The sequence below is a fragment of the Cavia porcellus genome, unplaced genomic scaffold (assembly GCF_034190915.1).
Source record: "Cavia porcellus strain 051 isolate PalLab524CR breed Dunkin Hartley unplaced genomic scaffold, mCavPor4.1 scaffold_17, whole genome shotgun sequence".
Classification (NCBI taxonomy): domain Eukaryota; kingdom Metazoa; phylum Chordata; class Mammalia; order Rodentia; family Caviidae; genus Cavia; species Cavia porcellus.
Genome location: NW_026947500.1, coordinates 49645775 through 49717863, shown reverse-complemented (window position 1 = coordinate 49717863; position 72089 = coordinate 49645775). Strand labels below are relative to the sequence as shown.

The 72089-nt window shown below is 34.0% G+C and overlaps 2 protein-coding genes and 3 pseudogenes across 2 annotated transcripts; all 5 read right to left on the bottom strand.

Moving 5' to 3' along the window:
• Positions 1-15622: 15622 nt before the first annotated feature.
• On the bottom strand, positions 15623-16549 carry LOC100725085 (olfactory receptor 8K3-like). Its single transcript, XM_013146422.1, has one exon. It carries the CDS (start codon positions 16547-16549, stop codon positions 15623-15625), a length of 927 nt encoding a protein of 308 aa, XP_013001876.1.
• Positions 16550-26788: 10239 nt separating this feature from the next.
• Positions 26789-26902, bottom strand: LOC111755317 (U4 spliceosomal RNA; annotated as a pseudogene).
• Positions 26903-27048: 146 nt separating this feature from the next.
• Positions 27049-28789, bottom strand: LOC100724814 (olfactory receptor 8K3-like). The gene has a single exon (XM_063229265.1). It carries the CDS (start codon positions 28775-28777, stop codon positions 27830-27832), a length of 948 nt encoding a protein of 315 aa, XP_063085335.1. The 5' UTR covers positions 28778-28789; the 3' UTR covers positions 27049-27829.
• A 13255-nt stretch (positions 28790-42044) lies between these two features.
• Positions 42045-56968, bottom strand: LOC100725086 (olfactory receptor 8K3-like; annotated as a pseudogene).
• An 8226-nt stretch (positions 56969-65194) lies between these two features.
• Positions 65195-66146, bottom strand: LOC100720035 (olfactory receptor 8K3-like; annotated as a pseudogene).
• Positions 66147-72089: the final 5943 nt, after the last annotated feature.

Sequence of the window (72089 nt, the reverse complement as noted above, 5' to 3'; positions counted from 1 at the left end):
GTATTCCTATGTGAAAAAGTTAGGGAGACACAAGGAAAAAACAATGTAAATTATCAGAACAGTTTTGTGGAGAGTTCAGAGACTCCGAGGCTCCGTATCACCACTTCCAAGGAGTCAAACAGCACAGCAGCACTGGGAAGAAACTTTCTCACCACTTCTCCCCTGTGACTAGAAGAGTTCCAACATCACCACGAAATGTTAAATGATACCATTATTAGTCAATACTAGGATTTTCCTCTCTGTTTAATCCAAAGTAGGCACTAAGTTAAAAAATATGTAGTTTAGCATTTAAATGTGAAAGTTTAAGAATTCATTAATATATGAATTTAAAAGTTGACCTCTTAATGTGGGAGAGAAATGTGTTTTCCATCGACAAATGCTTGACCAGCATGATGAAGCAAAGATTTATTACAGTGCCTACCCAGCAGTTTATCTCCTTAGATGCGGTCCCACTACTGCTGGATGCTGTTCAGTGCGATCACGTGGAGAGCACAATCTACTGAACACAATATCACTCATTTCTGCATTTCAAGCACGTCCTCTTTCACTTTGATTTCTATATGCAGAGGCATTGGGACCATTTACACAATGGAACTTAGAGTTTTACTGAGCAGAATATTCAGTTTTGAAAAAATAGTGTTTCATATTTATCTAATAGCTAAATTGTGATATAGAGGATTTTTTCAGTACAAAGTAGTTCCAGCTCATGCTTTTGACCTCACGTACTGTACTTGTTTCCTCTTAATGAAACTTTCCACATTTTGCCTCAAACATTACCCCATTATCAACATACCATGGTTGGTCTAAATTCAGTTCCCACTTTATTTTCTCTGATTTGAATTTCATGTCTGTGGAATCATATGCTGTATATCCTTGATTCTGTTTCATCCATTTGGCACATTTCTTTTAAATTTTATCCCCAGTGTGTCTGTGATTTTGTACATTATACCATTGCATAAACTATGTGCAAATTCTTAGAGTTTTCTCCTAACGAGATATACTATATATACCTGAGTTGTACTTTATTGTGATATACCTAGTATAAGATCTTTATGTAAGCACACTCGTTGACAAACTTATTAATTACTCTTTTTTCTAGAGGACGCTTTGGAATTTCTGGATGATAGAGTAAACATATATTTCAGTTTAGTAGAAACTGATATCTCCAAACTCATTGTGGAATTTTATATTGCACATCATCATCAATATTTTATGAAGCAAGGAATAATCAGCATTAAATTTGCAAGTGACAATTCACAGAGAACATTATCTCATTGCTCTTTCAGCTTTTATTTCCCTGATGAACAAAGGTGATGAGCACTTTTCCATAATCTTGTTGACCATCACCAATTATCTTGCTTTGCACAGTGTTTATATTTATGTCCACTTTTGTTCCATTAGATTAATTTGTAGAACTTTTACATGTAATTTAGCTAAATTAAAATGAATTGGGGGCCAAGGATTTAGTTGGGTCTGAAGACTTAGCTTAGAGACACAAATGTCTTCCTGACAAGTGCAAGATCATGAGCTTGATCCCCAGTTCAAAAAAAAAAAAAAGTCCATTCTTCAGGTATTCTTAAAAAAATTAAATTATTAATTTTTATTTTTAGATTTTTGGCACAGGATCCTGCAGTGTTGTTACCACTATAGCTGGGCATAAATTGTTCCATGCTCCAGACCATCACATGCACAACAGGTATTTTGGGAACCATGAGTATGCAACAAATTGTATTACCTGGAAAGTGAAGTGTGTCACATCACAGAGAACACCTCCAAATTCTGGCAGGGGGTCCAATAATAGCAAACCTCTACAAGGGTATGGGAAAAAAAGGTCTAGTTAAAATGTATACAAATTTCAATGAGCTGCAAGGCAGCTGAATATCAAGGTGCTGATGTGAAGTTTGGATGTGTAGGATGGAATGGGAAGGAGCAGGCAGAAAGCAAATAAAAACACTATTTAAGATCAGGTGCCTGGCACACTCCAGACTGAAAAAGGAGGAGAACAGAGAATCGGCTTCTACTCCCACTTCAAGTTTTGTTATTGTTTTCAAGTAAATTCAATGTTGAGAAATTTTGAGGTATATTTTGGGCATGGTGACTTATTGAATGGTTATGTCTGAATTTTCTAAATATTTCTAAGAATGCCATTTCATTTTGCCCTTTTTTAACAAGAAAATAAACACGGTTTTAGAAGACACAGAAACTTGTTCCTTGAGGGTGGTTATACAACCATTCCTTCATATTTTTAACATTTTGGGGGTACTGGAATTTACCTCACACTGAGGTGATTTTGGATAATTGAATTGGACAGTATTCATCTAGAGAATATTTATTTTCTTTTCTCTATTTCTTTTCAGGAATGAATCCACATTTTCTTGAGACTATGGTGATGTTCATTACGTCTTTTTCTTCTGGTCAGAAACATCCTGAGTTCCATACATCATTTCTGACTTCAAGAAACTCCGCACTGCTTGTCACAATAACTGAAATAATCTTCAACCCCACTCCAGTAGTATATAAGGGTTGAGTGTTCTTCAGACCCATTCCAATGGCTGTCATTTATCTTTTTTTAATAATATCTATCCAAACACATGCGAGACTTGAAATTTGTCATTTCAATTCTTACCCACAATTCTCTTGGTGATGCTAAGAACTTTCTGTGTATGTATTGGCTGTTTATATGGATATCTTGGAGAAATATTTCTTTGGTTCTTTTGGCCATTTAACTAACATTTGACAATCATCCTATTTGTTTTTATGAGTATTTTATATAGTTTGAATATTGATTCCTTATTGAGTAGGTGGTTTGCATCTTTTCCTCACTCAGAAGGCTGGCTATGCATTTTTCTTGATTGTCTCAATTGTTGGTAAGAAAACTTTTCCTTAGATATAAAACTACTTTTTTATGTTTGCTTTTGAAACCTTAAGCTTCTATTATAATATCCAGAAAATTGTTGACAATGCCAATATCAGTGAGGTTTTCCAGTATTTTTTTCTAAGGGTTCTGTGATTTTATGTCTTTGATTTAGACCTTTGGTGCAGATTTTTCTATGTGGTTCAAGATTAGGTTCAAATTTCATTCTTTGGCATGGGGAATTGTAAGTTACTAGAACCATTTATTGAAGAAATTAACCTTCTTGCATTGTTTTTAATTGGTACAGTTGGTGAAAGTGAATTGAGTATGTATGTTTGCAATTACTTATTTCTTCCCTATTCTGTCAAATAAGTTTATATGTTTCATTCTTATGAAACTTTGAAATAATATGTGAAATTACCCAGTATACATTCCCTAAATATTATTTCTCAGAATTTATCTACCTATTCATAGTCCTGATGTATTTATTCATGTTTTCACGCTTATATTATTTTCTCAAAATATTTGAATTAATCAACATCTTTTATTTTATTCTTCTGTATGTCACACAGAGCTGTCAAATTTTGAGATGCAAATCCACTCTTTCTCTTTGTATATAAAATTTGAGTGGTATTATTTCTATGTGTACAAAATCACAATCTCTTTCTGCGATGGCAAATCTGCTCTGAGGGAATAAACAACAGAACAGTTATTGCCACCACTACATACATCAATAATAATTCAATTGTTTCTTCATTATAATATGTTTTCCTTTAATATCCATGTTTAATCTTTCAGTCATTACCAGTGATCATAGTTGTTTTACAGTCCTTGTGTGTTACTTCCATAATCCCTATCATGATTCAGCTGCCACTGGTGATTCATCGATCTTATGGGTCATACTTTCCTACCTTCTCATAAAAATAAAACTCTTGAGATAATAAATATTGGAATTATTTACTGTGAAAAAACTTTCTCAAAACTCCTTAAAAACTGTTAAAGTTTGTTTTACTAGAAAATTTACCTACTTGAAATTTGTCTTTGAGGTCTAGTGCTGTCATCTGTAGGACTAGGACTTAGTTACCTGTTTTCATATTCATATGAAATACTTACTGTCTTTTCTTTTTGGCTGTCTTACTGGAAGTCTCTTAGTACATAAAAGTTTCTTCTCTAGGATTTACTAGACCCATGTAAATTGAGACTTATTCATCATGCAGTGTTATGGTATATATTTTTCTACATAGGTAGTTGTTAGTGTGACCTCGCTGAATATCATTTTAGTAAGCGCAGTTTAGAAAGCAACTGGAAGGGGCCTGAATTGAGTCACAGGCCCAGAGCATTCGCAGGTTGAAAACCAGAACACAGGAAAGCCTAGGCACCTTGCTCCTAGGCAGTAGGACGACATCCTGCATCTGAAACCCTATGAGGTCACACAAACTGGATACCCACAGGCATAAATGGCCCACACCCAGTGAACTCTAAGCAGCTAGTTGTTGCCTGTTTTTGGCCTGGGAGCCAAAAGTGGGTCAGGTGATTCTCCGCACATGTGGGAAGCCTTGAAATATCTCTCAAAACCCAGAAATATAGGAAAATGAGAAAATGAAATACCAAAATGCAATCACAAACTTCCAGCCCAACCCAAGCAATCCTAAGAATCATGAACACAGAAGAAAATATAAGCCATACATCTGAAATGACTGAAATGATAACAACTGAAATAAAGAAACAATTCCAGGAAGCTATAAAAAGCTCAAATCAGAAATAATCTCCAAGGTAAAAGAAGAAATGATAAATGTAGTGAACGAAATGCTGCACATATCTAAAGAAGAAATAGTTAAAAATTAGAGGAACAATGCAAAAAGATGGAAACTCTGAATGAAGAATATAAGAAACAAACAGAATACTTGAAGCAGATTCAAAGAGACATATAGGATATCAAAAATTCCTTCAAAAGTTAGCAAAACCATCTTAATAAAAAGGAAGATAGAAATTCATACCTTAAGGATGAGATTGCAACTAGTGAACAGGAAAGAAAATAACTTTTAAAAATAACAAGGAATCAGGAAACAACAATTCAATAACTCCAAGATGATACCAAGAAAAACAACATAAGTTTGATAGGTATAAATGAAAAGGAAGATGATAATGCAAAGCATATCAAGAGGCTATTTATAGAAGTAATAGCTGAAAATTTCCCAAACATGAGAATGGAAACTGATGTACAGACCAATGAAACAATATAGAACTCCAAATACCCATAACCAAAATAAAACTACATCCAGACATATAATAATCAACATCCCAGCAATCCAACATAAGAATAGAATATTAAAAGCCACTAGAGAGAAGAGTCAGATCACCAGAGAGGAAAGCCTATCAGAATCACAGCAGACTGCTCAACACAAACAGTGAAGTCAAGAGGAACATGGAGTGGAGTATTTCAGATCCTAAAGGAAAATGACTTCCAACCCAGACTGATGCACCCTGAAAAACTTTCCTTCAAAATGGGCAGAGAAATAAGATACCTCCATGAAAATGAACAGCTGAAGAACTGGATGACCACCAAAACAACCCTGCAAAGAACACTGAAAGACATTCTAGGAAGATATAGGAAAAATACCACTAAGCAAGGCAAACAATTAAACAGAATAGAAAGATAAAAAAAAAATCAACAACAGAAAGATAACACGTCAAAAGCAAACCAATAAACAACAGTTATAACCATTAATGTAAATGGCCTCAATTCACTAATCAAAAGAAACAGACCAGCAGAATTGATCAAGAAACATCTAAGCAAATTCTGTTTGCAGAAAAATGTAATTAAATCCTTACCAACAAAGAAAATCCCAGGTCCACTTGGATTCACTGCAGAATTCTATAAGAAATTCAAAGAAGATTTAATGCTGACACTCCTCAAAATCTTCAATCAAATTGAATGCGAAAAAAATTCTCCCTAACTCATTCCTGGTAGCAATCATTATTCTATACCAAAACCTGAGAAAGACCCAACCAAAAAGGAGAACGACAGGCCAGTGTACCTAGTGAACATAGATGCAAAAATTCTTAATAAAATTCTGGCAAACAGAATGCAGCAAATCATCAATAAGATTTTACACCATGACCAAGTGGGATTCATCACAGGAATGTAGGACAGTACAACATATGCAAATCAATAAATGTAATCCACCATATCAATAGAATAAAAAATAAGAACCACATGATCATTTCTACAGATGCATAAAAAGATTTTGATAAGGTCCAACACTTATTCATGATAAAAACCTTAGAGAAAATTGGAAGACACTGTCTTTACCTCAACACGATAAAAGCCATCTATGACAACCCAGCAAGCAGCATCATATTAAATAGCCAAAAACTGAAAGCCTTTACCCTAAAATCAGGCACAAGACAATGTCCACTATCACCAATCCTATTCAACAAAGTACTAGAAATACTAGCCAGAGCAATTAGACAAGAGAGAGAAATAAAGGAGTAAAGATTGGAAAATAAGAAGTTAAATTATCGTGATTTGCATATTACATGATACTCTATATAAAAGAACCCCAAAACTCCGTTGAAAGACTGCTACATATAATAAGTAAATTCAGTAATGTAGCTGGATACAAAGTAACACTCAAAAATCAAGAGCATTCCTATACACTAACAGCAAAATCACTGAGAGAGAAATAAGAAAAAGCTACACCCTTCACAATAGCATCCAACAAAATGAAATCCTTAGGAATTAACATAACAAAAGAAGTAAAAGGTCTATTCAGGGAAAATTATAATACCCTGAAAAGGAAACCAAAAGGACCTCAGAAAATGGAAAGACATCCCTTGTTCATGGATAGGAAGAATAAGCATTGTGAAAATGGCCTTTTTCAAAGAATCGTTATACAGATTTAATGCAATCCCAATCAAAATACCACTAGTTAATCTCACAGATCTAGAGAAATCATTCCTAAAATTCATCTGGTATCAGAAGAGTCCTAGAATTGCAAAGGCAATTCTAAGCAACAAAGGTAAGGCAGAAGGCATCACAATCCCTGAATTGAAGTTATACTACAAAGCTACTGTAATAAAGTCAGCATGGTACTGGAATAAAAACAGACCTGAAGACCAATGGAATAGGTTAGAAGATACAACTACAACTAAAAACACACTCAGCCACCTTATCTATGATAAAGCCCACAAATTTGGGGAAAAAAAATCTTGGTGAACAGTCCCTCAGACAAATAACTTCTGTCTAGAATATATAAAGAATATTTAAAAATCAGATCCCCAAAATTCAAAGACCCATCCCAAAATGGGCATCTGAGATGAATATACAGTTTTTAGATGAAATACAAATGGAAAGTAAATACATGAAAAAATGTTCAGAATCGTTAGTCGTTAGAGAAATGCAAATTAAAACAACACGGAGATTCCATCTCACTCCAGAAAGAATGGCTAGGATAAAGAAAACTACCAACAACAAATGCTGGATAAAAATGACCACAATCTCCAGAAGAGCAATAGAAAGACACCACCAGACAGGATAAAGCAATTAAACAAGGAGGAAAATGCAGAAAACAGACCACCAGTACATAACATTAAAAAGTTGAGTGAATACATATCAGTTATATCCATCAATTTAAATGAACTCAATTCACCTATCAAAAGAAACAAGTAGACGGAATGGATCAAGAAACAGGATCCCACAATATGCTGTATACAAGAAACATATCTGACTCTAAAGGAAACTCATAGATTAAAAGTCAAAGGATGGAAAACAGCATTCCATGCAACAGGAACCCAGAATAAAAGCAGGGGAAGTATTTCTGTTTGCACCTGTAACCACACACTGACTGCTGTGTTGTTTGCCCTTCACACACTAAGATGTTTGCTCTGCCATACATTCCTCCACTGTCACCCAGTGCCACCAGGGATGAACAGCATTGCAGTCAAATTCCACTAAATGTTAACAAAGCACATTACCAGTTCTTAAAAATTTCCAAAAATACAAGAAGACAGAAATGTGTTATAGAGAATATGTCACACAGAAACTGTTATTCAAGAGCAGAAAACCAAATTCATTTTTTTCTCCTTCTCTCCATACATATATGCATACTTATGGTTTCTACGATTGCAAGAGGTGCTCAGAGTGGTGGCCGTTAGCTTCCTGACATGTATTAGTGAATGTAGTGACAATTTCATCTTCACAAAGTTATTAGTGTTTTTTAATGTGCTCAAAATTGTCTGGGATTTTTGAGGAATTTGGATAACACGGATCTAAGAAATCATCAATTTTACAATCTTTTATTTGTAATTCCAATTCTTAGGAAAGCTTAAGTAAGTACCAAGATGGTAATGCATCTTCATGAAAGTTCTAAACATGATATGTATTAACCATGATAGTGAATTCTATTTTCTATTTCTTGGTAATTTGAAATCTGTCACACTTAAACTAACATAGGTACACAATGGTGAGATTCAATGAAGTGTGGGAAGGCTGGGTAGTACTTCATTTGATTTTAATGCACGTATTTATATAATTAAGAGTCAGTGACATTTATCAGAAACCTACTTCTATACAGCACGCTGAATTGTATCTGAAACTGCATAAAGAAAAACACTGTGCTTGAAAGTTTTATGTTTTTATCATTAACTGAAGCTTTAAAATTATTTTATCATTCTTTATAAATATCCACACTTCCATCTCAATTTATACACATAATTTTATTTTGGTTTCTTTTCATTTTTTAAAGAAAAATCTTTGAACATAAGCTTCATGGGCACAGAGATCTACAGTTTTGACCTATTCCTGCTGAAAAATATAGATATTCATAGATTTTGAGTACTTTATATTATTCATTTTTCCTTCAGCATACTATGGGGACAAGAAGAGATAGCAGAGCTGGTGATTACTGATCCATTTCCATCCTTTTCTCCGATATGAAGCTGCCCGGTGATATCTGCAATGAATTACTGATAAAACTCATTCTGTTTGTTCACCACCTTTCTGAATTTGTTGTATCCTTACTCAAAAAAATACAAAAAAATAAATATTGAGCAAGATACCAGCAAAATATAGACAAATTTTGCAAGTTATGTGTATCACATCTAAAATAAAAATTACTTGCTGATCACACAATAATGTATGAGCAATACTTATCTGAAAGTAAGTGTAATGCTTTACTCAGTGAAGCTTTTTTAAGGTATTTCTAAATCTTATCTTAAATTTCATAAATACAACAGGTCTAGGATATCTGTTTAAGTGACAGGATTTAGTATCCTAGAAATGCCATACAAATATGAGAAGCCTCAATTAGCAAAACGTGCAGAATTTTTAAAGTGTATTTGAAGGACTCAGTTATCAGTCATGATATGGCTACAGCCTGAAGCCAGGAGTGATGGGACACTGCAGACACCTGGTGAGGGCCTTAACCAAGGACAATTTTTACCCAGTTCTCTTAAGGAAGAATCAAATTTTCATATCAAAAATTACCCTTGACTTTTATTTAGGAAGCAACAATTCATAGTTTTACTCTTCATTTGGGCCATTCGCTGAGGAAGTAGAATATTATTCGTTCTTATTTTGAAGCCTGAATCACCTGAGAGACTTAGAAAATTGTCTCCCCCAAGTGGACTAAATACCTATAATTCCCCAGTGACAAATATAGAGACAGCTTGAGGAAAAGAGAAAAGCCACGTAAATAATCTCTGCTTTCCTGAACAGACGCAAACAATTTAAAGATTTTCACTCATCCAATTATACAGTGTCACCTATCCAGTTACACGGCATCAACTATTACTGTAACAGTTTGGTCTATAATAAAATTTATTAACGTTTTGGGGCCCACAGTTGTGGCATAGCCAAGATCAATGGAAGCAGATGGTTGAAGGAAAAGTGCATAGGTGTCTGCACCCTCGAGTCTTTGTGGGTGAGGATGATCCAGCCCGTGCTTCCCAACACTGAGCCCATGAACACAATGAGAAAACACCAAATAATGGAGCTTACAGCTCAGGGAGGTCTGCGGCTCCCGTTAGAATGAGTTTCTCCGACACTGTTAGGTTGTGTTTGTCATTAGGGCTTTTAGGAAACCTACACTAGAAACAAATGATTCCCACTTCAAGATTGTGACATAAATCATGAAGTTTGTGAAACTGAAATTAATTTTTTGTAAATTTATAGCATCACTATACAGAGTACATAGTTATCTGCCCTTCCCTAAATATATATGGATTCAGTTCAGTACTAAAGGGACATAAGCTAAAAGAAAAATGTACCAAACAAATAAACATGAAATTCACTGAGTAATTTCACTGTGAATGTGGTAAAATACCTAAATTTAACCCATATATTATTTATTTAATTATGGACACTATATCTTTGAAGACTTGTATTCTTTAACAAAAGGTTAACTTTACAAGTACAGAGATAATTTAAGGAGATGAATGAGGTATGCATAATCATTTGAAGCATTCATAATAAAGTTTTTCACCTAAATATAATCAATACTTTAGATATTACTTCTCATTTATTTGAGATACAAGTGATATAAATATAAACATCACTAAAAATCTATCATCAAATTTTAAATAAATAAAAAGTCCATTTAAAACTACTCCAGAAAATAAATATGACTGAAATACTTCTTAACTCATTCTACAAATCATGTATTACCTTAAAATCTTTACAACAATTTTAGTCAGAGAAACTTAAATAAACCTATCTCCATTCTCAGAATGCAAGATCGTATATTGAAAAATTCCAAAGATTTTATAACAGGTACAGAAAAAAAAGGCTTTTAAAATAAAAAAAAAACAAGTTTAACAAGATTGCAGCCTATAAAACTGCTACACAAAAACAACGGTGCATCCATACCTTAGCTACAATTCTGTCAAAAATTTGAGCAGCTGATTCAATATATTCTAAAAGAATAAAATATTGAAAAATAAATTTATCCAGGAAAAGACAAGTTTTGTAAACTGAAAACTACAAAACATTGATGAAATAAGTTACAGAAGGTATTTTTAATAAATGAAATGATAGATCATTTTCATTGATTGGAAACCTTAAGCAGTTAAGTAGCAAAAATCATTCAAATTTATCTATAGAGTTTAACAGCTTGACCAAATGCCCAATGGTAATTTTTTTTTGTCTTTTTCCTTTTTATTGGTACCGGGGATCGAGCTCACCACTGCCTGCTTGCAAGGCAGGCGCTTATGCCGCTGAGCTAAATCCCCAGCCCTCCCAAATGGCTATTTTTAGAAGAAATAAAAAATGCAACACTAAAATTCCCATGAAATATGAAAAGGCCCTCAAAAAAAATGAACAAGCAAAAACAAAAACACTTTAACTTGGAGAGATCACATTTTCTAATTTTAAAACTTAGTACCAGCCACCGTAGGAAAAAAAAAAAAAAACTGTTGTTGACAAAATGTAAGCAAAACCCTAAGTGAATGCAATTGAACATAAAAAGAAAACAAACTTACTTCTATAACACATTTTTTGACAAGGATGGAATAATGTAGGAACAGCATGCACTGCTCTGACCAGTGGATGCGTAAATGTAAAAGAGAGATGCTGGACTACTACTCCCTGAAGCGCAGACAAAATTAGCTCTAAATGTTGTTACAAGCAAACCCAAAAAGTCTAAGAGGGAAACAGGAGAAATTCCTTATAAACTTGCATTTGGGCATGGTTTGGGAACCTACTTTATGGTTAAAGACCATAGATGACTTTGTGTACTGACCAGTCTAATTAGGCAGTTATTGTAGACCGACCTTAGACTTTGAACAGCAGGCCTCTCACACCAGATGTCAGGCATATTCAATGCTGTGTAATATCTGAATGTGGCTGCTTTCAAGGACTCCCTGCCTCCTTCCTTTCTTGCCTTCCTCTCTGCTGATGAATGCCACATCCTCCCAGTGTGCTGTTCCTCACTTGGAACACCTAAAATGGTCTAAAAGCACTGAAACTGTGAGCCAGAATACATCTCTCCTTCTTTAAATTGTGAGGGCTAGATATTTTGCCACATTCAGAGAATACTTACTAATAAAATTGATTCTGAGAGAGACTCTTAGTAGATCTGTGCATGTGGTTTTGAAGACTTTGGAACTTACTTGTGGTATGAGTTTTGAAATGCTTGGAGAAACAAGTTAGAGAAAGCACTGAATGCTGAAAGCAGAGCTCAATCAATAGCTATGATCAGGGCTCAGAAAATGAGATGCCAGTAGGAATGTGCAGAGTAAGGTCAGACTGATGAGATTTCAGTTGGCAATTGGGGCCTATGGGATTCAATACCAAAAATAAGTAAGTAAAGTGATTTGCATATGAGCTATATATGTGACCTGTCCTGAAGACAGAGTATGGTGGGACTTGGAGACAGGCCATAGCTTTACAGCTGCAGGATGTAGACTCACTTTCTGTGCTATTCCTAAGAGTGTCCAAGCCCATCAACTCAAGCCTAAAGGCCCAGTACTCAGTGCTCCAAGCTCAAGTGAAACATGTACTTTACTCAAACTGTCTCTTGGACTTTTCTTACAATACCTGTGTTCCATGTGTGTAAGATAGAGCATCCTTTAATAAACAGAGTGATCATCAGACCTCTCTTCTTATCATGAGTCTTCTAGCACCATGTGACACAAGTCATAGATATCAGCCCCAAAGTTAATAATACAGTAACTATAAAAGTTTTTAGGGAATTAGATCTTAAAAAGCATTTCACATTACATTTTAGTAAAGAAGTTACCCCCATATTTTCCATGTCCTGAAAATTTGTGAAATGCTGTATTTTAAAGGTAGTTCAAGGAATTCTGTGGGAAAAAACTCAAGGAAGACTTAAGGTTCATGCTGTGGCATGAGTGACACTGGCAGTTTTTTGTTATATTTATACTGAGAAGAGGGACAGAAGATAGAACAAAAAGGCCAGAAAGAAGCATGTGTAATTTTGCAGCCAAAGCAGGTAGGTTTGCTGAAGAAATTATTGCCATTAAAAAGAAACATAGGATGTTGAGCCAGGAAAAGAAGAAGGATATTGTCTTGGTTACATTTGTCTTATTACCAAAGCAGAATACCTGATGACCTAAATGAAGGAAGGAAATGTTTATTTAGCTCAGTTTGTGAAGATTTCAGTCTATAATCAGCTGGCTGAAAGTCAGGGTGGTGAGGTAGATGGGCAAAGGTTCATGGTGGGGAAAGACTGCAAAAACAACAAAAGAAAAGGAAGAAGAGTATGGAGAGAGACTTTCTGATCTTTACATGCTGTGTAAGCCACGCATCTAGGGTGACTGAAGCACTCATACCCAAAAATTCACCATTGGATCATAAACATCACAGATTCTGATGTCTGTTCCGGTAACTGCATGAGGTTTTGGAGAGACATTCAGACACAAATCATAACACTGATTTTGAAAGGATATAAGGAATCAGTAAGATTCCCTCAACAGCACTTATAGGGCTAACAAGTGAAACCTTGTCATTTGAGGAGAGAGCCTCTGATTGTCATGCTAAGGCAAGGCCTCCAAAGAAATTAGTTCCCCAGAATTAGTTTTACAGCTGTAAGGACACTCAGAAGTCAGATCTCCCATGATTCAAAGGAGCCTGAGTATTGTTGAAGCTGGCAGCAGGCCACGGCCTTCTCCATAAAATGTTGGTTACACACGTGCAGAATTCAAGTTTTATGGTTCAAGAAATTTCTATCAAGATTTCAGAGTAAGGCCTGGAAGAGAGTAGGACAGGGCCACAGTTTCTATAAGAAGCCTCTGAGACATTGTCGTATGAAATTGTGAGAGTAAGCCAAAGCTGCAGGGGGGACCCAAGGAAGTTGGAGATGCTAAGAACATTAAAAACCCTCTGAGGAAAGTTACAAACAGTGAGCAGAACCAGCTCAAAAGTGAAGATGTGTGCTGTGCAACCAGGAAAGCAGCAAGAAAGTGCTGTGCAAAGTCTCAACCTCACATCCTTACCTCCTATTGTAGCACATTTTATGGTTCTTTCTTTCTTTCTGTCTGTCTGACCTTTTTTTTCCCCCACAATAGGGTCTCTTTATGTATAGCTTAGGGTGACCTCACACATATCGGACTCCTGCTTGAGCCTCCTCATTCCTGCAGTAATAGACATGCATCACCACACCTGATTTAAGGAATATCTTGTTCTAAGTTACAAAGACAATGTGTAACCATTCTTTCATAGAATAATTTTATAACACAAACTATTTTTCACACTAAAATTTATATTTCTCGATTGTTAAATTTTTATATTTTCAATTTTTCACAAGTATATCATACATTTGAGGATTAAAGCATGATTTTTTGTGTGTAAATCTTGGGCCAACTGAACAGACTATTTACAATGCATTATGTCAATGTGTATCATCAGTGGACTTTTCTATTATGGATCAAGTAAAAGTCTAAATGGAACAGTTTTGCATAGCAAACTCAACTGACCATCTAAATATAATGAATTTTTTATTAAATTCTAGTAGACTTTTTGTATTAAATAAAAACAAATATTTCACATCAGTAAATTTTTATTTATTTTATTGTTTTGTCATGTGTGTCCAGATATCGGCAAATGTCAAATAATGTGGTTATATTTCATATGTTGATATCTTTTACTGGACATTCTTTAGATTCTTTCTTCTTCACTGTATGACTCTGGGTGTTATTGAACCTTGTTTTCAGCATAAATTTTCATCAGTACTGTAATTTAAAACTGTTGGAATTTTGGTTGTTACTATTTAAAATCTATAAAATGATAGGATCTGACTTACGCATATTTATTTTGTTTAATTCACAGACTGTGGTATACTGACATAATTATATTCTCTTTAATTACTTATTTAATTGAGTTTATTTAATGCACTGAAATGAAGAAAATTGCTAGGTAAACATTTCTTCAGCATTTTACAGTGATTACTGGTAGTGTAGCATGACTTATTAATTTAAATTTCAGTTATTTGTGCTAATACACAAAATAATTGATTTGTGTTGTGGAGATCTTGTATAAATACATATGAAAATTTGATATGAAGTTAGTTTCCATATTATTTGGGATTTTAATTTTCATTTTATTTATTTCTTTATTTGGTAGTGGGAATCAAGCTCATGATCTCAGACTTGCCAGGCAGGCTCTGTGCCACTGAGCTATATCCCCAGCTGTTTGGGCTTTTTATATTCAAAATAAATTCTCTTGAAAAATAACAGCTTATACTTTTATTTCTACTCCATAATCAAGATGTATACACATATGTCTAGGGTAGGTGCTTAACATTTTAAGAGAAATCTAAGGTTACACTACATACAATTGAGGCACAGTGTTATTAAACGACTTATTTTTTAATCTTTTATTATTTTCATCATAAATGCACAGCACAACAGTCACTGCCTTCCAGTAGATGTCAATACTTAGTACAATGTACATTGGGATTTAAACGGTGTGTAGGACACAAAGGAGAAATGTATTGTCAAAAGTCAAGCTTGTGTTTGACAAAAGAAGGTCTAACAGGAGATGATTAGCTATAGGCTTCTCTTCAGTTGAAAAGTAAAGATTTGGCAATGTGAGAATAGTTACTCTGACACAACCACTTTACACAAAATGTGAGGACAAATCAAAGTAAAGACCAAAAGGACAATTGATATTTAAACAGCTGTATCTTGAATAAGATTTCCTATTCTGGTTTTGCATACTGCCTGTTCAGTTTTGCTGTATATAATTGCTATGTATAATCCATCCAGATTTTGCATACACAGATACCATAGTGAACTTTACAGACAAAGTTTTCACAGATTGCTCCATATCCTGTTGAGGGAACTTTTTACCTCTTTATTCCTCAAACTGTAGATCATGGGATTCAGCATGGGAATGACCAGGGTATAAAATACAGAAGCCAATTGATCAGTCTCAAAGGAATGGCTGGACTTGGGCTGCACATACATAAAGAACAGGGTCCCATACAACATGACCACAATGGTCAGATGAGATCCACATGTGGAGAAGGCCTTTTGTCTCCCATTGACTGCATTCATTCTGAGGATGGCCACAAGGATCCGAATGTAGGAAACAAGGACTGTCAGAAGCGAGGAAACCAAATTAAATGCTGAAAAAATCAGAACTATCCACTCAATTTCTTGTGTGCTTGAGCAAATCAAATTCAACAAGGGAAGATTGTCACAATAGAAATGGCTAATGACATTATTGCCACAAAAGGATGAAAGGAAAATTTTTATGGTTATTATCAGAGAGAGAAAGGCACTGTATAGGTAAGGGATTGTCACCAGGACAGAGCAGGCCTTGTGTGACATGATCACTGTGTAGAGCAGAGGGTTGCAGATGGCCACGTAGCGGTCATAGGCCATGGCTGACAGGATGAAAAGCTCACTGATGATGAACATGATGAAGAATGCTAGCTGTGTGGCACACCAGTGGTAGGGAATTGTATTTTTATTAGTGATAAGATTTGTCAACATTTTGGGTCCTACAGCAGTTGAGTAACCAAGATCAATGAAAGCCAGGTGTCTGAGAAAAAAGTACATGGGTGTTTGCAGTCTGTTGTCCACTTTGGTGAGGATAATCATGCCTAAATTGCCCACCACTGAGGTTATGTAGATGGTGAGGAACAGCCCAAAGAAGGGGACCCGAAATTTAGGGTGTCGTATGATGCCAGTGAGAATGAACTCCTTCAGCATTGTCAGATTTCTTCTGTCCATCCAGGCCTCTGAGGATACTTACTGTGGGAAGAAGCATTAAAAACTACTGGATTCCAGGAAGCACTGCGAATTACAATTTATCATTGATGTCTTTTTATGTAAGAGAAACCCACGTTTTTTGACTTGAAGAATTAAAAACGATTCATTTCTGTCATAAAACATAGAACCAAATTTGGACATAAGGTAAACAGCTAAAAATGGTACATATCACGACCATTTTATTTTTCTGTTATTTAGTGATTATTAGTACATGGTATGTAGGCTTCCCTGTGATTCTGTCAGTAGTATAGTAATAGTTCTATTTTTTCAGAAATAATTTCACTAAAAATTTAAATGATTTTTCAAGTATATCAATTTCTAAAAGGAAGGTAACAATTCCCTCTATCTTACCCTTGATATTTCATCCAAAGAAAATTATTGTTAAGTTTAAGGAGAAGGAAAGGAAAAATGATCAGGATTTTCAAGATATAATATACATATGAGTCAGTTCTCTAAGTTAAATGTAACTATTATACGTTATAAACTTATTATTAAACAATAAAACAATGACAACAAAAGACTTTCTTTAACTTCTCCATGTTGTACATCTTTATGTGGCATGATATCCTTTTCTTCTAATCCCTTTAGTCTTCATAAACTGCATTTTGATCCACTATATTTAATATACTTTAAACATATTACACATTATTTTATAACAAAAGGGATTGATTTATCTTGAATACAACAGAACTGTATCAACACAGACATTCTACAAAACACATACACAAAATCCCATAACATATTCATTTTCTGTAGATCAGTAAATCCAAGGTTTAACAGTTGAGTGGAATCTTTATTATTTTTCTCTGCTGAATATGAACTAATTTCTCTAATTCTAATTCATTTAACCTGATATTAGTGGCTAGAAGTTATCTACACATTTGCTTTAACACTAGCAGATATATCATTTCAATGAGGTGTTTATGTTGCAACTGTACTTTTTCCACTTAACTTTAAAATAAGTAAACTTTAAGAAAATTTTAAGATTTTTTAGTATGTGAAAAAATATATAAATTTATTTGAAAACTTGTCACTTAAACTTGGAAGTTAAAATTATCCACATTGAGAAATATCCTAAAGTTGTGATTGATATTTTCAATGTCTTCTTGGTTTGCAAACACTATTATTTAATGAAGCATATGGAAAAAAATAAATGTAGTAGAAAGCTGGAAGAATTAGATATTTTATTCCTGATCTGAAGTATTTATTTGCTTACACGTGTTGCTCAAGACAATTAACTATTTCATCTAGAAAAAATAAGACAAGTTGGAGCAAAGATGGTGGATAGATAACATCAGGCTATAGAGGCTCCCTGAGATAGTCAACTTAGAATTCAACATAATACATAATGGGGAGGCCCAAACATAGGGGGATGAATTCTTTCATCCCAGGAAGAAACTAAGTTGAGAAGAACCGATCAAACATACAGTCCTGGTGCTACTATTGGAACAGCTGAAGGTTCAGTGCTCCCACTACAGCACCCGAACTTGTGTGGAAGGAACTCACTCTGCCATCTGAAATCCTGCTGCTTTGACTCACTGGAAATGCAGTCACACTGAGGTCTGGGGTCTGCGAGCTGAATGGAGAGCTGAGCTAGCATCAACTTGTGGTGAGTTATGGGAATAAAAACATTCCACAAAAAAGGGGGCTCCAACATGTGACATTCTGGGACCAGGAAGGACTGACAAGAACAAGAGGCAGCAGTGAATTCAGTCAGTTGTTTCCTTCCTAAATGACATTGGTTGGAGTAAGCTTGGCCTGGGTCACACAACCTGGTTGAGACCCAATAGTTTATCCAAAATCAATTCCCTATGGTGGAGGTGCACACTAATACAGTGAAGGCCTCAGTAGGTTGACTGATGGGGGGGAGGGGCCAGCATATGCTTCCCCTGTTTGCAACTGACTAGCACACTGCAATGGGAAGGGTCACCTAGCCAGCATGCTTCAGAAGAACTGTAACCAACAAAGAAAGAAAGTGGGGCCTCCTGGAAGAAACAAAAAGATGGGAAGAGGAAGCAACAAGAAAAAGTCCCCAGGTCACAACCCTGAGAACATTGAACCAGAACAGATAAATACAAAGAAGAAGGACAGCAAACATTCACTATCAGACATGGCACCAGTGGACATAAAGAGACATCTTTGGGACTCATAGATGAGTTCAAAAGGGAAATATTTAGCCAAGTAAAGCATGATATAGAAGATAAATAAAAGAGATGCTAAGCACCTCTCAAGAAGACACAGATGGAAGAATGGAGGAACACAAACAAAGGAGAGAACCATTTGTTGAAGAATATACAGAAAATATAGAATACATGAAGCAGATTCAAAGAGATCACCAGGAAATTAAAAACTGTATGGAAAGATGGCAAATGTGCTTGAAAGAAACTAAGGCTAGATTATCCAAACTGGAGGACAGATTTGTAATATGGGATTATGAAAGGAAAAACTTTTTTAAAATAACAAGGAAATAAGCAGTTACAATACAAAGGTTAGAAGAGGACAAGATCTATAACTTGAGAATAATGAATGTGAATGAAGAAACAGGGGTACAAACAAAGGAACTACAAAGGCTATTCGCAGAAATAATTAAGGAAAACTTCTCCGACGTAGGAAAATGAAATGATATTCAGATGTATGTGGCATATAGAACTCCATCCAACTACAAACAAAACAGAGTCACACCCAGGCATAAAATAATCAAGATCCAAGAAATTCAATGTAAGAACAGATTATTAAAAGCGGTTAGAGACAAGAAAATGATAACCTATAAAGGAAGGCCCATCAGATAATGCAGACCTCTCAACACAAACCGTCAAGTCAAGAAGAGCCCCGAGAAAAATTTCCACATTCTGAATGAAAATAACCTGCATCCCAGATTGATATACCCTGCAAAACTGTCTCTTGAAATTAATGGAGAAACAAGATGCTTCCAAGACAAAGAGGACCTAGTGAAATTCTTGACCACCAATCCAAGTCTACAGAGAATACATTCTAGAGAGAGAAAAAGGTACCAGGATTCCTGGAACAGTGGCAGAAAGGCCTCAATGAATACAGCAGAAAATAGTAACATAAGAGATAGCCTTGATATGAAATACATTTAATATAATTGAATTTTGAAGAATGTAAATTTTCCATAAAATATATTCCATAGGTTTTGAGAACACATCATAATTTAAAGTTGCACTGTCTACTTCCTTGTTGTTTCTACTTCACAATCCTTTAAAAGCAGCTGCTTACAAACATTCATGAAAACCATCATCCATGTACTACACAGACTCCTCTAGAGAAATACAAAATGATAACTCCAATGCTTTGCATTCTAGGAGTCCAGAAGAACCTGGATGGTAAAAATGTTATGTAATGAGAATCCCAAGAACCTCAGAACTGTGCTCTTCCTTATGAAGATGTGAAAAGCCTATCTAATAAATGTATCATGGATATAATACACTTACAAAATATTAAAAATCATACACTTCATTCATCTTGGAATACTCTTAGATTTAGTTAAAGAATTTACTAGTTGAATATCAGTAAAACTCATCTTGTGAAACAAGTAGAATTAGATAGAATAATGAGTGTTTGAATAGATATTCAATAATGGCACTAAGAATGCCCAAAACCAATACAAGTTTGATTTAGATGGTTCATTACATTATTGATAAAATGTGTTGAACAAACTGGACTGAACTATTCTTAAAAGTATAGATTAATTGTTTATCCATAAGTTTTCTTGTTAATCTTAAATAACTTGATAGGAATAATATATTCCTAGATTGTTCAATCCACTGTTGTAAAATTTCTAATTTTTTTCTTTACTTAGACATGAAATTTGTTCATGTTTATGCTGCATGTTATGAGACAGTTATAACTGATGCAATTTTTGATGATCACATCATGGAAATAAGCATTTGGATCTCCTCAAATATTAATTTGTATATTGAAAATTTCATTCTCTAGCTTTCTGGACATTTTGTAATATATCATAGATTGTTGCAACTAGTAGTGTTATAAAAAGTCATAACTCTTTTCTATGTGAAGATATTATCTATTTTATTTCTATCTTTTCATCCCCTGTCAATAATGATCATTATTCCACTCTGCACTTCTACAAAATTATTTTTTAAAAAATTTCCACCAATGTGGAAAGACATATGACATTTTTCTGTGTCTCTGTGTGTGAGTGTGTCTGTTTTATTTTACTCAAAACAACCACTGCTGATTCTATTGATATTGGTGAATGTGACATTTTTTTGTGTTGGACATTTCACTAACATAATAATCTTGAGTACCATTTATGTTTCTATAAACAATTTTTATCAAATAGTTCTATTTTCTCTATGTCTTCCCAGTTGGAATGTTACTAGAACATTTTTGTGGAATTTGGAAAGATTTCTAATGGGTATACAGAAAACATAAATAATTTAAACATTCAAGGCACCTCTGGAAATGACCTGTGCTACTACATTTTTAAGAATTCTAAGGCTATAGTTCCTCAGAATGTGAATTTATTGCAAGAATATCACAAATGTATCAGTGGAACTGAACAGGAAAATGAGAGATAAGAATGTATGTCTTACGGAACAGCCACATATGACAGAGTACTATGTATTGATGCTGTGCAGAAGGTTTATTTACTTCATAGAATTGGAGATAGACATAATTGCTATAGAAGCTGGTGACATTGAGTGTTCAATAAGTACACTTAAAATCAATTGAGCGTACATTAAAAACTTAATGATAAGAGAAAAATAAAAACGTTAATTTTAAATGTACCTCTACATGTCTTTAAATTTAAAAAAATTAAGAAAATCAAAATATAAATTCTAGACAAGTTTTACAATGTATTTACTGATAAAATTCACTTTATCCAAAAATTAATTCATAATATTGATAAAATGTGAAAAAATAAAAAGGAAAACAAAACAAATGAACAAAAACAGTAACAATGACTGAATGAATAAAATGATAAATCCAAAGAAAAGAATTCTTGCTGGGTGTGGTAGTGCACACCTGTAATCCCAGGATTTGCGCAGCTGAGGTAAGAGGATTGCTGTGAATCTGAAGTCAGTTTGGGCTCTATAAGCAAATTCAAGTCCAGCCTGCACTACATAGTGAGACTGTAGAAAAAAAAATAGAATTCTGCAGAGCAGTTTGGATAGTTTGGAAAAGCTTTCTTCTCCAAATGCACTGCACTACAATTTTGCGTATCACCTGCATTTTCCTGAAACTCAGCTGAGTCAGTGTCTTACTTCCCTTCCTTTTCTTCCACCCTCTTCTCCACACTGCACTGCAAGGAAAAAACCATGGAACCTCAACCACAATTGTACCCTTTCCCGGGGCAGCACAAAATCCACAACTAACACCAGGAACTGGGCAATAGATCACAATCTCATGAATGCTTGGGGTGGGAAATAACTCATGTCATTCAGGTTATTTTATAAAAATTGTCAAATGTCTGGAATAGAGATAAAGGAGCTGGTCAAACTGAGATCATCAGTCTCCAACTCCAAAAAGAATGGGAAAAATGAGAGACAAGACAAAGGAAAGAAAAACCAAGAATAGCTCTAAATTAAAGATTCTAATAGGTAGAAAACTTCACTAGACTTTCAGTGAGTAAGCATCATAGTCTGTTTACCTACTCTGAATATTTAAATACTCTAGAATGGAGGTGTGAACACCCAGATTTCTGTATTTCAGGTCACCTAAAATCTTATAAGGATTGTGCTTCCATTTCTTATTACAAAAAAGTCTGTTACATTGTTCAATAGGGAAATACTAATTGCAATAAAAGTGGAATCTGTGAGTGTATAAAAGCAGTTTAAATCATTCCTAAACTCAACTTTGGAAAATGTGCTGCTAAGCAAATTCCAAAATTCTATGACTTACAAAAAATGTGACTTCAGTATTATCCCTAAGATCACTCAAGTTCAAAGTCAATTCTTTTTATGTGGCTTATAATAACCCTTACAGATTTTTTAATGTTTATATGAAGATTTTTCACTTGTTATTAGCACATATCTAGTAATATAAATGTAAATATTTTGTCCACTTGTTTCTATTGCAGAAATACTTAGGGCATTTTCTTAAATATTTTTTATTACCCATATCAACTTCTAACAATCACAGACAACTATGCCATTATGCAAGATTCTACAGAATTGGGAAGAATTTTAGGGACAGATTTACATGGCTTTCTTATACCTGTGCCATGTTACAGCCAACCTTGGACAGGTAGGAACAACTTCTTGTCTGTTTATTTTTCCTATCCTCCAAATATACTTTTCAATATTGACTTTGGATATGACCAGTTTGTAAAGTTAAGTACAGGTCAAATCAGGATGATGATTATTTTTCTTCATATTGAACTATAATATTAAGCACAATATAAATAAGGAACTGGAATATCCCAGCAGAGAGTGACGAGGCATTAAACACTGTGCTTCACTACAAAAGGGAAGATAACCAGGAGAGATGGAGGGCAGGAGGGGCAGGAAGAGAACTGAGATGTGCGATGTCCATGTACCAACTCCCCATGAATGCAACTTTTATGTACTGCAAACCTGGACTAATACAAACAAAAGGCTTTGAAAAATGTCCAATTTCTTTCAAGATCATGGTTATAGGAACGCATTGTAACAAAACTATTAAATGTTTGGTGCAATTCATGGTTCAAGGCTCCCAAATTCCTTAATGAGAACCAGGTCCATCCTGACACCTCGTGTGAGGGAAGGGTGAATGATACCTACAACTGTGACATGCATCTGGGGAGTCAGATGAACCAGGACTAAAAAGCAAACAAACAGAACACAAAACTAGAAAACAAACAAACAAACAAACAAACAAACAAAAAAACCATGTCTATTTGGTTTATAACTCTACTACAAGTATCTCTCCTTGACCTTCTAAATGTACTGATAATAAACACTGCCTTACGACATTAAAATATCTGAGGAATATTTCCAAGCTTTGTGTCTTACTATTCACATGGAAATACCTATGATAAAATACAAGGACAGCAGAGGCAAGAGCATCCCCTCATTGTTGTATCAGCCTGAGTGCTGACGCCTGCTTTCGGGCTTCTAACACTGCTACTGCAAATACTGTCATAAAGCAAGTGTGCCTGTCCATCGCTTATCACCTGGGCAATTTCTCACCTGTTCTGCAGCACAGTAGGGTTTTTTCTGACATGATGATGACTGTGCACCCTGTATTTTGTTGTTTTCTGGTAAAAATTTTCAGAGAATTTGAAGGTACCTTTAAACTGTATAGGATTTAGCATGTAAGGTACAAACTAATAAAAACCAGGAACTTCCAGGCAGCTATTTAACATTCTCTGTGCCATGTTAGAGCAACTCTGACAAAGAGTTTTGCAAGAAACCTCAAAACATTAAAAGAATAAACTCCAGTTATTTTAATAAACTTTTCTTTATACGTCTTGCTCTGTCTCTAACTTGGCTTTGTCTGATATACTCCACTCTCTCATATCTGCTGTCCTGAGTTACAATCTAAATAAAGATCATACCAGTCTGTTCTTCAGGAGCTACTCTGGTGGGGCTGGGGTTTGTACCATGACAGTTCTAGTGTCCTATGCTATTAGTAAAGGAAGACCACAAATTGCTGTGGCTCAAGTGATACGCCAAGAAGAGAAAATGACATAATAACTGGAAACTCCTCAAGAAAGATATCAGGATTTGAGTTTTTCATAGCTAATCTGTCTCTATACTCTACATGTGAACAATAGTATCTTTGTTAAGACAATATTTTAAATGGGGAGTTCAAATCATGCTTATGACCCCATTATGGTCATTGTTTATGATACCAGTATAGTGCAATTATAATAATGAATAGAACCAGGGCCCCTTTTTTCCTCATGAAGATAATAGTTTTAAAACTACATAGTTGTAGGTAGAAAAGAAAAACATTAGTATGTTAGAAAATACTTAGTCTGAGATTTGTGTCTACTGTTCGCAATTTTATCTATTCTGCATTTTAAATAGAAATGAGTCACAGATAACCATTGGAATGAATTTCATAAACATAATGGCTAGTTCCAACTACTCACCTAAAATGAAAAAAGAATTTTTGTTCCCTTGAAAGATAGCTAACCAGAAGCCAATGGAAGAATTTATAACTGTCTGTGCATTTGGAAACTTACCACTGGGATTTAAAATGTAATTTTGTGATATTCCCAAAGCTTCAAAGAAGAATAGTGACACTTAGTTTTTCTTAATTATCTAGAGTATTTTTGATTTTCATACTGAGAAATTCTTATGAACAAGATTCATCTGCTTTCCTTTAATATCGCTTTTAACAACCTGTGCAATTGTCATGATTTAGTTATACTATCTGTTGGAGGCATGAATTCTTCACCCGTAATTGCAAAATTCAGCATTTTCACTGTGGTTTTCGATTTTATATCTGTAAACAATAACAAAACTCTTTACATGTACTGATTCACAAAGTTTTTGAATTATGAATGTGTGCAGCTTTAATATTTTCAACCTCAGAAAATCATCTAACCTTTTATGAGACTTATAGCCAGGCCTAAAATGGTCACCAGTCCTTGTTAATCAACCCCAGGTCAATTCACCTTTTGCTTCATCTATCTTTGACATGAAGTGAAGGTTTATTAAAAATTTAGAAAATGTATTTTGTCCCTAGAGTTTGAAAAGTATTTCTAATAATTTCTTAACACTTTTTCAAAACAGAACAAATCAACACAAGATCCAAGCACACAGACGTGATTATGGGGGAGGGGTAGACAATATCTTTTTTTAATTCATAATGTTAAAAGTCATTTTCATGTTTGAACTATTTTCTAGGGTATGTCTAAATAAAAAAATACAGTATATCAGTGCTAATGATCCTAACCTCAACTACAGATTGCTTTGTTTCAGGAACACTTGCATGCATAAACTATCTTGAACTTTCCAAAATATTATTGTATGTAATATTAAATTCTATGACTCAGGTTAGCTCAGCAGTAGTTTTGTCAGACCCCAATTTCTTTTTGCTAAAATTTGATTTATTTTATAAATTTAAGAAAATTATGAAATAATTTATCAATCTACTTATTAGCAAAATGAAGAATAAATTAAATTTTAACCTAATTTCAAAGTGTCAACATACTTCCTTCTTTTTTGGTTTATCACTTTAGAGACACCAAAATTTACAACAATATATATGAAAGAAATGTGAAATCAGTCTATATTAAAAAATATGTTATCAAGTTTATACTTCCAAATTTTCATCTTTCTATATTAAAATAGTAAGTAGTTTAACTATGTTATACATAATATAGAATATTACATGAAGGAAGATATAATTAAAATAGAGTAATGTAAACATTTTTATGACTGATGTCATCATCATTTCACTTTTTTCCTGTTGCATATTTATTTTCCGGGAAATTGAAATACTTTTTGTAAATTTAGGGTCCTAAAATATAGTATATTCTGTATAGTATAATATAGAATGTCATCAGAATAATAATTATGGTTACAGAATACAGAATATTTAAAGTTTTGGATCATTTATTCTATATAGTTCATCATAAATTTCATCATCATAAAATCCATTCAGAAATATTTGATAATATATCATGTCTATAGTATATAATATTTAATAGTAATACATATTATTTAATTATTCCACTCAATTATTTGGGTCACACTTTTTAATTACACAGACAATTTTTGTTACAAGATGAAACACTAACAAATCTGTCATATGAATAAAATCACAGAAATTAAAATAATACACACAGTGAAGCACACGTGGCAGATTTATTGAGTGTCATAGAAGACATCCATGAGGATGAAATAACAAGTATGTACGTAAAACAGTGTACTACATAATGATTCCTGACAAAATTATTCAAATTAAGGGTTATTTCTGCTTGTTTTCTTCCAGTCATATTTTCAAATGAATGCAAAGACCCTTCCCACAATAGTACACTAGCATAGGAACACGATTTAGGGATGTCAGCAGTATGAAAGAGAAACAACTAAAATACTGTGCCATGAATTAGGCACCGTTGCACGAATAAACAAAGGCGGGTTACGGCTTTGCAGCGAGTATTTTCTTTCTATTTAGTGAGGGAAGAATGAGTGGCACTTGGCAGAGAAAAATGTGCAGTAAGGAAAGGAGATCAAGCTGGTGGACGCCAGAGGGCTGGAGAGCCTTGGACCCCGGGGCGGAGCTCAAAAGTGCGTTTCAAATCGTCGTGGCAGAGTATTAGGAAAAGTTTTCAATTAGCAATAATAGTGCCTCGGATAAACCTCACTGGCTGTGATACTGCCACTGTGTGGTGGTGCCCTCCTGTAACCCCAGCACTGGGGAGGCTGAGGGAGGCGGGCTGTTGCAGGTTCTAGACCAGCCTGGGCTACAACGTGAGCCCCAAACCAGCCTGAACAAAGTAGTGAGACCCTGTCTCAAAAAAAAAAAAAAAAAAAGTGCGTTTCAATGGAGTGCAAACTCATAACACATTCTCACATTCTCACTAAATGGAGCAAATCAAATGTTGTATTGCAATACACAACCCAGTGGAGGTGTTTTGACCTACAGGAAGCATATACGAAAACACATCAGCAAGAGAAAAAGACGCAGTCTAAGTCCACCAGCGGAACTTTTGAGCACATTATCACCACGCATGCCCTCAGATTATTACATTTGAAGGAGCCAGCTGAACTTGCAATCACTTTTCGACCTTCACAAACTTTATAGAAGTACACAGAGAATCAAGGAAACACCGTGCTTACACACACATTCAGAGGCGCTCCCAGGCATAAGTGGATGTTGGAAATTTTATCGCAATGTTGGCAAATCTCACAAAACCCATTTCATTCACATGCCAGCTATTTCTCCTGATTCACCAAGGATAGACTACTTAGCTTACTCCCCATGGGGGCTGTGGACTGTAAACCGATTTTGTTTCCTGTCACACTGTTTTCAAGTTTTATAATAAAGGGAATATTCCCATTTCTCACGTTTATACAAATATATCTAGTACAAAAATTATAAAATCTAGGTATATAAAAGTATATAATAAGTGCAATGTGTTTGTTTCACTTTCTAGAGTAAATAAAGGGAATGGGTTCAAACTCAACTTCATTTATAGGAAACATAAGTCTGAGAATTTTTAGAAAAGATATTACATAGTGGTTTTTTTTCCCCCTTTTCTTTTTCCTTTGGTAATTGTGATTCAACTCACACATGATCTAGCACTTGCCAGGCAGGCACTTATGCCACTGACCTAAATCCCCAGCCCCTTTCCCATATCTTTTGCAGGGCATATTTTACATCTTTATTTCTCAAGCTATAGATCAATGGATTCAACATGGGGATGACCAGAGTATAAAATACAGAAGCCACTCTGTCAGTGTCACTGGAATGGCTGGATCTGGGCTGCACATACATAAACATCAAAGTCCCATGGAACACTGTGACCACGGTCAGGTGGGACCCGCATGTGGAAAAGGCCTTGCGCCTGCCCTCTGCAGAGTTCATCCTCAGTATGGCTACGAGGATGAGCAGGTAGGACACGGACACCATCAGAAGAGAGGAAATCAAATTAAAAGCTGCTAAGATTCCATTTATCACTTCAATTTCATGGGTGTCAGAGCAAACTAAAGATAACAAGGGGAGAGTGTCACAGTAGAAATGACTGATGACATTGTATCCACAGAAGGACAAAGTGAAAATCTTTATAGTAATCAGAAGAGACACAGATGTGCTGTAGAGATAAGCAATCACCACTATTACCCAACATACTCTTGGTGACATGATGACAGTGTACAGCAGAGGTTTACAGATGGCTACATAGCGGTCATAGGACATGGCAGACAATATAAACAGCTCACAAACAATAAGCGCAATAAAGAAAGTCAGCTGTGTAGCACAACCATAGAATGAAATTGTATTTTGAGCCACTACAAAATTTTCCAACATTTTAGGTCCTATAACTGTAGAGTAACCAAGATCAGTGAGAGCTAGGTGTCTGAGGAAGAAGTACATGGGCATTTTCAGCCTGGAGTCCACCTGGGTGAGGATGATGATGCCCAAGTTGCCCACCAGCGAGGTCAGGTAGATCACGAGGAAAAGTACAAACAGTGGGGCCTGCAGCTCTGGACGATCTGTGACGCCCAGCAGGATGAACTCAGTCACCACTGTGAGGTTGAGCTCATCCATCCAGGGTGCTCAGAAAACCTACTCAGAATAGAAATATCAGCACAGTCAGTTGTTTTTCAGTATTATCTATCACCTGGAAAAATTTTACTCTCCAGACATATTGCACACAAATTGATTCAAATTTTCCCACTTAGAATAATTTAAAATTAACACATATTTTAAAAAACTTCACAGGTAATTCTCATCTGTTATGATTTCCCTCCCAAAAGAATATTACTTTATAACCATACTTAAACCATAAGAATACTTATACGTATTGCTTAAACCATTAGAATATATGGAAAATTACTTTGGATGCATAATTTAAATCTATGAAAGTCTTCATTTGCATAAAATGCTAGCAAATCCTTACATGTTAGAGGGAAGACAAAGAGAGACTTGTTTATTCAGTGAAAGTTACGCTACCTGAAAATAGTTCTTAAGTGCATGTCCATGTGTACTTTTGGTATTTCTAGTGAGAAAAGCAACATGGTGTGATCACAGTGTAAAGCAGAGGGTTGCAGATGCCCATGTAGAAATCATAGGCCCTTGAAGGAGGAATAAAATGTTTTCTAATGATGAACATGATGATGAACAATTATTTAGAAATTGTTTTTCAGTTAGATTAAAATTCACCAGTAATTTGGGTTCCACTCCTCTTGAAAGACCAAGATTGAGAATCTTGAGATGTGTTATTAAAATGTACATAGATGTTTGTAGCGTGATGCCTACCTTAGTGAGGATGATCATGCCCAAAGTGTCCACCACTGTGATTACACAAATGATTAAAAAAAAAACTGCTCCAAGAAGGAGACCTGGATATCAAAGCTAGCTGTGACAACCTATAGAAAGAATTCTTTCAGCACTGACCCACTTTTTTGTGTATTCAGGCCACTAAAAATAATTACTGTAGCAAAGCCATTAGACTCACTGGGTTTTAGGAAGTAGCACCCGCTAAAAATCTTTTAAAAAGCAACCACTAATTGTAAGATAAATCAATGATTTTTGTCCTAATTTAAGATGACCTAGCTCCATTGCTGAACCTAGAACCATGTTTAGAATCCTGTAGGACATAAAGTAGCTGGTGGACTTTTATTTCTCAATTATGTGCTGAGTGTAGTTACAAGCTACAGTATATACAACACCTTTTGTATCTGTAAGAAAGGCATGCTTAGAAAAAGTTTAAAATTGATTGATAATTCTGATACTTTTTACAAAAATTTTTTCATTAAAATTCACAATTTATTCTACTCTTTAAATTTTTTTTCAGGAATTATAATGAAAATAAAGAGCCCTCTGCTTTGTCAGTATATACCTGCAGTCCTAATCCTAAATATCAACCATTTTTAAGACTATTTTAGGTTAGTAGCTGAATCTTCTCACTGCAAGCCAATGTAGCAACATGTATTGTAGTAGATCTTGAAAATTAATATGATATACTTAATTTTTACTTGTTTGAACGTGTTTAGACAAGACCAATAATTACGTGATCTAGAAGAATAAAATTGGATACAGCATTGACATAAATGAAATACATTTATTTTGCTTTACTATCTGTAAATAATATTATCATGTTTTATAGATCTCCCATCAAAAATGCATGAAAAGCCTTGATTTAACTATAGTAATGTAAAGATTTTATTTTATTTCATCCATTTTCCTGAGTTTTTGCTTTCAGACTCTTTAAATAAACTTGAATCAATTAAATCAATACTTTAGTATAGTATTTACTAAAGTAGTCACAGATTCTAGTGAATAAATAATCTAATTTATGCACAAGCATCTATTTAAGTATGTGCATATGTACGCTCACCCAGGGAAATATTTGTGTATTTGTAATGATGTAAGAGAGCGTCCTTCCAGGAATTCATGAGCCAAGGTGACCTCCAGAAATCCTCCTCTCAGTTTCTCCAGGCTTCTTCTCCAAGTCTTGGCTGCTGTTACACATCCTGGGGAGTTTTAGAGTTTCCCTGCAGGCAGATTTAGTGGGCTTTTCCTTACTAATAGCTACCATATCATGTGGCTTCATCTGCTCAAAAACAGGGCAGCATTTCTGTGTTCATTATCGTTAGGGATTTTTCTAAGTCTCTGAGTTCTCCTACATTTCTCATACTTATCTAGCACCAAAATATAAATCGAATGATATTAAATTATATAATAAGCCCTTGGTATTTGTTATACATTCCAGAGGAAAAAAGAAGTGGTTTGACTAAACTTCATTTATGGGAACTGTAATGCAGAGAACTTTTAGAAAATATATTGTATAGATTCTAAGTTTGTTCCATGCTCCTGTTTCACTGGTCTCTAACTTGGAAATTGTCTTGCATGTGTGTGCATGTGTAGTATACTGGGATGTGTGTGTTTCACCCTTCATTTCTCCTATCAAGAAAGAATTGTCCTCTGTGGCTACTTATTTAAATCCTAGTAATTATTGGAGTTACTCAATTTTACTGAGGGCTTTTATATTTTAAATAGTAATATCCAGGGTATTTCAATTTGCATACTAGTGTGTAGTTAATACATATTTCACAATAATTAGAGGAGTTCATTGTCTATCAACACAAAGAAATGATAAACACTCAAAGAGAGGCAAATAATATTAGTCCTAATTTAAACACCATATTGTATACAACTGTTTATTTTTTATATTATGCCTCACAAGCACATACACAGTTTTGTTTATGAAAAGTAAACACCAAAATTTGAAGACAAAACCTGAATCCATAATATATACATTTAAATACAACAAAACATACTGACAAATTTTGCTTGCAAAATTAATCATAATTGGAAAAAGAAATGATAATAAAGCTAGATCTAAAGTTAGATCAAGCTTATATTCTACTGGTCTCTAAGCTGGAAGTTGTTACACACATGTGTGTACTGGTGTGTATTTGTATGTTTCAGTGTAAAGATCAAACCTAGAGCTCACTACCACTAAGCTGAAGTCCTCAGCTCTTGGAATTGTACTTCATTAGACATATGTCACTGTATTTAGGACAAGTACTGAATCTCCCAAGGGAACATGGGGCCATAGAAACCAATTCTTGACACCAAAAAAAATTTCTTTCATTGGCTTTTGTACTCTGGGCAATGCAATAATCAAGAAGAACAGAAAAAGCTTTTTTATTGGCCTTCAGGAACTGTTTAAGCTTTCCTTAGAAACACTGAATTATATAGTTCAGGAACATTTAAAAAGTGTCTCTTCTCTCTGGCACCCTGTAAAACATCGGGTGGCTGTAAGGCAGATGAGGTTTCTGAGTGCGCTATGGCAAAATACATCCCTGTAATGACTATTTATTCTCTGTATAAATACTGACACAGTTTACTTTATCAACAGGGACTTAGGACATCATAATTCAAATTCTACTATTCCCTCTGACTTTCAGCAGTCTAGGAACAGATATTTGATGATTTAGATTAAAAATGCATTATTTCACTCCATCTTGAAGCTAATTGAAATTGAAAAAAATCACAAATACTTAGACCTTACGTTTAGACTTTGTAGTAAATAAAATACATGATGTAGCCTACCTGTGCAGAGAGATTTGCTAAGGTTCACCACCTGAGGATCTTTCCACAGCACTACCTTGACTTAAAGATTCAAGTCCAGGATCCTGAGGAATAAATTCCCAAGTGCAGCCTTGATTCCCAAGGGCAGGAAAGGAAGACAAATACTCATTAGTCAATTCTCCCCTGAAAATGTCACACAAAATAAAGTGCAAAGAATGATGAAAGATTCACTAAAGCAATCATATTGAGTAATAAAAGAGTGCAAGGCTTGCTTTAACTACTGTACACTCTTTCCAAACTGCTGGCCTTGGGAACTCAGCAGTTAACAAGCATTGATGTAAGTTTATGAGAAACCAATGATACAGAATACAAATTCAAAGTTTAAATAATTCTAAATTGACCTGACACTATTTTTTTTATAATTCATAAGATACCCATCGTATACCTAGCATTATTTCTAATTTTTAATGTAAAGCTATAGGACACAAAACAGATTTCCATAGAATCCATTGATTTTCTTAGATGCACCTAATTAACATTGTCATTGCGTGTTTAAAATATTTTCTCTTTTTACCTCTGTTAAGTTATGTATTCTAAAAGCAGTACAAATACAAAATTGTTTCAGAAGATTTTGTTTGCCTACTCACAGCCTTTCAAGTTATGCTCTGAAAAGTGTATTTTATTCAAGAGATTTGTGGACTAAGTATCTGATGGAGTAAATAAATGAATGCGTAAAGAAACAAACAAAATATCTGCCTTCAAATTATTGTCTCAGAGCAAATAACTCATAGGATTATACCAGTTTTGCATGTCTATTTCTGGTAACTGAGGAACTCTTTTGAAGATAACTATGCAAAATAGCAACCTTTATTAGGTTGTTCAAAACCTTGTTTTGAAAGCCATTTTTTTTTTTTTTTTTTTTTTTTTTTGGTTAAAATCCCCAAAGCCTATGTTTTGGGTTTTTTGTTACCTTGAAAATTAATCTGCCTTTTTTATTTGCCTTTTTTTGTTTATATTTTTCTGGTATTTTTGTTTTGTGTGTTTTGTTTTTTCACTTTTAAACAAAACAAAATAATAAAATGAAGTAAAATAAAATTAAGTTCCAAAAGTATTACTTTATCATGTTTTGAAATCATGTAATGCTTTTTTTTTTTGGTTTTGTTTTGTTTTGATTGCTTTTGTTCTGTTTTGTTTTGCTTGATTTTATTGTGTGGACAGCTATTTTGAAGAAAATGAAGACATTTTGGTAGCCATTATTGAGTTTGATTTCCTGTTGTCTTGTTTTGAAGTCCTGTACCACTTGCATTGTGCTATTTTGATTTACTTTATTGTTTGGTTTGTTCTCTCTGTTTCTCTCTCTCTCTCTCTCTCTCTCTCTCTCTCCCTTTTTTTCCCCATACTAGGGATCGAACTCGCAACCTCACACTTGCCAGGCAGGTGCTTATGCTGCTGAGCTAAATCCCACAGCACGGTTTTGTTCTCTTTAAAATAAAATAAAACAAAATAAAATTAAATAAAATAATTATGCTCAGACATTAACATGTCATTTGCAATGATTTAATTCATCACCAAGATCAATTAAATTTCATGAATTATGTTAAAATTTACATTTCACCTGCTAGAATATTTTCACATTTTTAAGACAGGGATATTATCCACCTAAGTATTACTCAGTAACAAAAAATTTAAAATGTATACAATGTGATACAGCAGTTTTTCTTTGGAGTAATTCATCCAAAAGAATTAAACAGAAAACCTCAAAGAGAAATGATGACTTTTCACGATTGTTACAGTAATTTGCTGTAAGCAAGATACAGTTAGTGCATGCATGTCTGATTATGGATGAATGGATACTGAAAACGTGATCTATGCCTGGCAAGTAACAGTAGTTAGACTTAAAAGGGAAGAGTATCCTGAAATATGTGACAACATGGATAAAATTTGTGGGAATGCTATTTAGCTAAATAAGCATGTTTTACTTTATCAGTTTATCCAACTTTTATGAGTTAAAGAAAATAGTCAATCTCATAGAGTACAAAGAAAAGTGGTGTGGACAGGAACAATAGTAGATTAGGGGGAGGAGAGGGAATTTTGAAGTTACAAAGTTCCAGATACACAGCATGAATAACTTACTGGATCCGGTGTACAACAAAGTCACTACAGTTAAAAGCATTCTTAGGGCTGGGGACTTAGCTCAGCGGCATAAGCACCTCCCTGGCAGGCACACGGTTGCAAGTTTGATCCCTGGTAAACATTTTTTTCTGTACTTAAAAATTTGCTAAAAATGAAGAACATACATAGACTGTTAACCTGGTAAAATTATTTCTTTAAAAAGGAATCACATACTTACATTGTGGTAAAACTGGGTTCGGAAAGGAAATGACACCCCAGAAAGGTAGGAGGCTGGAATAACTTAAAGCCAGGCCCCATTTGCATGTGCACTAGAACTTTTGTGTGATACATAAGCAGGAGGTACAAGGGTGGTACAGAGGTGAGACAGGACAGCCTGGCAGTTCTTCTGATTAGCCAGCAGGGTGAGGTCACCAGACACCAGGCTACATTAATGGTCATGCAGCTTGTATAATCAGGCATCCTGCATGCTCAGTTATGCTCTTGTAATTACAGTGGTTAAGAAAGTAATTACAAAGCCATGAAGCGGTTATGCAGGTTTCAGAAGAACAAGGTTTTTTACAAGGATCAATTTTTCTGCTGCAGCGTTTTCCCTTCCTCTTTCAATATGTGATACAAGAAGTATGGAAACTGAAACTATTGTGATAACCAGTGGCAGATAAAATAAAAATAATGTGATTTTATTTTGATCAACTATTCAGAGAATATGAATCTCAGGACATGGAAAGGGATTGAAACTATGCAATGGATTGAGAGGAGGAAGGAAGGTGGAGAAATATTCCTCAGTAAGAGACTGCAAGTGCTGCTAACATCTTGAGCCTCCAGAGAAGTTTGGTTGAACAAAATCTGTGCACATGATCCTTCTCACTGAATTGTTCAGAGTGAACTAGGTAATAGTATATTGAGTTTACGTCAACAACTTAAATGCATTCAGAATTTCACAATTTGAAATATATTTAATTATTCATGCTTTGAATTGAATTTTTGATTTTAAATCTCTTTAAATTTTGCATGAATTTGCTTTGATACAATTTACATATTATTTTCACTTACAAATGCTAATTTAATTTTCTTTTGTCACATAGGTGTTTCACATTAGATTGTATTTGCAATGCCTTCAGTCTTATGATAATTTAATAAACTCTATACAGATAGCTTTATGAATCATTACTTGGCAACAGGACACATTCACTTTGTACTTGGATTTGAACTCAAAGCCTCATGCTTGACAGGCAGGTGCTAAGCCAGAGCTACGTCTCCCTCTCCAACACAACACATGTAATCTTCTCAAATTTAAAAGTTTGAAAAAATGCACCACATGAATTTACTCTTTGATGACATTTAGAAAGGTTTCCTCTAGTCATGATTGTTCTAGCAAATGCCGCCTTTATGAATATGTGTTCATGTAAATGAAACTGCATTCATGTTTGTTGAGACTTACACAGAAATAACATTGACTTTACTTATTCACACTAGTCAGCGATGTATTTTTGTCATTAAATTTTATGTTATATAAAAGTGAAATTTCATTCTCCTTCCTTTTTTCCTGAATATCATTTTTCATCATAACAAGCTCTCATTTCATATCTGAGCCTGATCTACAATTTTTCATTAATAAGGAGCTGTCTTTGTTATCTACAAATTAATGCTTTTTAAAAATATATGGTATAAATTTGTACATATTTTAAATTGTTTTAAAAGATTAAATATCTGATACTGCTAATTTATTTTTCACATAAATATAGATTTTTGAATCTATCAACATTTTCTGACTGTGATACACACTGTTCCTCAAATTTGTAACATACAAAATTTGTTAGATATTTGTGATGATTTCATAGGAGTATTTTTTTACTCCATCTATACACCACTACTTGGTAACATTATGTATAGAAATTTTTCAGATTTCTGAATTTTCAACAGTGTTTCATATGAATTTACAATTACATTCTCAGATTATTAAATTATACAAAAATATCGTGAGATATTTCTTTTTTGTGATATATATATATATATATATATATATATATATATATATATCTGCTTTACTATAGGTCAAAAGGCAATCGCTTATTAATTCAATATATAAACAATTGTTTTCTTTTTTTTTTTTTTTTTTTTTTGGCTCTTTTTTATTAGTACCGGGGATCGAACTCACGACTCCCTACTTGCAAGGCAGGCGCTTATGCCGCTGAGCTATATCCCCAGCCCAACAATTGTATTCTTTTTATTTATCAGGACTTCTTCTTTTATTAAATTTGTAGTTATTTTTATGACGCATTTAGAAAATTCTAAGTAATAAATTTATCGATGTGATTTTTACATTGCGCTTTTGTTCCTTTTACCTACTGAATTACATGCATCAACACACACACACACACACACAGACACACTCAGAAACAGCAGCCCTTGTTTACATATCCAGGTCATGTGTGTGAGTGCTGAGATTGCACTTAGATATCTGCAGAGTGACTTGGGGGAATGGAGGTGACAGAGCCTTCCGGTCAAAGCACACACAAAGGCAAACACAGTGGGAGGAGATGTTCTGCTGATACACGTTTGTGATATTATCTAAATTTGTTAAACTGTAAAAGGGATGTTATTGGTAGAGTTCTACTTGTAGAAAGTTTTTTTTGAAACTAAAAAATAAAATAAACTATGGGTAGACATGAGTATTGAAATAAAAGGAATTTCATAAATAAAAATGAATGCTAGAAAGAAGACAAAAACAATGTCAGTCTTGGGAATTCCTTTTTTACTGTTAATTTGGTTGAGGTTATTAATATTACTGTATTTTAGAAATTTAAAAATTTATTCTCAACCCACTGATGTGAGGTGTATATATATAGTTTTTAGCCATTTTATCATTTTTGCTTTGGGGAATGCTATCTTGGGTTTTGAGTATAAAACAAAACATCAAAACCACAATTAAATTCAATATAACTTACTTTACATATTGTAAAAATGAGCAGCTAATTTTTAAAATATTTTACATTTATCTTTGTATCATATCAGATAAATAATCCTCTAATACTTGGAACATATGCCATCTCATTATTTTTATGGGAAAGTTCTTAAAATTGATTAGTTCTTTCTTCATTTAGTTGAATTCACAAATCAAGCTGAATGAATTTGATTTTACAATAGTAAAGTGGTTTATATACAAATTTACAATTTGAGATCCTATTCATTGAAGATTTCTTTTAAAAGCATTTTTGTGTCCATATAATTTAAAATATAATACAATAGGCTTATGATTGTAACCTGAAATATAGACTGATTATTTATAGGTACTCCTTGAATTTTCTGAGTTTTTCCTATACATAGTAGTAAACTCTATTGACACAAAAATTTAGCAATCATTTCATAAAATACACTAATTTGTGGTTTTTATTTTTTAATATTTTTAATATTTTATTTTAAAGATGAGAAAACAATAAAACCAATCAAAACAAACCAGTGTAAGAGATACAGGTCTTCAAATAAAGTACAAAATCAACAATAGTTACCATAATACCGTTTGATGTCTTCAAAATAGCCGCAGATAATTTTGTACATAGTAAAAATCAAACAAAACAGAATAGAATAGAAACAATAAAAACTACACAGTGAGTGCAATAAAGGACTTCAAAACAAACCAATAGTAAACCCAAAATTGCTACCATAATATATCTTGCTATCTTTGAAATATCTGCTCCTGCCATCGGATTTGACATAATCAAATAAAACAAAAAAGAATAAAGTACAACCCAACAAAACAATGAAAACTATATAGGACTTCTAAAACAAGACTGGAGAGAATCAACAATGGCTGCAAACCTCAGAAGGAGATGCCCCTAGATGCCACTCTGTGTACCACTATCCTCGGAGCCTATGATCGGACCACTGGCGCTAGACCTGCAATGTTCGTGAAACTCCAAAGCACCACAGGCATCCTGTTGCATTTCACCCCCACAGCTATCACCGCCTGTGCTTCTCTGGATAAGCCTGTCACTTACTGCAGGTAGTGGGTTGAGTTGGTACTTCTTGTTTGCCAGCCTATGCGCTGGAAGGAACTGGGGTCTGGCTGTTCCAGTCTGGCAGTGGCCCCTGCATGGCACTGGTTACCAGAGAGGGATTGTTTGCTGGTGTGGCCTAATTCCTGTTTTTTTTAAATTAATATTTATAATTAAATATGAATCATTTAGAAATTATTTATAAACAATTTTATAAGTCCAATAGATCTAATTTCAAAATAAAGGAAATATATAATTATAAACCTTAACAGCATTTTTCTGTTTATATTTAGTCATTTGTCAAATTATATCAAGGTTTACAATGAAATTACATAGTATGACATTTTAAATCATTTTATGATTTTATGAATTGGAGTACTAGAATCTTTTCTTTTTATTAAAGAATAAATTTACACAGTCTTCTGGTCAACAATTACTTATATTAGCATTTCATTTTAAACATTTTAAACATTTACTTTTTAGAAATTACAATAATTTCATACACAGATAACATTTCATTTTGTCAATTTTAAACATTTATTTTTAGACATTACAATAATTTCATACACAGATAATACCATATAGTTTATCATGGTAAAATCATGCAATTCATTAACTCATGAGTAGTATTTATTTCAGTGTAACAATGTATGCAGGCTTTCATTATTCAAAAAACTCTTCTTATTCACACATTTGGACCACACAGATTACTTTGTGACTTGACATTGCACTACAAAAATAAAGAGTTTTTCTTTGACACAAGTACAATTCTATGGATATTGTACAATGTATTTTCCAAAAATATATGAAGATATAAAGTTTTATGAAATAAGTACCTTGAAAAAGAAGTATGTATACATATTATATTACATTCAAACTAGAAAGCTAATAAAAAACACTGATGTAGTTCCAAGGATGGCATATTTTAAAACAACAACAACAATAACAACAACATCTTGCCATAAGAATCAACTCTGAGGAAAATCTGTCACAAGAAAGAAAGGCATTAGACCTACTTCACCACAGAATGGAATGCTTAGGAAAAGAGAAAAAATTACTTTCTAGCATTTTTTATTTCTTTTGGACTGCAGGTACTAATTTATCAAAATTAATCTGGTAAGAAAAATAAATAGCTCAATTATTTATATGCTAAGGATGAAAAATTTTATCTTGATTATTATATTTGCTCTTATAAAAATCAATAGATTTAGGTTACATCATTTGCTGCAGTGAACTTTTGGAGGATATAGACTCCCTCACCTCAGAGGTCACCATGACCTCTGAGTGGCATTTTAGTCAGATCCTGTGACACTGCTCCTCACTGCATCACCCTGCACTGAGTCTTTTGAGACAAACGTAAAAGTTCACTGTAACACAGTTTATCACATTGTGTGAAGCATTGACCAGAAATACTGCATTTGCTTACACAAGAGCAGGCACTCAAGTACAAACATGCAGACACACATGTGCACACATATGATAATAATGGTTAGGAAGAGTACAACAACCATTTCTACCTCTCAGGACTTGCAACCCTTCCTCAGTCCCATTCAGCAAATCTACTCTCATTCACTGAAATTTGGGTCTCTAGATCCTAATCTCATTTTACTATACTACATTTCATTTATTGCTATGTTTTTAATTTGTTTCTGTTCTTCAAAGAAGGCAATATTTGCTTGATTTGATCACTAATTTTGCACTTAACATTTATGTTTAATTGTTTTAGTCACTAGTTTTTTGTTAACCATTTAGAAGTTTAGCTATTAAAAAAAGGCCATGTTCTGAATATGTCCCATTGTCATTTTTACTCTCTTTAAATTGCAATGTAAAGAAATCAGGTTCTCGTGTATTATATAATCTGTTCCCATAAATAGTTTAGAAATTCTTCCCATGTGTGAATCTCAACATGTATATCTATCTTCTCGGTATTATAGGGAAAAGAAGATTAAAACAAACAACAAAACAAGTTCCTAGAAAAACATGAAATGAAAAAGACATATAAGACCACAATATTAGGTGATCTACAGTAGTTACTATGCTTTCTCTTATTATTTTCAGTAGAATTTTTCACATAATCAAGCATTATATAGTTAAGCATAGCATTACATAGCTATTTTTATAAAAACACATCTTTGAAGACATTGTAGGACTTGAAAGCAGTTAATAATCAAAACCAGAATGGCTATCTTTTATGTCTTATCATCTTCAGAGTAGTTGCCTCTTCTCTTAGACTTGACACTATCAAGCATACCAAATTCGAATAAAATCAGTCAAGGCAAAATAGCGGTCTAGCAAACCAGCTTCAAACAAGATCAGTCATAGTAAGACAATGTAAGTAATACAGGGCTTCAGTTTAAATTAATAAGAAATTAAGGATAGTTGCCGTGGTATAACCTGCTATTTAGGGTTACATGTCTGTGCCCTCAAATTTATATGAATAGACAGAATGGAACAAAATATAATCAAACTAAACAGAGTAAGACTACTGTGACTTTTAAATCCTGATACACTTGTAACAATGTCCTCTGCCTTCCTTTTTAAGGCAATTCCTCACCTGTGTCCTTCTCAGGACGCTTTGTATTTTTGGGTCCCATTAGCTCCTTTAGTTTTTAGATTACAGGGTCAACCTGTTATCTGAGTGTTGCTGAACATTTTTATCCCTGAGCTTGATCTTGAGCTGTACTCCTTTACTTACTAAAGCCACAACGTTTTCCTTCCTTATAGCTCAGTAGTTCTCCACTGCAAAAAAGTGTCATAACTTTCCAACCTATCTGCTGCAGCTCCCTATTTCTCTCTGGTTTCCTGTCACATATAACATTGTTTTCTTTTCTTTGACTCTCAGTTTATTAACCTTCTTTCAGGTTGAGTGTTTTTCCTATTCAGAGCATCTCAATGTATCCTGCCTCCTAATCTACTCTGCCTGTGTTTCTTTTTTGTTAGTGTAAATAGATACTCTGAAGAAGAAGAGACACTAAGAAACCCAATGCTAATTCTGTAGCATTATGATATAAAATCTAGAAATACTATTATTCACTGTTCAGAGTGATATTAGTCTAGTCTCATGTTGAATTTCAGCATGCATAAAGATAAAGACAGCTACTATAAAGAGAATGAGAGACATTATAGTAGTCATTATTAACTTACCCAAAATAAGATCTTGAATACCTAAAAAGTCTTCATCGTCATGTAATGATTTGACTAGTTCTAAACTGTTCATTATATATTCAGTGTGTGAAGATGGGGACAATATTTGAAAGAAAACTAGAAACAGTAAATAGACAGTGAAGATCTCCAGTGGACTTGCTTTGAAATCTGTGTTTCTTTAAATCGTTTCCTTATGAACTGTTTTGTTCCATTTTATCATGTTTAATCTTACACTCTTTAAGACAAGAAACAAGTGTGTAGGACTGATAACCATATTACTAAGCTTTTGTTGGATCATTGATCAGAACTCTTTGCAGTGTCATTATTTGAATGTCACTTTATATGCTTTAATTTTGTAACTTGACAAATATTTCTAAGATGATAATATGTAATTTATCAACTAGTGATTTCTTATTGTTTATTTTTCTGAAATTCTGAATTATTTCTAACCTTTTATTCTTTTTTTTCTCTTTAAAGTAAAAAAAGAACGGATTCTCATGCAAGACTCATTTCAAGGGCTTCTCTTGTATGTGCCTTTCAAAAAAAATAATACTTATCTTATTCCATGTCCTTTGAAGATGTTTTACAGCTTTGTTCCTCAAGCTGTAGATCAATGGATTCAACATTGGAATAATCAGAGTCTTAAACAGAGAAGGCACTTTACCATTGGCAATGGAGTGACAGGACTTGGGTTGCACATACATAAGTATCAAAGTCCCATAGAACACTGTGACCATAGTCAGGTGGGACCTACAGGTGCATCTTTTCTCTGCAGTTTATCCTGAGAATGATTATGAAGATGAGCAGGTAAGATACAAGAATGACCAAAAGGGAGAAAATCAAGTCAAAAGCTGATATGATCAGAAATATAATCTCTAAGTTATGAGTATTTGAGCAGAGTAAAGACAACATGGGAACACTGTCACAGAAGAAATGATTATTGATATTGTGGCCACAATGTTCAGGCTCCTTTAAGAAAGTGTATGAATCTTGTGTTTGATGTATCCCTTATAACTAAATATACTTAATTCATCAGAAATGCTCTTATATAGGAGTGATATTTTAAGTAGTTTTATTCACAATTTTTACAGTTCTGGTCAGGGAATCTAGGAACTTCACATTGAGTTGAATCCCCCAACCTTTTAGTTTTACCGTTTCAGTTGTAAGACAGGGTCTTGCTAAATTCTAAATTGTCCAGGCTGGGATTGAAACTGAAATCCTTCTCCCTCAGCAGCCTAGAGCTATGGGGTTACAGGCAGGCTCTATATGCATTACACAAGTTAATTTCTAAATATCATTAAAATAGGTATTAATAAATAAAAGACAAGTAACCTGAAACATCAACATGCTTTTTTGTCCAATTTTACTCTCTCTCTCTCTCTCTCTCTCTCTCTCTCTCTCTCTCTCTCTCTCTCTCTCTCTCTGTGTGTGTGTGTGTGTGTGTGTGTGTGTGGTAGAAAAGTAGAGTTTGATATAAATCAGACTCATTACATTCTTCCTGTCATTTTTTTTGCACTCAACTGTTCCTCTAACCTTTTAGAAAGAAGGAAAGTCAGACTTTTGTTGGATGTACATATTCAAAAGTGTTGAAAATCTCTATTAAGAACATATCACAGAGAGATAATTTGCATTGGGTGACACAATGAAAACATAAAATTCTCTTGGATAAAATGAGCCTGTATTTTTCAAAGAAAAGTATTTGAAATGTTTTAATGATAACTACCACAAAGACAAAAACAAACCAACAATGAAGGAGACATGGATTACTGAGATTTAACATATTTCTGTACTCTTGCATGCATCTAAATTCACTAGCGTTTTCTCCTTATATAACATAGAACATAATGCAAATAAGCATATTTATCAGCAATAAAACAAATTTGAATGGCTGTAAGAAACTGGATACTCAAACAGATGGAATGACAGGAAGCATGTGGCCTCTAAGGTAACACAATTATTAATATTGGAAATGTTGGGAACAGAAGTGCATGCTAAATCCAGAAAAGAAACAGAAATGATGTGCTTTGTAGTGACAATAGGATGACAGCCTTCTCTAAGTAAAACAAATGAAAATTAATTCACTGTGTTTTAATTGATCACATGTATTTTCAACTTCATGAATTCAAAATATTTCTTGTAGGGCTGTGGCTATCCTCCCTTTCTCTGTGCAGAGGCCTATACACATTAAATGTTAAAACTTAAGCCAGATTATGACATCCCAGAAATATTTTAAATCAATGAAAGAGGAATCAGTCTATCTAAAGATCTGAAAGGCATCAGAACGAGAGACTGAATTCCTACCATTTTTCTATTGTTTTTTCATTTTTTTGCAGGTGTGAAAAATAAAAATTGAAATTCAAATTTCTTATAAATAAGGAAAGATTAAAAATGCTCTCTCTTACCAGTTTTGGAGTTCAATGATGAATCAAATCTAATTAAAAGTAATATTTTATTATTACCATATGAGTGAGTATATGACTTGTCCTTATACACAAGTCATACTTTTCAAAAGACATTTTTATGTGAAATATACATTGCCACATCAAGATATCTATCATGAATCACATTTTCATATTTGTTAATGTCTTGTTACTTTTATTTTTTTCTCATTGCTGGAACAAAATACCTGACACCCAAAATGAAGGAAGGAAAGATTTATTTGTCTTACAGTTTTGGAAGTTTCAGTCCATAATCAGCTGGTTCCAAGGCAAGGTGGCATGGAAGGGGGCAACACTTCAATGCAGCAGCCAGAGCAAAAAGAGAAAACAAACCTCTTTTCCTGCTTAATATTGTACACATACACACACACACACACACACACACACACACACACACATCCCCAGACTGTAGCACTTACAAAATCTCCCTGATCTCCTTTGCACAGCATGAATATATTTACAAAGTAAGAACCCTGGCTCCCTGCTTAATCTCGCAGTTAAATTTTTAAACTGCTCAAGTTGACATAGTGTATGAACCATAGCAATTAATGTGTTTATTGTGTCCTAAATTATTTTTCAGTGAATTACAAAAAGAGTCTACAACCAAAAAATACCCTAAAAATATGAATGACATCAGAATGAGAGACTGAATCCTTGCCTTTTGAAATTCTAAATAATTTAAACATCATGTTGTTTTACTTATGATTTATTGCCTTTCAGTTTTGGAATCCATGTGTTTATGATTTTGCATCTAATTATGATCTAGAAAGCACAAACTCTGTGTGTTAAAGATGATTATGAGCATGATGCCTCAGATTACCACACACTTTTATGTATTTTTATCATTTCTTACATGAGGGAAACTATTCAGTATTTATACATGTGAGTTTGATTTATTTTGCTTATGAGTATGCTCTAAAGCTGTTTCAATTTATTTATAAATAGCTCAATGTGACCATTCTTTATAACTGAGTAGTACTCCATTGTATAAAAATACCACAACTTTTTTTCTATTCCTCAGTTGATGGACACTTAGGTTGTTTTCAAGATCCAGCGATTACAAATTGTGCTGTTATAAACATGGTTGCAAATATATCATTGTGGTGTGATGCTTTCAGTTCTTCTGGGAATATGCTTAGAAGTGGTATAGCTAGGTCAAATGTTGTTTTTTTAAAAAAATATTTAAAGAGGAAACAGAAAAAAAAGGGTAGCAGCAATACAGAATTTTTTTTAAAAAACTAAGAAATCACTAGTTAATAAATTACATACAATCATCTTAGAAATAGTTGTTCAAGTTACAAAATTAAAGCATACAAGGTGGACATTCAAACAGTTGTAAGTGTACTTTATAAGTTCCAGTCTCATCCTCGAATAAAATTTCAGTGGTGTTTTGCACTTGTTGTTTTCTTTGTAAGCATCACATTACACATGTCACACATGCTTAGGGTCTAGTCAAACAAAACCATTGGCTAATGTCTCCTGCTTCAGGTGACATCAGAGTGGCTGCATAACTGATCAACAATAACTACTCTGCCTTTGGTTTTGTTATAGAAAGTTTCCATCTCAAACTTCATTGCTTAGCTTTCTCTATCAGTACTTCTATTATGGCACAATTTTGACCTCAACAGTACCAGGTTTTTTTTTTTTTTTTTTTTTTTTTTTTTTTTTTTTTTTTTTTTGCCATATACAAGGCCACCATTATATCTTGCTGAAATAGAAAGACTGCATTATGCAACTCTGTACTTTGAAATCGTGTTATTTCATTTGCAGTTTTTGCTTTGTTCCTGTGTACAGCTCATATGCTGGTTAACTTGTGCTCTGTTAGGGTTAGGGTTAGGGTTATAACTGGGCAGTATTTCATTGTATAAAATGCCACATTTTTTTCATCTACTCTGCAGATAATAGGCATTTTGGTTGTTTGCAAGATTTAGCTATCACAAATTGTACTGCTATGAACATGGGTACACATATATCTCTGTGACATGACCTTTTCAATTTTTCTGGGAAAATACCCAGGAGGGGAATGGCCGGATTGAATGGAACCACCAATCCTAGTTCTGAGAAAACTCTGTACTGATTTCCACAGTGGTTGTACTAGTCTGCACACTCACCAACAGTGAAGAAGTATTCTTTTTTCCTTAAATCTTAGCCAACATTTGTTACTGGTTATTTTCTTGATGGTGGCCATTCTTTTCTGGGTGGGGTGAAATCTCAGTGTTTTAAACATTTGCACTTCTTGAATTAGTAGTGATGGTGAACCTTTCTTCACATTCTTTCACATACTGAATCATTTACATTCATAGACACACACACACTCACAATCACACACAAGAACAGTGCTCATCAGAAGTGTAGAAAGTAAGCAGCATTTTCTATGATAATGTTATTCGAAGAAGAAAAAATGAATAGAAGTGGAGAAACCTTTCCAACAAAGTAGGCATGATTTTTAGGAATATTTAAAGGATAAAAATATTCTGCTTATTAGAATTTATTGTCCTGCATTGAATTCTGTTGCTAAGGAGATTTAGTTTTGACATTAAAGAATCAACACTTGGAGGAGAAAATGGGCCTCACAATGAAATAAAACTATACATAAAAACGAAGAAAGGAGAAGAAAAGGAAGAACATAATTTGTCTTAAGAGTTTTAATAAGAATGTATAAAAACATTTTCACATATTGACATGATATATAAGATACGTATATATGATACATATATATCTTTATACATCTATGTATTTCTTTGCCATTCTTGATGCAGTGAATAAAATCATAACATTTGAATATAAAATCAAATAATGATCCCATGCTTAAAGTCAACATTATGCACTGTTTTTTACGTACTAGTAGTGTCACCAATTTATGTTTTGTTTAGAGTTTTCCAATATGTAATATCTTTATCTGCTCTTATATCAGAGAAGCAGTCTCCCAAGCCTGAGAAGATACATTATCTCTTTATGTTTCTGGAAGAATTTCTAAAAATTAGTTAATTCTTTCTCCATAAACATTAAATTAGTGTCATAAATAGATCCACTTGAACCTTATTCTAGAATGAGAGGGTGACAGTTATATTTAATTCAAATTTTCAATTTGAGATTTTACCCCACCAAGAGTTCTTTCACTAGTGTTTTTTTTGTGTGTGTGTGTCTGTGAATGAAATGCAATCTATCATGCCTAAGATCTTGTTCCTAACTATGAAATACTTTTTATAGAAACTTTCTGCTTTTTATATTTTTTATTCAAAACAGTATTCAGTTTTCTGAGTTGTGATTGTACAGATTATTAATTTCTATTGACTCAAATTATACTACCAACAATTTTACCAGTTTCCAATTCCTCGTTTTTAAAATTAATATTTTATTAATAAAATATGAAACATTTGAAAAGGCTTATAAAATTAGTTGAGAATGAAAGCTATTGTATATTTCTAAACCACAATACTCTCTTTCCATTTTGTTTCAGTAGTTGAGCGGTTATCAGGAAGTTTCAGATTTTTCATTCAAGTGAAGCAATGAGTTATACTAATTCATGTATAATTTTATAAATTTAGATATTAAACAAATGGACTTTTAATATATAATTTAAAATCTCTGAAATTAATTTAGAAAACATAATATTTAAAAATGAAATAATTTATTTTTTTCATTTATTTATTACCAACAATATTGATATTAGCATTTCATCTTGTTCATTCCAAATGTTTATCTTCTAGGGAGTTACAATATTTTCACACATACAGATCACAAATAATAATTATGAAATTTTATCATAACAAAATGCTCATTGAATTAACTTTTAAATAAAACATATCTTAGAGTGACAACGTATGCAGAACTTTATTATCCCAAATGATTGTTTTTACAAATGTAGGCTACCTACACAGATAATTTTGCCCCATGATGTAGCACTGCAAATACAGAAGAGTTTCTCTGTGGTGTATAATAGTCCTGTGATTATTGAATGAGATAAGTTCTGAAAACTATATGGAGGATAAAGCTTATAGAATAAATGTTTAGAAAAGACAAGTATATATATATATATATATATATATATATATATATATATCTCGATATATGTATATATATCCATACACACAATAGTATACTCTCCATTAATGAGATTATCTCTCTTCACTTTTTATAAGTTGAATTGTAAAACTGATCTACTCATGAGTGGAACATAACTCAAAGTAATGTATATAGTCATACAGATCCAATATGAATAAATTCAGCCCCAACAAAGAAAATCAGTAAACCTGCTTCATAATAAGAAAGTCATCTTATACAAAAGTGAGAAGTGACAATTAAGTTTTATATTTTTCATTTAGAGAGCTAGGAAAGATGATCCCAGAGGAGTAGATATTAAGGTTCATAAACAAGCTAATAAGTAAAATGAACAAACAAGAAAGACCAGATCCTTATAGGGTAGTCTTCAAGAAAATTATCTTAATGTGTCTATTCACTATTATAAAAAATCAGCCAATTTGAACAAAGTTATAACATACTAAAGCTGAAAGTTTAGAAATATGGCTCTCAGCAAAAGTGTTTTTACACACAAATACCCTACTTACCGTGTAGAGATATTTTGCTTGTTCCAGCTGGGAAGTCAGTCATCCTTGGCATCAAATTACTAGTGCATATTTAATAAACAGCTCAATGTGCAAAACACTTAGCCTAAAACAATATCCCACCTAAAGTATCAACACTATTAATTTAGGGAAGCACTAGTATATAGGCAGACAGATAGACAAACATATTTATGATTTAATTATATAAGTAAAAGTTATGAAAATGTAAACACTTTAGAAATTTTTGGTTCTAGATGAACAGCTTATTTTGTTCTACTTTTAAAACTATTTTTAATATGGCATTTGTTTCATTCAAGTCACATGGTATTAAATAATAACATAATATAACTTCATAAATATGATAAATATATATACTAATTAAATAATAAGAATGTATAACAATAAATATAAAAATTGCATATATCCCTGTATATCAAACCATCAACATAAAATTATCATACCAAAAATGAATACAGTTGAAACCATTGATACATACAGTAGAAATTTAGCAAATATATAAGCAAGAAAACTGCAATTTTTACACTGGAAATTTCCTTTATATACAGAAATAAATAAGAGGATATATGCATATACATGTAGTTTCTGTTAGTATTTTATGTATATGAATTTTACTTTGAGCAAAGAATTTATCTAAAACTGTATCTCATATATGCTGTGTCTGTGCAGAACTTTAAGGGAACATGAAGGAGAACTGAAGAATTGGGTGGGTCTGTGTTGTCTGAATACAGTGTACAAACTCATGTGGATACTTATTATTTATGGTAGCAGTAACTGAGTTGCAAGAGATTTTCTTGCATTTCTATATGTGTAATTAGTTGGAAAAAAAGATCATGGAATCTAATACAAGAACATTAGCCTTACTCTCCACCACCTACACCCACTCTAAGGCAAAAATTAGATGAAGAGTGTATTGGTTAGAGTACTTATCTCCTATTTGTTTATAATTATTTTAACAGCATTTTAAAATTTACTGTGAGCCAGGAGTAGTGGAGCAAGCCTACCATTCTAGCACTCTGTCAGCTAAAAGACTGTGAAGAAAGAAGGAAAGAAGTATGGGAGGAAGGAAAAAAGGAAGGAAAGGAAGAAAGAGGAAAAAAGAGAGTGAGAGAGAGTCAGAGAGAGGGGGGGGGAGAAAAGAGAAAAAGAGGGGGTGAGTGAGGAAGGAAGGAAAGACCATATAGCTCAATGCAAGGATTCTGGAATCAATCCTCAGTACTACAAAAAATTAAGATGATATAAATTTATTTAAATGTTAATCTCTCCTATGGTATTTTCATTACATTTTGAATACACTTACATGTATGCAGATGATCACATGTATGTTATAGGCTGTCACCTTGAGAATTCAGAGCAAATATGAGAGAAGTCACTGAAACTGATTATTTTGTTCCAGAGATCACAGTCATGATCCCATGCTTGCCAGCCAGTTACTTGTGCCACTAAGGTAAATCCCTAGCCCTTGGAACTGATTTTATACAAGGAAGACTCACAATTTCATTTCAGCATAAGGGAGCATATATTTTAAAGAAAAAAAATGTTTAAAATGGTTCAAATAGCTACTATGAGTATATACACTTTGGACAACCTTTACTGTGATACACTATAATAAAGTGTATGCTAAAGATGAGGTACAGATGGATCCCTAGCATTTGAAATCCTCCTGTTTGGTAAGTTCACAAGAGTTCCTTCCTATGTGGTATACAAAATAATGCCGACAAATGTGTATATTACCAATAAAATACATCTGACCATCTCCAACAATCTGAAGATTAACAACATTGCATAATGGAGGGTTGCTGGCTTCTTAAATGTAGACATTGTGACCCCTGGATAAAGGAGAGAAAGAGAATGCTGCAAATTAGAGTGAAAACTGCATGGCAGCCTTCTCTACAAAAGTTATTGACAAATAAATCCTTATGACTTTACAATGCTGCGTATAAATTGCTTACCTGCATTTTGCACATCAGTCAACTAAAGCATTGCATACAGAGCTATGACTCCCTGTGTCCTCCCCTGCCCCTGGCAGAGATCCAGTTTGATGTATTGGATTTATAATGCACAGAAATATCTTCAGCAATTGCAGTGGGAAGCAGTCTAAACTACTTTATTTTGCTTCAGCTTATGGGGCAACCACAAAAAGTTAAAAATTAAAGTGCGTGTGGTGTCAATTTTCCTGTAAGTAGAAAAGATAAAAATGTTTCTGCTAAATGGATAATCAGACCTCACTGCAGAATGGACACTGTATTATTAACCTAGAACTATTAAGGGTTTCCTGATTCTAAAATAATTTTTTCAAAATCCTGTTGTGAAGGAGGAATTCCGTTTTCTCATCAAGACCTCCATCATGAATTACACGTATATGTTTATTTACATAAACATTGCATGTTAAATTATCTTACAGAGTATCACAAAAAGAGCCTGGAGTCAAAATTAAGAATAAAAGATTATCAGAATGAAAGTGTGAATCCCTGACATAAAAAATTCTGATGATTTTTAAACAAAGTTATTTTATTCATGCTTTATCTTCTCAGTTTTGACATCCATTACATATGATTTTATACAATTAATTTCTTAGTCACAATCATGTGTGTCTCAAAAATCACTGTATTTCCCATCTCAGTGGAGGTGAAAAAAAGTATAAGCTTAAAGGAAGGAAATAAAACAGGGTTCCTTTTGCTTCTTGTGCATTATGGAGTAGTGGGTGGCTCAGACACTGACCCAAAAAAGGCAATTTACTCAAGACACAAAGCCATAGGAAACCATGACCACCGCTGCAGACCCCGATAGCATATAACACCACACGCAACCACTGGTTTTTATCACCTGTGTTCAAGCTTCTCTTTGATTTCCAATGAGGTTTTATCAGAGAGACCTGAGTTCAATATAACCATTTTTAAATTTTCCTATCCTCCCCAAGGAGATGTTAAATATTTTTTCACTAACCCTAGAGCACCTGAGATCTTAATGAAGTGTCAGGGGGTTACTCACCAATTATCAGAGACTCTTGTGATTATCTGTGACTTTCTGAATGTAGGTTTGTATGTATGTACTCTGCACTCCATCAGTGCCACCTGTGGAGATTTAGCCTAGGTATTCAGCTTTTGCTATCAAGTCAAAGAAGTATCAATACTTTCATGCTCACTGAAGCATAATTCAAAATCACCAATATAGTGAAACAATCTAAATAGCCATTCATGGAGGAAAGGATGAGTTCATATAAAATAGGAATTTGTTGAGCACTTGAAATGTCTGGAGAAGATGATGCTAAGTGAAGCATACAAATTCATAGTGAAAGCATACAAACTCAAAATAGGAAATCAATAAAAGCTACCTTTACAACAAATCCTCTGTGTGAAATATTGAGACCACGACACCGTATCAAGGTGGTAAATAGACTTCCAGGGCTTGAAGGAAGCGAGGCTTGGGAAGAATTTATTAATGGATGCATTGATAGGAAAGCCTCAGTACCAGATAGATTGTCTGATTGTACAACCTGATAAATGTATTAACTGCCACTAAATCATTTCCTTCAAAATTGTTAATATTGCCATGTTGGAATAACTATCTCAACAAATGAATTTAAAATGATCCCCTATGTATACATCATTAATGCTTCTGTGTCTCTTTTAGTAAAATGCTTAATTTTGTACTTAGTCCATGTAATTTATGGACCTTTTGGATAATAAATTGTCCTTCTTACATACACTAAAATGATTGTCTGTTTAATTAATTTATGGTAACTTTTGGGTTATAGATGGTTTTATTTTCGAGTATTTGAGATAGTATGTCTACACACAAATTGCCCAATGTGTTTATGTTTATGTATTTGCCTGCCTGTGTGTATATAATATACTACTGATTCCTGTTAACCTTGAATTTCTAATAAATATTAAAAACATAACTGTATTTCCTAAAATTAAAACATGTGATTTACTAAAGAATATTGCAAGAAAATGCAACTAAATTTATATAATTATAGCAGTCTTTAAGTCAACTTACCATGAAATCATGTGTAATAAGTTCCAACTCCCCATCTTTCCTCATCCAAAAAATCATTGCTTTCAAACAATTAAGTTCTCCTTTTTATTGGAACTAAGCTAGATCTACTATTTGTTCTTCACTTGCAATTTTTAGTTGGTGAACCAAAACTTTATGTGGGCATCATGAATCATATTATAAATTTATTTATTTAAAACAAAACTCTATGTATGATACAGTAGTGGATGACTTTTTCTGCACATTGTTTTTCCCTTGGTCATATGATTTTGTTCACCTCTAAGGTAATTCATTTAGCAGTACATTATTCCCTGGTTCTACAGAATGCATAAATAGGTTAGAATGTTTCAAATTATTTGTCCAAATATATTTCACAGTTAGGAAAGGTTTCCTTCACTCCATCTCCTCACTGTTCATTTGAAGTCACCCAATTCTGAATTTTGTGAGTATGGAAGAGTTTTTGCTATCTTTTTACACTTTTAAATTTATTTTACACTACTAGCTATCAAACTCAGATGTATTGTATACTTACTGACATCCAAAGTCTTTTAGTCATTTTTAAATTGAGAAGGATCTCACTGAACTGTCAGACTCTCCCAGGCCTTCTGTCTCAGATTCCAGCATAGCCGGGATTACAGGCTTGTGACACCAAACTGGACAAATCATTATTAAATGAGAGACTGAAATGAACATGCCTCCTTTCCTTATGCTATCACCCCAAATGGGTTACACTTTAAATCAAAGAAGAAAGAGTTTTCAACCTTTCTATTTACAGCACCGAGGAATTTTGCGTTACATTTGGATCCAAGCATCTTTCCTCCAGGCTACAACGTCCTAAGTAGGTATTCTGCCATCTGCAAGACTCAGTCTGTCCAGGGAGCAGGGCTCTCAGCTTGTAATGCATTTATAAAAAGCCTTGACACTTTTGTCTTTCCATATTGTAAAATATATATTATAAAGTTATTTATATATGTTAAAAAGAAACCTTGTGAGCTTCACTTGGGAAAATGTTATATAAATTGAAAACATAGAAGTTTATATTGTATATTTCATAATCTGGCAATCAACATTTCAATTTGTGTACTTGAATATGCATTTGTTCAGAAATTAAAATATTTTATATGCATATCAACAATTATAGAATTTTGTCTTAATAAAAATCAGTTCCCGGGGACTGGGGATTTAGCTATGCAGCGTAAGCGCCTGCCTTGAAAGCAGGCAGTCATGAGTTCAATCCCTAGTAATGATAAAAAGGGAAAAGACAAAAAAAATCAGTTCCCTAGAACCTTTGGCAATTTATGTTTGCATCATGACCATGTACACATTATTTTGTTACACCACTGAATTACTTTTATGCATATTTGCTAGCTACAAAAATAATTCTTTTATGAAGTTGTTTCCTAAAAACTATATCAGTCTCTGTACAGTATAAATCAAATCCTAGGATTGTAAAACAATGAAAATAATGAGCAAAACAGAGAAGAACTTAGAGTGTATTTTGGATGGATATATCCACATATCATAGCACTGTATACATGAAAACTTAGCACATTACACTCTAACTAGAAATACAGTATTGTTACAATGATGGAATTATCTGTTTATCTCCTCCAAAATTTAAGGAAATTATTTAATGAAAATAATATACTCTCATACTGACCACGCATGATGGATGTCAGTCATTATGAAGTGGAACCACAGAAGTTCTTCAGCATAGACACAGAATCATAGACATAGAATAAGAAAAACATCGTCTTGTTTTGTACAGATAAGGAAAAACTGGCACACATTAGAGGAAAATACACAATAATAAACCAAAATCAAACCAGTTAGGAAAACTAAACCAAATGAAATTCTGGAAACTTCTGTGGCAGAGTTCATGAAACATATTTTTCCCTGGTGTATGAGCTTTAAACAAAAAAGCACAAAATGAGACAAAGTTGAAAGCTGCTAAGTGAGTTAATTGTCTCCCTTATCTTAAAGGTGAATGCAAGAGAACAAAGTAGGGAACAAAAGCTCCCTTGTGCAATGAGGGTTCTGGTAAAGAAGTTATACATATGTTTTGCCTTTAAGAATTTTACCACCATCATATTAAAGAAAGATATGCATACTCACAATTATAGCATCACAGAGTCACAGGAGCAAAATCTGAAACCATCCTCTTCCCCAAGAGGTAAATGGGTAAAGCAAATGTGGTACATATATGTACCAGACTGCTGCTGGGTCATGAAGAATAATTTTCAATCTCTTGTAAGGAAGGGAGTAGATCTTAAGATCATAATGCTGAGTAAAATAAGTCACTCACAGAAGGTTACATATCACAAGGTTTCTCTAATTTGAGAAAACCAAAACAAAAATAATTTAAAGAACAAAATAGAAAATTTATGTTAGGAAAATAGCAGTAGACTCTATAAAGTTGAAATGGAATGTAATCAAGGGAAATGGGTAGCAGGGATGCTGGGGAGGAGAGGAGAGGAAAAACAATCAGGCTGTGATTGGTATCAATTGTCAAGTGGAATATCACTACTAGAAACTGTGAACTATGCACTTGCACGAAACAATAGAATCAAAAATAAGAAAAGGAAGGACCCTAAGTTCGCGACATGGAACAGGGGCATTTGGACATATTATTGTGGCTGACTCATTCAAATTGTCACATTACACTCAGTTTCCTGATACTGAAATCACCTTTTACTTTTGCACAATTTATAGAAATCCATAGATATTAAAATCTAAATACTGCATTTGCATAAAAAGTAACACAGAGTCTCATATACACACTAGAAAATCATTGTAGTCATTGCAAATATCACAGGACCCATGGATCTCCTCATCTATATTTATCACTCCTCCTGACACCCAAGGAGCCTACAATTCTGAAAACTTCTCTGTAGTTAAATGGCTACAGAATGTTTTAACTTGTTGTGTTTTTGATAAGACATTTTCTTACTGTACTTAACTCATCTCCTAGGGCACTCATAAGTGTGACAAGGATGACCAGACTCAGTATTTAAATATATTGTGAGGCCTTTTGTGCTTGCTATGAATTCTGGAGGAAAACAGAGCAAGCTGAACTTCAGTTTCATTCACAATAAAACAATGTGAGTATTTTAAGAAGGCATATTGCAGTTTTTTCTGTGTTTTTTGTAAGAAATATTTTAAATCTTTATTTCTCAAGCTATAGATTCAACATTGGGATGATCAAAGCATAAAATATTGGATCCACTTTGTCAGTGTCACTGGAGTGACTGGCCTTGGGCTGCATGTACATAAATGTCAGAATCGCTTAGAGTACTGTTACCACAGTCAGGTGGGACCCACAGGTGGAGAAGGTGTTGTGCCTGCCAGCTGCAGAGTTCATGCTCAGAATGGTTACAAGGATGGGCAGATAGGACATGAAAACCACAAGAAGGGAAGGAATCAAGTTAAAAATTGATAAGATTAGCATCATCACTTCAACTTCATGTTTGTCTGAGCAAACTAAAGATAGTAGGGGAGACTGTCACAGTAGAAATAACTAATAACATTTTATCCACAGAAGGACAAGGTGAAAATCCTCATGTAACCAGAAGAGACACAAATGTGCAGTAGAGATAGGGAATCATCTCTAGTACCCAGCATACTATTGGTGACATGATGACAGATGTTTACAGCAGAGTGTTACAGATGGCTACATAGTGGTCATAGGACGAGGCAGACAAAATAAAAAGTTCACAAGCAAAAAAAAAAAAAAAGACAGCCAACTCTGTACTACAACAATGACATGAGATTGAATTTTGATCAACAACAAAATTAGACAGCATTTTTGGTCACACTGCAGTGGAATATCCAATGTATGTAATTTCCAAGTGTGTGAGAAAAAAGTACATGGATGTTTGAAGCCTGAAGTCCATCTGGCTGAGGATGATCTTGCCCAGAGAAGTCAGGTAGACAACCAGGAACAGCACAAAGAGTGGTGCCTGCAGCTCAGGATGCTCTGTGATGCTCAGCAGAATGAACTTGGTCACAGTTATGTCATTGAGCTCCTCCAACAGGCTGATCAGAAAATCTACTCAGGATAGAAATATCACCATAGAGCTCTTTGGACCACGCTTTTCAGTGGCTAGGGGAGCCCACCCAGAATCCTGAACCACTTTGGGGAGGTGTGGGAGGTACACTGGGCCTGACTGGGCCACAGCTAGCCACCTCCATTAAGCTCCAGGACCTCGCTGGGCTGAGGGTCATGAGGTAATTTCCATCACACTTGCATGAGGAAAGTTTTGGAACATTGCTACCAGCAGTTAAGACCCTGCCCAGCTTCCTAAACCAACGGAGGAGGCATGGAAGATCCCCTGGGTCTGACTGGATCACACCTAGAAATCTTCTTTCAATCTGGGGAGCTGAGTGTATAAGAGGTGATTTCCAGCACATTTGCACTCACTGGGTGAGAGCTTTGTACCATCACTCCCAGCAGTCAGGACCCCACCCAGCTTCCTGAACCACCTTCAGAGGCATGGAAGGTCCTTAGAGCCTAACTGGGCCACACATAGCCACCTCCATTGAACCCGGGAGCCGAGGGTGTGCTAGGTGATTTCCAGGCTTGAGCTTGGGGAGAGATTTAGACAATTGTTTCTAGTGGTTAGGACCCTGCCCAACATCCTAGACCACAACAAGAAGCAGAGGATGTCTCTGCAGGCCCAACTGGGCCACAGCCAGCGACCTTCATTTAGTCACAGGAGCTGAGGGCACATGAGGTGGTGTCCAGCACACCCAGAAGAAGCTTGGAACATCATTTGAAACACAGAAATATACAAAAATGACAAAATGAAAAATGAAATGCAATATCAAACCTCCAGCCCATCTCAAGAAAGCCTAGGAGCCATGTACATAGAATAAAATGTAAGCCATTCACCTTAAATGCCTGAAATGATAGCAACTGAAATAAATAAACAATTCTGGGAAGTTATAAAAGAATTCAAATCAGAAATAATCTCCAAGGTAAAAGAAGACATGATAAATGCGATGAAAGAAATGCTGAACACATTTAAGAAGACACAGTTAAAAAATTAGAGGAACAATGCAAAAAGGTGGAAACCCTGAAACAGCAATATAAGAAACAAACAGAACACATGAAGCAGACTCAAAGAGATTTACAAAAAATAAAAAAACTCCACTGAAACATGGCAAAACCACCTCAACAAAAATGAACATAGAATTTCAGACCTTGAAGAGGAAGACAACATTGCAGCTAGTGAATAGGAAAGCAAAGATCTTTTAAAAATAACAAGGAATAAGAAAATAACACTTCAGCAGCTTCAAGGTGATGCAAAGAAAAACAACATAAGATTGATAGGGATAAATGAAAAAGCTATTCCACTTCTAAGCATTCCCAGATGAACTGAAAACATCATACCACAATGATATATGTGCACCCATGTTTATAGCAGTACCCTAGCCAGATCTTATAGACAACCTAAGTGTCCATCAACTGAGAAATGGGTTAAATGGGTGGTATTTTTAAGCAGTGTAGTACTACTCAGCTATACATAAGGATCACTTTGAGATATTATAAATAAATAGATGAAACTTGAGGCCATATTCATAAGCAAAATAAATCAAACTCACATGCATAAATAATCTATAGCCTCCCTAGTGTAAGAAATGGTAAGAGTACATAAGATTTTATGGTAATCATGATCCCCAATTACGCTTTGAAACCTAATAATGTTTTAATTCATTAGTTGGAATGGTTTTATTTTGTTTTGTTCAATTTCATTATGTGTGGTGTATGAATAGCTATTTTAAAGAAAACAAGACATTATGGCAGCCATTGCTAATTTAATATCATCTTGCTTTGAAGTCCTGCCATGCTTTTGTTCTTTTGTTTCCTTTGGTTGTGTTTATTGGGTTTCATACATATTTATGTGTGAAAGTAAAAACAAATTTTCTATGGAAAATGAGATAATGAGTAACCATTGTTCATTTTCTGTTATTTGGTTCTGAATGCCCTGTAATACTTTCATTCTCTTGAATGGTTTTATACCATTTAGTTATGTTTAATACTCTTGTATGTGAAAGTATGCTCAAGTATTTCAAAGAAAGAGAAATTATGTAACAGTAGCTACTGTTAATATTGAGTTGTCTTGTTGGAAGTGCTGTGTTGCTTACATTGTTCTCATCTTGTTACAGAACAAGTTTCTTTGTTCTGTCCTCTTTTGTCTTAGTCTCTTTAAAATACTATTTTTTCTATTGTATTTATGATTATTTACCTTGTATAGACGTTAAAACATTAGTGCTAAATTTATGTATCATTCTTATATTCAGTAGTTTTTAGGGATCTTACATTTTGGTTCATTCTTATGTATATAAACACACAAACACACATATGAGCAATACTATTTGCAACTCTTGCATATGCATAGATAGTATTTATAAAGCAAGGTTAAATTTTGACATTTGAAGAGGATACCCCTTGACTAGTGCTCAACACAGCCTTATAAACAAAAGCAGAGACACTGTGGTAGGAATAGATGGTGGAAAGGGACTGCATGGGTATACACTTCATACTATCAGTTTAGAAAAATAAGTTTTAATTATAATGGAGAATTTTTTTGCTGGAATTAAAAATAAAATTTCCCTTGAATGAGGAAAATGAGTAAAAATTATGAATGAAAATGAATGTATAGAATGAAAAAGAAGAGCATGCTGCCAGGTTTTGAAAGTTCTATTTTAATATTAGTTTAGTCAAAGGTGTCCTTAAGATTTTTAAGAACTTAAATGTGGTAGGCATCTATTCAAATTGATTCAGTGCTTTCTATTTTATGTACTTAATATAATGAGTGGCATTGAAATTGTGAATATTATAACAAAAATAAATTCCTGACATTAACCTGTGACAGAAAGTTAAAAACCAGTAGTCTGATGTTGTGTTAACTTACAAGATGTGCTCACCCAGCCCACCACATAGTTAGACCACTAGAATCAGTCACCCTTGACTAACTATGTCATCTGGAATTTAGAGACAATTCATCCTGGTTCAGTCTAATCAAACCCATCTGGACCTTCTGTGCTGCCTGACATGTAAACAGATTATGTTTTCAAGGGTTATTCAACTGATAGACTAGTTAAAGACATGCTTAGTTTCAGTCCCCCTTTCAGCCCCATCTCCCTCCCCAGTTTCTTGCACCTTATAATAAGCATCTTCTCTAAGTAATCTGTTTGGAGCAAATCTGCCTGACAACATATGACTCAATTCATATAGCCAGTTATATGATGACCTGGTATCAACTTTTGTACTTTCTGCTTGAGAATCCTGTATAAATGAAACCCAAACATGAATCAGGGTTGGTGAATTGGCACTGACTTCCACCAGCCCCCTAGTGTAAAACAAAGTTGCCTACCAATTCATTGGGGTGGAGAGTCTTCCTTTTGGTTCAATAATGGGTTTCTGCCACAAATCTCACATAGAACATTACAGTTTGGCATGTCTTTATATTCACTGAGTAAACTTTTATCTAGAATTTTCACATACACATTGACTTTATCTGTCTTTGACCCTATGCAAGTGCTCCTCAGAAAGCTGGAAAAATTTTCCTTTTCTGTAGAGTTTCAGAAGGATTTTGAGAGAATTTTTACACTTGTTCCCTTAAATGTTTAGTAGACTTCATATATGAAGCCATCTAAGAGTGAATTTTTGGGTCATCAAGAGTTAGTTATTTTGAATAAAAATTTCTGTTTGGCATTTTATTTATAATAACTTTTGTCCCTTGTGTTTTTCCTTATTTGTGTGAATGAAAATTATTACACACCACCACTTAAGATAGTAACCCTAAATTACAAATAAGTCACTTGAAGACATTCAGGATCTCCCTGGTTTATTGTATCTTTCTTACCTAAACTGTTTTGAAGAGTCTGAGATTTAATTTTATAAAACATGAAATTATACTGACAGAAATTGTTTCAGCAAATAATAAAATTAAGTGCTGGTTTTTGGTTTTTCAAATGTTTATGTTTCATAAAGAAATGTATAAATTTGGAAATAGGTTTTCCCTGTACTAATAAAAGATAACAAAATAAATGTGAAAATAAATAGTATATGTTATAAAAATATTAAATACTATCACATTGCATTCTAGTTTTGTTTATTATTTGAGGAACTATCCAAATTTTAAGCAAGATTTATTTTAAAAGTGCACTGGTAGATTTTCTTTATTGCTATTTTTATTTGGGTATTAGAAATTCTTTTTTAAAATTTTATTAAAAGAAAGCCTAAATAAAACAGAAAATGGGTAGAAATAATACATACATTCAAATACAAAACAGTAAGAAATCACTAGTTGATGTTTACAGACTGTCCTCTTACAAACAGTTGTTCAAGATACAAAAGTGGAATATATAAAGTGAGAATTCAAACAGCGAGACTGCAAAGAGTTCTGTTCAACTATATAACAAAAACTTAGTAATGTGGTTATCAATCCTATACACTTAAACATACATTCAGTCATCAATATCTTCATTTATGTTGATATTAAACAAAGTAAAGCAGGCTAAAATTATTCTGAACAAAGAATAATAGTATTACTGGATTTGAGATCATGACACTCCAGGATCATCACTGGGTACTTTAATGTCTTTTCTTAAATTTTTATTTAAAGAAAGACTAAACAAAACAGAAAGTGGGTAGAAAAATATGTGCTTTCAAAGAAAAAATAAACAGTAAGAAATCACTAGTTGATGATTACAGATTGTCCTCTTACAAATAGTTATTCAAGATACTAAAGTAGAACATATAAAGTGGAGATTCAAACAGTGAGACTGCAACCAGTTCTGTTCAACTATCCAACAAAAGCTAAGAAATACATTTATCAATCCTATACATTTACACATACATGCAGCTGTGCATATCTTCAATTATGTTGAGACTGAACAAACCCAAGCAGCAGACTAATATCATTCTAAACAAACAATAATACAATTGCTGGGTGTCACACTATGACACTCTAGGATCAGCACTGGGTATTTTAATGTCTCTTTTTCTTGAAAGTATTTGTTCATTTCATCATGTGTCATAAGATCAGTTCTCATAAACTTTTTATAGGTTCTACACATGCATGAGTCTTAACGTGTATTTATATCTTTTCAATATTGGAGGGAGAAACAAAACAAAGCAAGACAAAACAAAACATATTCCTATAAACACATGAAATGAAAAAGACATGTAAGACTGTTGTACAAGGAGTTCTACCATAGTTTCTGTGTTGTCTCCTGTTATCTTCAATAGAATTGGCTATATCATCAGACATAGTATAATTGAATATATCAGTACATAACATATAATTGAATATATCAGTTTATTTTAAAAAACCACAACTTTGTATATAGTATAAAACTTCAAAAACAAGCAGTAATCACCAGAATGTGTATTGTAGTGAGTCTTGTCATCCTTAGTGTAGTTGCCTATATTCTCAGAGTTGATATTTTAAATTACATAAGTTTTGAAAAAAAATCTGTTGATACCAAACATCAACCAAACAAACCAGATTTAACTAAGATCAGTCATTTTAAAACAGTATAAGTCATACAGGGCTCCAGATTAAGAAAATAGGAAATTAAAGGTGATTACTGTGCTATATCCTGATGCTACTGGGATAGCTGTCTGTACCCTCAAATCTAATGCAAGAAGACAAACTGGACAGAATAAAATCTATCTAAGCAGAGTGTTGTGAGTAACGTGGGTTTTAAATGCTGATACACTATTAAAAATATCTTCTGCCATCTTTTTAAAGAGTCTCCTGCCACTTTCACTTCCCCAGGGTACACTGTGTATTTTTGGGTCTCAATCAAGACCCTTGGTTTTAAATTGGGGAGAGGGGGCAAGTGCTATTTCCCTAAGTGGTTTCGAGCCTTCTCTCTCCTGGACTTGATCTCTAATTGTATTCCTTTACCTATTAAAGCCTGTCTTTCCAACCTATCCACAAATACTTGTCCAGTTGTGCCTATTACTCTCTGGTTCTCTGTCACAGAGAGTGTTGTTCTCTCATATTTAATTTTCAGTACATGTACTCTTTTTAATGTTAATTGTATTTCCTATAAATAGCATCTCAGTGAATCCTACCTCCTGATCTACTGTACATGTGGTTCTTTTTTTAATTTAGTGTATCAAGGCCATCTATATTAAAGATTATAACCAACCTTCTCTGCCTCATTTCTATAATGCTCTTTTTTGCCATCCATTGTCTGCTTGTCTTCTTCATTCTGTTTTCTGCTCCATTCATTGAGGCCTCTCTGCCACTGTTCCTGGAATCCTAGTACTATTCTCTCTCTCTAGAATGCTGTGCAGTATTCTCTGTGGAGTTGGATTGGTGATCACAAATTCCCCAAGCTCCTCTTTATCTTGGAAGCATCTTGCTTCTCCATTAATTTCTGGAGACAGTTTATCAGGGTGTATCAATCTGGGATGGAGGTTATTTTCTTTCAGAGCTTGGAATGTTTTGCTCTAGGCTCTTCTTGACTTGATGATTTGTGTCGAGAAGTCTGCCATTATTGTGATGAGCCTGGCTTTATAGGTTGTCTGTTTCTTGTCTCCAACATTTTTAATATTCTGTTCTTATATTGAATTTCCAGGATCTTGATTATTATATGCCTGGATGTGGCTCTGTTTTGGTTGTAGGTGGCTGAAGTTCTGTAAACCTCATATATCAGAATACTGTTTCCTTTTCCTACATTTGGGACATTTTCCTTAATTATTTCTGTGAAAGGCCTTTGTAGTTCCTTTGTTTATACCCCTGCTTCTTCATTCACATTCATTATTCTCAAGTTATAGATCCTTTTGTCATCTTCTAGTCTTTGAATTGTTACTGCTTGTTTCCTTATTATTTTTTAAAACGTTTTCTTTTCATAATCTCACATTGCAAACCTGTCCTCCAGTTGGGATAATCTATCTTTAGTTTCTTTCAAGTAATTTTGCCATCTTTACATGGAGTTTTTAGTTTCCTGGTAATCTCTTTGAATCTGCTTCAAGTATTCTATATTCTCTTTATGTTCTTCATCAAATGGTTCTCTCCTTAGTTTGAGTTCCTCCCTTCCTATGTCTGTGTCTTCTTGAGGGGTGCTTAGCATATCTTTTATTAATCTTCTTATATCTTGCTTTACTTTGTTAAATATTTCCCTTTGGAACTTGTCTATGAGGTCTCATATGAAGGTATCTCTTTATGTGCACTGGTGCCATGTCTGATATTGCATGTTTGCTGTCCTCATTCTCCTTTGTGTTTCCCTGTTTCAGGGTTGTTTCCTTGGGACTTCTGCTTGTTGCTTCCTCTTCCCATCTTTTTTGTTTCTTCCCGGAGGTCCCAGTTTCTTTCTTTGTTGTTCACAATTCTTCTGAAGCACGCTGGCTGGGTGACCCTTCCCACTGCAGTGTGCTAGTGAGTTGCAAACAGGGGCAGTATATGCTGCTCCCTCCCTTCTGGGTTAGTCAAACTGCTGAGGCTTTCACTGAGTTAGTGTGCACTTCTGCCATAGGGAATTGATTTTGGACAACCTATTGGATGTCATCCAGATCACATGACCCCCGCCAAGCTCATTCCACCAATCCCATTTGGGAAAGAAACAACTGACTGAAGTCACTGCTGCCTCTTCTTCTTGCCAGTCCTGCCCAATCCCAGAATATTGTCCATTGGAGCCCGTTCCTCTGTGGAATGTTTTTATTTCCATCACTCACCACAGGTCGATGCAGTTTCCCCACTAGCTCAGCTCTCCATTTGGCTCACTGACCCCTGACCTCAGTGTAACTGCATTTCCAGTGATTCAAAGTGGTAGGATTTCAGATGGCTCAATAATCCCCCGCTATGTGAGGTCAGGGGCTGCAGCGGAAGCACTGAACCTTTAGCTGTTCCAATAGTTGCACTGGGAATGTATGTTTGATTGGTTCTTTTCACCTTAATTTCTTCTTTGGATGAGAAAATTCATCTCCCTCTGTCTGGACTCCCCATGCTGCATTATATTGAATTCTAAGTTGACTATCTCAGAGAGCCTCTGTAGCCTGCTGTTATCTATCTGCCATCTTTGCTTGACTCTGTGTATTAGAAATTCTTAATTTTCTTTACTTTAAATGGCATAATTACTCACTGATGGAAACCTGGTGAAACATTTAAAGAAATTTGCAAATACCCTATTAAATATTTTTGTGTTTGTACATTCAAATATAACCTAAACCAAAGAAGTTCATGAAACATGTAGCAGAGAGATTGATTTTGCTTCAAAAAAAAAAAACCCAATACACAGGTATACACACACAAGGACACTGTAAAGTTTACTGCAATGGTTGAGAATATGTCGATTCATTTAACTTCTCATTTGCATATATTGTTTTTCCTCACTTGGAATGTACACTTTCTATGACTTGCTGTTATGCTCTAAAGAAACTAATTTTATTCTAGTTTACTATAAAGATTATTCATTACTATGTTTAAAATTCTTTTATCTTCTTCAAGAAAGACAGCTATTCAGCTTATTTGTTCAAGGCCATATTCAGAACTTATAGAAAACTAACCTTTTAGATATGTGTTCAGAAAATTTGTGCTCTCTAAATGTGCTGAAGGAAAACAGCAAGTTGTCATCTGAATCAGCATGCAATAGGATTTGCAATGTATGCAGCCTTTAGCAAGAGACATTGATTATCTTTCTCAAGGTCCTTTGAAGAGTGCATTTTACATATTCATTCTTCAAGCTGTAGATTAAAGTGTTCAACATTGGAATGATCAAAGTATAAAATATAGAAGACATTTTGTTGGTGTCAAAAGAGTGACTAGATTTGGGCTGCATATACATGAATATCAAAGTCCCATAGAAAACTGTGACCCTAGACAGGTGAGACTCACAGGTGGAGAAGGCCTGGCACCTGCCCTCTGCAGAGTTCATCTTCACAATGGCTCTGAGGATAAGCAGGTAGGACATGAGGACCACCAGAAGAGAGGAAATCAATTCAAATGCTGCAAAGGCCATAATTACCAATTCAATTTCATGTTAATTTGAACACAGCAAGAACAGTAAGGAGATGCAGTCACAGTAAAAATGACTAGTAACATTGTGGCCACAGAAGGATGAAATAAAACTCTTTATGGTGTCTTTGGGTGACATAAATGTGCAGTAGAGATAGAGTATTGCTACCAGCACCCAACATGCCTTTTTGACCTCGTGATATTACAGAGGAGAGGGTTGCAGATGGCCACATAGTGGTCGAAGGACATGGCAGACAGGATAAAAACTCACTGCTAGTAAATAGAAGAAATAAAGAAAGCCGTGTAGCACAGCAATAGTAAGATTTTTGTTTGGATGCACAACAAATTAGCCAGCATTTTGGCCCCACAGCCACAGAACATCCAAGATCTGTGATATGCATCTTGGTCTGAAATAGGTGTCTGAGAAAGAAGTACATGGGTGTTTGCAGCCTAGAGTCCACTTGGGTGAGGATGATCACGCCCAAGTTACCCACCAGATAGGTCAGATAGACCATGAGGAACAGCACAAACAATGGGGCCTGCAGCTCAGGATGATCTGTGATGCCCAGCAGGATGACCTTGCTCACCACTGTGAGGCTGAGCTCCTCCATCCATGGTAATCAGAAAACCTTCTTCTTGTTTGAGTATCAGGGTAGGAATAAAAAAGAAATATTATCACCTGTAAGACTCTTACTATGCAAAGCTAGATAAATAAGTACACTCATACTTTCTAATATGTAATATTTTCCAAAGAACATACTAACCTATATGAATGTCTAAAAACTGTATGTGAATGAATAATCAAAACATTACTGCTCATGTTTATGGGTGATTATATACATGAAACTATCTTATTAAGTGTTCAGTTTAGCTTTCTTTGTTAGAAAAACTAACAGCAACTGGCATTAACCAAGTCACTAAATATCTGACTACAGCCAATATCCACTGCAAAACAATAAACACATCCATAAATGTTTCAAAGCTCAAGAGGACTCATACCTAAACTAATAACTAGGCATAGAATGCTTACTTTAGAGTAATGATTTATCTCCAACTCTGTGCTCATATAAAAAATGTCCTTACAATATTTATTGAAAGAATAATTAAGTGGCTCAACGTGTCCAAGTATTTTAGAGTGTCTGGAAATAGTTCTCATAGATCGTGCATGCATGTTTATTTTTATATTTTGAGTGGCAATGTAAACCTCTTTGAAAATATTACCTCTTTGAAAATAGTTTATAACATGTACAAATGTACAGTTTATATTTAATTACATGAAATATATATGCTTATATTCTACCTCACTATGCTTCCAATTCATGAGCATATTGAGACCATTAATACACTACTGATTTTCATCACTTATCATCTATCACTAATAAGCAGTCTAATGATATTTTAATATAAGTTGCTTTTACATAAATATGTGGAAAATACTTTTCCTTCTGGGTGTTTTGATTATAACTGAGCAGTACTAACTTGCATATAGTAAATCAGACAAATTTTATCTTGCCAAAACCAGTGATAGTATAAATAATTCTGTCCAAATTAAGAAAAAGTTGAGTCATTAGCACTGGTTTTAGAAAATGAAGTGTCATAAAATTCGCTTGGATAAAAGATGCTATGATTTATACAAAACAGTGATGCCATTTTGTAATAAACTTTATAAACTTTAACATTTTATAAAGTAGGAAGTATGGTATGCAATGTCACAGAGACAACATAGTTTAGTAAATATAATGTATTCATGGATTATTGAATGTATTTTGGAATCCTCTGTGTTATACATCATGAAGATTACTTCCAAATACAATATTGAACTCTGTGCAGAGAAGTAAGTGTAAGCCAAATGAAATACAATTGAATTGCTTATAATCCAGATATTTAAATATAACATAGTGAAAGGTGAATATGACATCTTAATATAAGTTAATTATTATTGGTATAAAAATTTGTGAGTAAAGATTTTTCTTTTTCAAAAAAAAGTAACAGATACGATACTCTTTAGAATGAAAGTTGCCATGACAACCAGCTATACTTGAGCTAGAGGTAAATAAAAGAATTCATTAAAATTCATATTTCACATCAAACTGGTCACAGGACATTTGCATGGAGCTCACATAAAATGTTCCACATATCATTGTGGGTATTTAATCTCCTGCTCTTCCCTTTCAAATGTCATCTTAATATTAAATAAATATAAGCCAGATAATTAAATTTCAGGAATACATTCACTAAGCACAGGAAGAAACATTTTAAATCCTTTTTGAAGTTGAGTAGGCTTGGTTTCTCATAATGAAATATTGTAAAATAATATACACATGATAATTAACTATAAGTGTCCTTGTGATGCAGAAAAGTTGATATTACTATTTTGGAGGTTAATTTCTGATTTCAGAGTTTAAAGGAACTTATTTTTAACAGTTGACTACTTATTATTGAAAATTCATGTCTTTTTTAAACCTGTAGTCTTAGAAAAATTTAGTCAGATGACACTGCAAAATGAATATTTTACCATTACTCATCATTAAGTACTTACTATAAAATCTGGTATCTCTGTCTCAATATAAAGGGGAAATTATTTTTTCCTAAGGAAGATAAAAAGTGTATCTCATTCTTACATTTATTCACATAATCATAATTGCTTAAAAAATTTAGGGAGTCAAAAGAAATTTAAAGCCCCTTAATACCTATGAACTTGAAGAGCCATCAGACTGACAAGACTGCACCACTGCTATATCAATACCTGCCTTGAAAACTATGCCTCCTTTCACGTACAGTAAATCTCCTGTTTTATCATTTATTAGGTAAGAAATTACATATATATGAAAGTAAAAACTTTCTATGCACACATATAAAAAAGTGATTTATCCCTCAAATTATTAGGGCATTTTTCATATTTTAATATGAAGGACAGAGAGGTACTTTGGCTATGCAAGCATTATAAAGTGCAGAAAATACAGAAACTGATTCAGAAATGGTCACTTATCCCAAATGACAAAATCATTGGAAATTGGGACCAGATCAATAGATTGTGATAACGAACAGCAGCCCGTGAACTAATCTGCCTTTGTTATCTAGAATGAAATCACTCTCTTGAGTCTCTGTGTTTCTTAATATGCGGGATTTGAGGAGAATTTATGACCCTTTTTGAACTTTAGAGTCTGTCTGGTAGATACAAAAGCTTTGGAGAGTACCTCTAAATCATTCCAATGCATGATTAAAGGCCATGGGGTTGTTGAATAGTTGTTCAGGATATTTTAAAATTAATTTTGAATTTATTTGTTATAAGATTTAGCAAATGATTTCTGGATTTTTAGCTAAAAGTATTAGTGTTTGAAGTATCTCTCAGGGTGTTATTATTCTTATATTCATTGACCTATATCTTGAAATAACAGAGATTTAGAAACGATCTAGATATGTATTACTTATGAATGAATGAATAAAATACATCTTCCTTCAATAATGGAACATCAGCCTTAGAATGTGCATTCTACCATATGCAATAGCATGGATGAACAGAATAACATTATGGTAAATGAAGTAATCAAAGGAGGACAAATAAATGTGCAGGATCTTAAATGTGAATATATAATGTGTTCAAGTACACCTTTGAGTGTACTGTGAGCTCAGATGGGCACATCTGTGGGTTCATGACCAACCAGAGAATTTGCAAAAGCAAGGCTTTCAGCTGGTTGTATGTCAAGTATTTTCATGTTAACCTTAGGGTCTGGAGTCTAAGAAAATACTCCTATATATGGTTTCCGTAATTGATACTGTTAGTGTATCTCCATACCTTCACTTTTGTAACAGAAAAAAAAACATAATGAAACATCACATGTAAAAGTATATCCTTATTAATGATCAGTTAGGAGCAGATCTGGTACAATGCCTTTTAAGAATATGCAAGGATGGGCCAAGGGTTTAGCTCAGCAGCATAAGTGCCTGCTTGGCAAACATGAGATCATGAGCTCAATCGCCAGTACCCTCCTGCCCCCCCAAAAAAAAGACTATGTAAGGATATTATACCATGTACAGTTAATGTAACTTGTTTTTTGGGGACTGAGGATCAAATTCATGAACTTGTGCTTAATAGGCAAGCACTTGAGCCACTGAACTAAATCCCTGGCCTATCCTTTAATAATATGTGACCATGAGTCAGAAATTTGGCTCGGGGGCATAAGCACCTGCCTGACCACCATGAAGTCATGAGTTCAATACCCAGTACCAAAAAAGAAAAGAAAAAAATATATGAGTATAAATTTAATGTACAATCTGCAGGATAATTTCAAAACACCTTTCACTAAATCAATATTATTCATTTAAGTGCTTATAACTGAAATGTTCACAATATGCAACATTAATTTCATTTTAGAGAATCGGTACACATGAATACTACATATGTATGTTTTATACTCTTTCCTCCACGATCCTGTAGCTCTCTTCCATTGAGCCTTTTACCCTCAACAAGAAGTCTGCTTCTTTTTTTTTTCACCATCTCACCTTTATTTCACTGCTTAACTCATATTTTGGGTTTGTCATAGAAACTATCCTATGTGATATTGAAGCTGCCACATCTGACTTATTTTACTTAATATTATGGGCTTGAAATCCTTCTATGTTTTGGAAAATAGCATTATTTCATTTGTCTTTATTGAATACAATTCCATCATGTACACATACTTCTTTTTTTTTCCAGCACTGGGGTTTTCACACAGTGTCCTTGCACAGAGTTATATCCGTGGCCTTAATTTTATCTTCTTTGCAAAGGACCCTCATGAATGACTTTACCCAGGCTGAGCATGAGAGTGTGATCTTTCTGCTTCTGCTACTCAGAATGCAGGATTTCTAAATATGTACCACCATGCCTGGACTACCTTATTTTTCTTTATTCCCTCATCTGTGGGTCAGCATCTACCTTCTTTCCAGAATTTAGCTACTGTAAGTTAGTTGTGTTGCTACAAATATGAATATATCTCACTGGTTATCACATGGATATTTAACTATTGGACAAAAGCTCAGTGGCATTGAATAAAGTTCTATTTTCAATATTTCTGTGGAATCTCTATAGACATTTCCACATAGACTTTACTTGATGCTGCAGTGTCCAATATAGAACAATGATTTATAGTAATTATGGAACAAGAATGGATTAAAGGCTTAAGAAAACTGACTGAAAGCAGCTGTTATCAAAATAGTGGGCTTCATTTCAATTTTTCACAGGGTTAGCAATTTTGAAAATACTGAATATGTGTACCGCATTTAAATACAGATAGCGTTTCACAAATAAATTATTTAATGTGAAAAGAGGCTAGAATATATGTACACATAATTAAGTAACTGGGTCTTAGCTTAAACCTGAAATGTCTTTCAAAGATAGCTATATCCAATGCTAAAACGTAGTATCATACAACATTTTTATAATCCTGACCATGGAAATAATTTTGACTGATTTCATGACCACTGGAGCAACTACTTTTTTTGTGACTATAATTACCTGAGATTTCATTTCCAATATTTCTTACTTTTTTCAATGTGCTGGTGAGTCCTAGTTGTTCTAAAATATAGAAACAGAATACACTGATGAGTTACATCATTACATAAAAATTAAAATATTCCAGTTACATTTCATGGTATTATTATAAGCATATCAGGAATATTCATCAAAATGCATTCATATTCCAATGAATGAAACTTCACCAATAAACAAGAAACAGTGCTAAAGATACACAATAGAAAATGATTATTTTCCTTACCTGAGCAGACATGTTTTTATATGTTTCTAATATCACATCTCTGTTGCGTTTCTTTTGTGATGGATGCAGCAAAACCCACTCCTCCAAAGTAAAGTTCACAGCCATGTCCTCAAAGGTCACTCTTTCCTAAATCATCACTTATATTTTCAGGAACAAGACCGAGATTCACAGCATAGCATATTTCAATGCCAGTTATCAACAACTGAAATGATGTTGAGTCCTTCACAGTTAATTCATCAATATTTATTCTCCAAACACATGCACTTCACACAGGAAATAGGAAGCTAAGTTGCAATCTACTGCTAAATCATGGTGGAATGGGACACTGATTTCTGTCCTGGTAGATGTCAGTTTTAATTGTGCAGTGTATCTAAAGCATGGTCATAGTGGGAGCTTACCAAACCAACATCCAAATTAAAAAATCAGGTAGATGACTATCTAATGAATTATTCTGCCAAACATAGAAAACATCTCTATTCTTAACTTCTGACTTAAATAGCTCATTCTTTCATTCTGAATTTACTTAGACAGTACTTGGAAACTTGAACTTGGTTTCTCAGACAATAAGTAAAACGCATGAAAGATAAAATTAAATCCTAATGAAAAGCATTACATTACATACTTTAAAATGTCTAACGAAAAAGGTTTTAAATTAAAGAAACTATATTAGGAGAGCATTGGGGTAGATGGACAAGATTGAAATATGTATGTACTTTATGTACTGAACACCAAAGTTTGAAAAGTTAACTAAGAATGAAAAAGTTAGAGAAAAAATTTTTCCACTTCTAAACCATGTTT

What these genes read in the sequence shown, in the direction of transcription:
- LOC100725085 (XM_013146422.1), bottom strand. Translation starts at nt 16,549, where the DNA reads ATGGACAGAAGAAATCTGACAATGCTGAAGGAGTTCATTCTCACTGGC.
- LOC100724814 (XM_063229265.1), bottom strand. Translation starts at nt 28,777, where the DNA reads ATGGATGAGCTCAACCTCACAGTGGTGACTGAGTTCATCCTGCTGGGC.